The 72,089-nt window shown below is 37.4% G+C and overlaps 3 protein-coding genes across 4 annotated transcripts; all 3 read left to right on the top strand.

Moving 5' to 3' along the window:
- Nucleotides 1–3,807: 3,807 nt before the first annotated feature.
- mmp2 (matrix metallopeptidase 2) lies at nt 3,808–23,003 on the top strand. Its single transcript, XM_014474082.2, has 13 exons — nt 3,808–4,179; nt 4,360–4,586; nt 5,396–5,544; nt 6,007–6,135; nt 8,174–8,347; nt 8,985–9,158; nt 9,777–9,950; nt 10,194–10,349; nt 10,449–10,575; nt 17,897–18,033; nt 18,549–18,708; nt 19,040–19,149; nt 21,879–23,003. The coding sequence occupies exons 1-13, from the start codon at nt 4,027–4,029 to the stop codon at nt 21,980–21,982; spliced, it is 1,974 nt and encodes a 657-aa protein (XP_014329568.2). The 5' UTR covers nt 3,808–4,026; the 3' UTR covers nt 21,983–23,003.
- Nucleotides 23,004–25,534: 2,531 nt separating this feature from the next.
- Nucleotides 25,535–37,113, top strand: lpcat2 (lysophosphatidylcholine acyltransferase 2). The gene is made up of 14 exons (XM_005812989.3): nt 25,535–25,800; nt 26,120–26,262; nt 29,983–30,200; nt 30,603–30,715; nt 31,126–31,186; nt 32,324–32,382; nt 32,735–32,769; nt 32,958–33,012; nt 33,095–33,177; nt 33,480–33,605; nt 33,713–33,866; nt 34,568–34,666; nt 35,197–35,338; nt 36,018–37,113. Exons 1-14 carry the CDS (start codon nt 25,690–25,692, stop codon nt 36,194–36,196), a joined length of 1,578 nt encoding a protein of 525 aa, XP_005813046.1. The 5' UTR covers nt 25,535–25,689; the 3' UTR covers nt 36,197–37,113.
- Nucleotides 37,114–45,232: 8,119 nt separating this feature from the next.
- Nucleotides 45,233–69,255, top strand: slc6a2 (solute carrier family 6 member 2). 2 transcript variants are annotated; one of them, XM_014474081.2, is made up of 15 exons: nt 45,233–45,297; nt 45,667–46,125; nt 47,397–47,528; nt 48,636–48,870; nt 54,356–54,494; nt 55,028–55,162; nt 55,308–55,411; nt 57,443–57,567; nt 57,663–57,775; nt 59,747–59,875; nt 60,798–60,897; nt 61,198–61,298; nt 65,494–65,661; nt 66,326–66,397; nt 67,468–69,255. In XM_014474081.2, the coding sequence occupies exons 2-15, from the start codon at nt 45,828–45,830 to the stop codon at nt 67,489–67,491; spliced, it is 1,875 nt and encodes a 624-aa protein (XP_014329567.1). In that variant the 5' UTR covers nt 45,233–45,297; nt 45,667–45,827; the 3' UTR covers nt 67,492–69,255. The 2 variants fall into 2 exon arrangements, with proteins under 2 accessions (XP_014329567.1, XP_023188758.1); XM_023332990.1 differs by lacking the exon at nt 45,233–45,297 and adding an exon at nt 45,313–45,533.
- The last annotated feature ends 2,834 nt before the right edge of the window (nt 69,256–72,089 follow it).

Here is a 72,089-nt window from a genome sequence, read left to right as displayed (position 1 = left end):
TCACTCTCGTATAACGAGACTTTCTGCGCCCCATTCTTCCTCTGGCTGCGAAAAACTTGGGTTTTAACGTTGATTTCTCTGTTTTTTTCCCTCAAATAACCTTACAGAGCTGATGTACAACTCATTGGGGAATTTTCTTGCCAGTCGTCTTTACCTCAATGTTGGCTGATAAGGCAAAAATGACTCAAAAGATTTCTCGGACAGCGTGTTGAGTTCTTCTTCTTGTTTTTATGGCTGTTGGCAAGCAACGTTTGGATGTGCATTACCGCCATCTACTGGAATGGAGAGTGGACGCTAAATATATTTTACACACATTTTAAAACTAAAAAAGGGCACTGAGTTCCATTAACATTATTTGTTTGTCGGATGTTTGCGCTACTTCCGCATTGGGGTAGAGCCGGTGTCATGTCAACTGTATTTAAATCCTCCATTTCAGCCATTAATAAATACAAATGAGGGAGATGCGGCAACAATCCCCAGCAAGACACCCACTTTAAAAACAGCAGCATTGAAAAAACAGAAAACAATTTAAATGCATATCAAATGTTATCATCTCAATCTCTTTATACCACTTCTTCCTGCAAAATTGCATTTATATGCACAAAGGCATTCAATTACTGTAGCTGTGGCTCAACTTTTCACATCTCGCAGCATTTTCTATTTGGAGAGGCAGTCCCCATGTACATATAATAGGCAGGCATTCTGTTCCCCCAGCTCTGCAAGAGATCACTGTGAGTGTGTCACTTGGAGGAGAAGGCAGCATGTATCATTGCATAAAATCAAGCTTCTGCTCCAAAGTGACAGGCCCTGGATATTGTTGGCAAATGGATGTTAAATCCATCCAGGAACCACCAACAGCAGTCCCAGCTATGAAAAATTAACTGTACTCTGGCTAAGGGGAAGGGAAATTGCTCTGCTGGATATTCTACAATTGTGAGCAATCCATCTGACAGATCTTGTTTTGTGGAGAAAAGAACAAAGAAGAGAGGAAGAAAGAATTTTATTTGGCTGTTTCTGTTAAGGATGGTTCTTATTGTTTAGTTCTTGTTGTTTAGTCTAATCCAATATGAGAACATACACAAAAAGATGTCAAGAAGAGTTACAGAAAAGACCCTTGCTTTGCTGTAGTCTGCAGCTCAAGAACAGGCCATTGAAAACAAGATGGTGCTATGCCAGTAACAAACACTAGAGTGCACTAGATCTTTTGATTCAAAACCTTCATTACCAGGCCAGCTAAATTTGTTTGTATCTTTATAGCAAATGAACTAATATGTAATTTCTCATCAAAAGTTTATCAGTTCAAAGCAATTTTTAACTATATAAAATTCAACCCTATATAAAATCCAACCACATGGACGGTGGGAATAATAGAAAAAGAAGAGGGAACAAATCCAAGACCAGTGAATCTGAATCTCAAGGTCAAGTTAATTCACTTTTCTTAACACTCTATTGATCCATCCATTGGTTTTTCAACCATAGCAGGCTTTATAGAAGAAGGCCCAGGAGGATTCTACTATTGACAAGAAAAAAAAACTCTTGCCAGTAGGAATGTTGACAAGCCCCAAAGTTTCTATGAGAATTTATTAGAACACTGGAGCTGTTTGGGCAACTTTATACTTAGAGAAGAAAAATCTAAACCTTAAAAAATAAATAAATAGACAGAAAGAACATATTTCTTATTAATGCCATTTGATATATATATATCACCTAAACCATTTTTAAAAAGGAAAGTCTGATTTGTGTTAAAAATGAAATAAACCATGAACTTGAAAGCTTACATATTTGTAAGTTTCAAGTTATTTCAGAGAGTCCTGGTTAGGCTGCCACTTTTCTTCCTTTTTTTAAATTTTGATTTTGTCCACAGGTAGGTATTTTTTAATGAGACAGATAAGGTGTGTTTATTGATGATGGGTATTTCAGTTTTAATGTTTATACCACACTGTATGTTGAGTGAGTATTCTTGACTTTAAAACAAGTTTTAACATTGTGCCAGCAGATGTCAACATATCGCTATTTCTAAGAGTGGACTGACTGCAGCCAAATGTTGCTGCAGGAATTACAAATCAATTCTGTCCAGAGGCTGGAAATCAAATTATAGCCTCTCATCTTTCTTACTACACAATTATTCTGGGAAAACCTGCAACCTGACATTTACACAGGTTTTGCATTTGAACCTTTGCACAAATGAAAGCATTACAATATCCACTTTCCAAATGATCAGCAGGAAATATTTATAGGATTGGCTCAGTTTGTAAGGAGCTCACTCTTTCTCTTTCAAACTTTCCAGATAGGCCTCCTAGAATCTAATGCTATAGTCTGAAGAAATCACGTATACTACAATAAGCTATAAGTATAGTCCACAAACTACCGCCATTGCTTCTTCTCAGTCGGCCATGTTTGTTTACTCTGTACTCAAGTTTGGTCTAGAATGGTTAAGCAAAATTTCTCAACTCACCAACAATGTTGGTGAGCGAAATTGGTTTGTGTGTGTTGCAGTATTGAGAATTCTTCTTTCTTGTCTTGTAGCATTTATCCCGGTAACAAAAGTTATCTGGGTCAAGTTCAAGTTCATGGCCTGGACCCATAAACTGGGTTGTTACTGCTGTGGGTGGAATATAAAGGAGTCATGTTTCTTTCAAACTTTTATCTTATTGGTTGAAACCAATAACAACATTGTGTGAATAGCAAATAAACCCCTCTGTGTTAATCAGCTGTGAGTTTCTCCTGCACCTGAAACAACTCAGATTTACTATGTAAATAAGCTAAATTCAAACACAACGTTTACAATTTAAGCCTCAAGCTGCTATTTAAGCTATATTGTTTTTTTCATGACATCAACTAGTATATTTAGCAAAAAACAAAAATCACCATTTTCACTATCTTTGTGTTCTTTTCTGTGGCATGTCATATGTTGCTGGCAAAAAGCTGTGTAAGCTTTGGACTTACAAAACACAGTAAACCAACACCAGCCGATGACTCATAGAAACCAAATTATTACCAAATCAGTTCTTCTCTTGTCTTTATCTAGACTATTTCAGCACCTTCTTCTAACAAACTTTATCCTTCCATATAACCTTTGTTTAATATGAATTAATACAACTCTATTTCAGCAGATGGTTTCTTTAGTAACTTATGTTTGTGACTTTCCCTCTCTGTGAAGAAATAAGAAATACATGCTTAGGATATTTTAGTTTGTGTGTAATGAACCAATTACCATTGTCTACCAAAATAAATTACATATTTTAATTATTCCAATTTATTGAGATGAGCCTGAATATTGAATCATTGTTTTAGGACAAGGTACTTTACTGCATGGATACATTGCCTCCCTGTAGGTGAAAAACAGTTTCCCAGGTGGTGCGAAAATATTGAAAAACCGTTAAGAGGGAGGGAGATGCTGAAATAAACAGATGTGCAGGATATTGGCACCAACCAACTCCAGCAATTTAAAACACAAACTGTTTGTGACTGTAACTGTAGAGGAGACACACAAGTGTATAATGTTTGATTTATGGGGTCAGACTGAAAACATATTATGCTGGAATAGTTGTACAGCCGCGTTCGTTATCGCCACGGAGTAGGACTAAAACTCTGCATTGGAAAAATAAATCGTTTCCATCCGAGCTGTATTTAATAAAGGGTCAAACATTTTCACAGCTGTTTGGTCAACGGCGCACATTTTTGCGTGCAGATTGCATTAACCACTTTTCCTTTGTCTGAAATTAAACTGTTCCCTCCACATATTGCTTTTTTTTCTTCTTCATAGAATAACACTGAGTGATACACTCTACCAAAAACGTATGACTCCCCCGCTCTAACTCAGCCTGGAGGCTGCGCAGAAAGCGACGGAGAGAAAAAGTGCACGAACAAGCACAACTTTGAAAGTTTATGCAGCCGCTGTGCAAGACGTCCTAAAGGGGGGGAAAAAATCTGCAGAAGAGCAAAGGCACCACAAGCTGACGGACTGAAAGCAGCAACCACTCCGAAGCAGCTTTTAAACCAAACTTAAAGTATCGCCCTGTGAAAATGGGCTTTCCGACGATATCTAGGTGTCATCGGGTTATTTTAAAAGTGTTTTTGCTTCAGTTTATCGCTTTTCAAGCAACAAATGCCCGCCCATCTCCTATAATCAGGTTTCCCGGAGACGATACCCCGAGAACAGACAAAGAAGTTGCTCTGGTGAGTTTATTGTTAAATCTATCTTACAGAATGTGCATCTAAAAGCTGCTGTAAAAGCTTTGCGTTTGTACGCAAAAACCGTTGTGTGATACTCAGAATAAAAAGCTATTGTTTTTATATAAATAAAAATGAGAGGAATTCATTTCCATCTTTTTTTTTTATCTTGCACATCTCCTGTAGCACTATCTGAATAAGTTTTATGGCTGCCCACAAGACAGATGCAACCTTATGGTGCTCAAAGACACTTTGAAGAAAATGCAGAAGTTCTTCTCCTTGCAAGAAACCGGAGAAATAGATGCCAAGACGGTGGAGATCATGAAAAAACCTCGCTGTGGTGTCCCGGATGTGGCCAATTACAACTTCTTCCATAGGAGACCCAAGTGGCAGAAGAAGGACGTTACTTACAGGTCAGACCCGTAGGGACTTTTGTGTAATGTTCCAGTAACTTGGTCTTGGCAACACCTATAATTCCTACTTCCTACTTTTTAACTTGGAACTTGTCAAATATTTGAACATCAAAGTGCTGGTCAACTCTAAAAGGACCTATTAAAAATACACATGTTGGGTGTACTTGGCTAATTTAATGTCATACATTGATACAATGTATTATTTACTTGTCTTAATCTCATTAAAAAGCTTTCAATAAATCAAAGCATTCCAGATGTAACATGGTACTTGCTTCCAACTGACACTTAAAAAAACTCCCCTAAGCCTCCGTTCTTCCCCTCCCTCCCCTTTCCAAATAGTTTTAAGTGCTTGAATTTTTTTTTTTTACTTCTTTAACCAGCATAGCTATGAAGTATGCATCAAGAATTTTGTTATGATGCTGTTTTAGAATCACAACTTAGTGGATTTATGTGTCCTAGTCATTACAGCCTGCCTGTTAGTATGTTTTCCACAAAACTGTTAGACAAAAACAATAACAACATGGTCATGCATGGTTTTAAAGAAAAACACAAAGTAAACTGGGTCAACAGATTTAGGATTTATTGCTTAATTTCAAGAGTTTCGGGAAACGCTTTCATAGATGACTCCTGTCATCTATGTGAGTCATCTATAAACTCACTGTCCAGTTTTTTTTCCATTATCTTGAAAAGAGAGGAGAGCTATGTGACACTTTGATCTTTCCAAGGAGTATAAGATGTTTGATCTTTTCAAGGAGTATGTGTGCATTTGTAGTTTCATTTTAAATTAACACATTGGTATTTCTTTGTAGAATCCTGGGCTACTCTCCTGACCTGGACGAGGAAGTCATAAATGATGCTTTCTACAGAGCCTTTAAAGTGTGGAGTGATGTCACGCCACTTTCTTTTACTCGCATCATGGATGGAGAGGCTGACATCATGGTTAATTTTGGCCGCAATGGTATGCTACGTTTGTAACGTGAATTATGTTTAATATTCCTAATATACAGCATTGATTTTTGTTTCCCTCCCTTAAGCACCTCCCTATCCAGAAAACAGTTGAGCAAAAGTTCAGATGTCTACAGGCTGTTTGCAAAGGACCAATAACACAAATGTTTTTATGGTGACTCTGCACATGACCATCCTATATTTAAGGAGCGTATAATAAAACAGTGGGAACTGTGGTCTTTGCAAAGGCCATTCCAGTCATTCCAACTAAAATAAGCACTTGATATTTACTTAGAGTGTTATAATATCACTCTGTCTGGCCACAGCCAACCACTTCGAGAAAGAATCTGGTAATTACAGTGAAGGACAAACAAAGCTTCTCCAGAGGACATAAAATTATTGTTATGGGCACTATAATAGTAATATTGTTGTAAGAAAAAAACGGTATAATCTTTGTTTGGATGTGTGTCAACAGAACATGGAGATGGTTATCCGTTTGATGGCAAAGATGGTCTCTTGGCTCATGCCTTTGCCCCAGGACCAGGCATTGGGGGTGATTCCCATTTTGATGATGATGAGCAGTGGACCTTAGGAGAGGGCCAAGGTAATTGAGCATTGACTCCATACTTTACACTATGAAAAGCACATGAGAAAAAAATAGCTTTTTGTACTGTTAAAAGTTCTAAATGATTCAAGCATATATCTACCTTTTAATTTTTTTTTAAATGTATTTCAAAGGTTCCTCAGTTTGTTTAAATGCCATTAATGTTATCCCCCAAAATTCCATGTTTTTGGATCTGTTATTATACCCTGACTGAATGTTGTGTATTTCCAGTGTAGGATCCAAAACGGGGCTGTTTCCCTATATTATGAGAGGATCCTCCTACCACAGTAGTGATTGAGGGATGCAGATCATCTGTGCACTTTTGAGCTTGAACTGGACATATAACATATTTTGATGGCTTACTACATGTTTTACTTTAAAACTGAAGTAGATCATTTTTATAAAAAAAATATTATTTACATATTTGTTAAAACTATTGCTATGTCATGACAGTAGGAAATGAGACAAGTAATCTGCAAAAAATGTTTAACTCCACCAGCAGTTGCAATACTCCCAGTAAGAACCAACCAATGAGATCCAAGAGGAATATTTTAGCAGTGTTAATCATGCTCTTGCACGCACTGCTCACACCCTGCTCACAGCTGTGCTAATGTCAGAGAAACAACCTAATGTTACAGGAAAACTAATAATTTATCGAGTTTTTGGCAGACTCCACTATGTGGGAAGGATTGAGGGTGAGTTATAGCATAGAAGAGAGAAAGGGGAGGAACCTGTGAGGTGTGCTTGTTCAAAATGTCAGACTAAATCCACCGTTTACTCAAAACTGCAGTTTTTTAGCAAATGACAACAGTTTATAAGATAAACAGTTTTTTTTTTTTTTTTAAATGTTTCAATGCATAAATTATCCAGATCTAAAATGACAATCAAAAACTAGAATCAAAGATTTATAACATTTGCAATCACTTTATGGAAATGTGTTTCTGTAGCAAACTGTAAATTAGATTTTCTATGGCAAACTTCTGTAACAGTTTGTGTTTGGAGCAAGATGACAGAAACCTAAAGAATGTGGTGTTCCAGTGTCGTAACTTCAGTTTATTTCACAGTGGTTAAACTTTGAAACCGACACAATCATTGCTGCCAGGGAAGTTAAACACAGTCACACACTTCTCTGGGCTTGTGATTGCTTTAGTTTGTATTTCAGAACTTTGACACTGTAAAACTTTATGAAATGATCTGAAAATCTGATTAAAAAAAGGCTACTCATTTTCTTGCCAGAAATGACTAAAATCATATGTTTGTTCCTTATTTTCTCCAAGCCCATTTCATTTATGTATTTCAAGTGTAAAACAGTTTAACATTAAGTATTACTGATGTTGTGTTAACAACAGTACTAAATACTTTTGTTATTAAGTTTAAAGCTGATGGAAAATATGAGCTGCATGCAGTGTAACCTAAACTGGGAGACAACTGAAATAACATGCTCAGAGTATTCAGCTAATCTGACTTAACCGTTCTGTAGCGTATACAAATTTTGGTGTATAGTTACTCAGTCTGCATACAGAAAAAAGCATTGCACATTTAATTGCTGTAGCATATTAGGTGATATTTTTAAATTGGTAAGGCAGCTTTACCCTACTTTGTTTAGATTTTTTTAATCTTTGTCTGAAGATACTGGCACTCAGTGTAGAAGTTGAAGCCATCTGGAGGCTGATTAGAAAAAATAAACTTTTGGAATTACACTACGTGACCCAGATAGATTTGATCCAAGTTTTATTCATTAATAAATTAATTTTGTGTTGATCTCTTGATTTACAAAAAGTCTACATTTTAAATGCGCTTTTCTTTCTTGGCATTTCATTGAAATCACATGCTGCTAAGCTGTTTAAATATTTTTTGTGTCAACTACCTTTCGTATTACTATTAAATCATTTTATTGTTGCTTTCTGCATTTACATGTAAACAAATTTAAGATTTTTAAGACACTGACATTCATTTATCACTTTGCAGATAATTGATGTTATGTAAATAAGCATCTAGAGTTAATGCATCATCAACAAGACAATTTTTGTTTTGACAGTGGTGAAAGTGAAGTTTGGCAATGCTGATGGAGAGTTCTGCAAATTCCCCTTCCTGTTCATGGGGACCGAGTACAACAGCTGTACATCTCAGGGTCGAGATGACGGATTCCTGTGGTGCTCCACCACCTACAACTTTGATGAAGAGGGCAAATATGGCTTCTGCCCTCATGAGTGTAAGCTTGTCACACACTTCTCAAATTTGGAAGTCAGAAAGACTTGGCAGAGTCTCCTGGCATAAACAGCTAAAATTCTCTGAACAATCAATTACTTTCTGGCCTCTTTATCTCAGGAACACTGATGCTGTATTCCAGCTTCATTTCAGACTTTATAACAATATTATACAATTATTTCTACACTCAAAAACCCTTCTGTTGTTTTGGACAGGAAGAAAGTAGGTTGAACTGTATGCCAGGAAAGCATGTTATTTCAAGCAAATAACTTGCTCTGGAGTGAATTATGGAACATTTCTTATCCATGTTCCGGTTTTACTAACCACTTTGTTTATCTCTGGTGTTCATGGTATAAGCATTGATGCATACCTGGTCCAAGCATCTACCAAAGTACATGTGTACTAAGATGTTTCAGATAATGTGAACATGTTTGAGAATTGTTTTTACCAGAGCTGCTTATTCTGTTAAGCTCTGGCTAATATTGATGTGGAAAATGTTTGCTTTTTGTCTCTTCTCTGGCTCTTTGTCTTACATCATCACTCATGGCATTTTATGATGACGTTTCTATCTTGTCGTTACTAAAAGTTACAGCGTGTCATGTCTTTATAGCATTACATACCTTTTTTTTCTGTTTTTACAGTACTTTTCACCCTTGGTGGTAACGGAGAGGGCGCGCCTTGTAAATTCCCCTTCAGCTTTCAGGGAGAAAGCTATGACAGCTGCACCACGCAGGGCAGGGATGATGGATACCGCTGGTGTGCCACCACTGAGGACTATGACCGTGACAAGTCCTATGGGTTCTGCCCTGAAACTGGTAGGTGTTTTCCTCTGCTCCCTGATATGCCCAGTATACGTCACCCCAATATTGAATAATCTAAAATTGTATAAGACTTTATAGGAAGTGATAACAATCACATAAATTTGTATACTGTTTTGAAGTCCCCACTTTGAGTTTGTTAAAGTAGATGTAGTTCAAGTTTCTTGTGTGTTTATCCCTATTGTGCAATGCTTTTCCATTGTTGCTGGCATGAATTCTTCAAGTGGGGCTTTTCAGCCTTGCTGTGGTTAGCTTAATTACAGTTAAACTATTTTAATGTGCACTGCTTTACTTTCCATTCAGTCAGTAAGATGTGTTTTCGGTTTAGATAGAGAAGTAGGTGAGGAGTTGGAAACAAATAATAATGACAAAAACTGTGATGTCACAAAGAAAATATTACCTCGAAAACACATCAATTTTGGTTGTGCTTTTTGACTCTGTTCCTGCTGTGGGTCAGCTAATATTTGTGTTGTGCTGGTTAATTTGCACTTCATCCACACTTGTTTCAAAGTACAACCTGTAAAACCTAACTTTGCTTGAAAAACATTTTGGCATTTGAATCAGTCTAAACTCTACTGCACACAAACCTCTAAAATAATCTACTGTGGTTTTCAGCAATGTCAACAGTGGGAGGAAATGCAGAGGGAAGCCCCTGTGTCTTTCCTTTCACCTTCCTTGGAGACAGCTATGACTCCTGCACTTCTTCTGGACGCAGTGATGGGAAAATGTGGTGTGCTACCACTAAGAACTATGACGATGACCGGAAATGGGGTTTCTGTCCTGACCAAGGTGCAAAAGCTTTGAGACTTACAGTTGGTGTATTTTTGAGAAATCACCCAAGTATAAAGACCACATAGAAAAATCAAATTATTTATATTTTATTTTGCTTTAAGTTACAGAAAACCAACACTCGGCATAAATGTAGAATACTATGAAGGAAATTGTGGAAATTCCAGTCATAAACTTGCCGCATTTAACTTGTAACCAAATTAAAAAATGACTCACAATACCATTTGATTGGATTGTTTTCAGGCTATAGCTTGTTCCTGGTGGCGGCCCATGAGTTTGGTCACGCCCTTGGTTTGGAGCATTCTCAGGACCCAGGAGCTCTGATGGCTCCTGTCTATACTTTTATGAAAGACTTCAGACTTTCTCACGATGACATCCAAGGCATCCAAGAGCTCTATGGTGAGAAGAAATTTCATACCATTTTCTAAAAAGCATGATTATCTTAACTGGGAAGCAGAGAAGAATGAGAGTAAAATTTCCTGGTATATCTGACAACAGGTGTGCCAACCGACAAGCCTTTGCCTCCAACCCAGGGTCCTGTCACTCCAATGGACCTTTGTAAAGATCCAGTTATCTTTGATGCTGTTGCACAAATCAGAGGAGAGACATTTTTCTTCAAAGACAGGTAATAGCTTAAAATGTAACATGTTGTATTAAGAGGGCTTTAGCATGTGTGCATGCAAATGAGGAAGCAGCCTTGCATATTCACTAGACATTTTCAGTTATAAATGTTGTTGTTTAGATTAATGTTGGGGATATTTATGCAAATTTGATAGTTAATTTAATCAATAATATCATAGATAAATGAGGCACATATTTCGTTTCATAAAATATATAAAATATATTTTTAAAGCTCTGTTCTAAATGATGATCTATTTATGTATTTGTAAGTTGATTCTGGGTATATCAAAACTAGAATACAATGTAAAAATTTAAGTAACTACACCTTATTAAGAACTATTTTTTTATATTAGTAATTGCACTAAAGTAAATTTCATGATTTGTGGTGGTTTTTCAGTTGTCCCCTCCCCACAAAAATCAACAAAGTAAAACATAAATGCTGACAGTGCTTCTACCCCATGAAAACTAAACTTTACAGTCAGGATGTTGGCTCAAATTGAATAGATCACTGTAAGTTTGTGGTTCCCACAGTTTAATTTTTTATGCTCAACTAACAGAACATCAACTGTTCGGACCAGTTTGCTACCTCCCAGTTACAGAGATTCCTATTACTGGGAGGCAGTGGTTGGAAGAGGACATTGGATGTTTAGATGGTTCCCCACTCTTACTACTTCTTAAATAAATTAAATATGTAGATCAAACAGTCTTAATGAAAGCCAGTGGTGCTGAAGATGTCAAAGGCACGGAGAAAAACAAAACAAATTTTGCAGGAAGTTTACACGACAAAGAATACAGTGCTGCAAAAAATATTGCAACTAAGATGTTGTAGGTTGATCAGGATTGGTTTCCACTTTGGCTAGGCGAAAACATATTGGTTTTTGGGTTTTCTGTGTTTCTTTTCTGCCAGCACTCAATCTCTTGGCAGCTTCTGGTATTACATGCCAAATAAAAACATCACATGCGCATTTGGCATTTTAGACGGTGAACAAATCACATTTCCACAGCAAATAGAAAAATGTCATTTTAGTATTTTTTGACCTCATTGCTATTAACTCAGGAAGAGACATAAATTTCCATTTTGATAATATACCATCTCTAGCTATACTTTAATGTATTTTTCCACAATTTATAGTTAACAAATTATAAAACTTAAACATATTTTAAATATCTAACATTAACGGTAAAAGTATGAAAGAAATACTCACGCACTGTGATACTCATTCAGACATGTTTTCAACATGAACATTGCTGCATTTTTTTAGAGTCGGCTTTATAGCCATCAGTGTGGGGTGAAGGGATTTTGTGGCTAACTGTAAGAGTCTAGCAAGGGTGTTTTTTTAAGGTAGTTAGAGGAGAGAGTTCAAAGTCTGTAAAGATTAGATTTGGGTGTTCATGGTCTTTATCAGTAGCTGTTCTTGCAAAAATGGCACCCTTAGTGTACCCGAAACCCCATCACAGGACATCCATCCATCCATCCATCCATCTTCTTCCGCTTATCCGAGGTCGGGTCGCGGGGGTAGCAGCTTCAGAAGGGAGGCCCAGACTTCCCTCTCCCCAGCCACTTCTTCTAGCTCCTCCGGGGGAATCCCGAGGCGTTCCCAGGCCAGCCGAGAGACATAGTCCCTCCAGCGTGTCCTGGGTCTTCCCCGGGGCCTCCTCCCGGTGGGACGTGCCCGGAACACCTCACCAGGGAGGCGTCCAGGAGGCATCCTGACCAGATGCCCGAGCCACCTCAACTGGCTCCTCTCGATGTGAAGGAGCAGCGGCTCTACTCTGAGTCCCTCCCGGATGACTGAGCTTCTCACCCTATCTCTAAGGGAGAGCCCAGCCACCCTACGGAGAAAACCCATTTCGGCCGCTTGTATCCGCGATCTCGTTCTTTCGGTCATGACCCAAAGCTCATGACCATAGATGAGGGTGGGAACGTAGATCGACCGGTAAATCGAGAGCTTCGCTTTTTGGCTCAGCTCTCTCTTCACCACGACGGACCGGTACAGCGCCCGCTTGACAGCAGACGCTGCGCCAATCCGCCTGTCGATCTCCCGCTCCCCTCTTCCCCCATTCGTGAACAAGATCCCGAGATACTTAAACTCCTCCACTTGGGGCAGGACACCCCCCCTGACCCGGAGAAGGCACTCTACCCTTTTCCGGCTCAAGACCATGGCCTCGGATTTGGAGGCACTGATCCCCATCCCGGCCGCTTCACACTCGGCTGCGAACCGCTCCAGCGAGAGCTGCAGATCACGATCTGATGAAGCCAAAAGGACCACATCGTCTGCGAAAAGCAGAGATGAGATCCTAAGGCCACCAAATCGGACCCCCTCAACACCTTGGCTGCGCCTAGAAATTCTGTCCATGAAAGTGATGAACAGAATCGGTGACAAAGGGCAGCCCTGGCGGAGTCCAACTCTCACCGGAAACGAGCCCGACTTACTGCCGGCAATGCGGACCAGACTCTGACACCGGTCATACAGGGACCTGACAGCCCGTATCAAAGGGCCCGGTACCCCATACTCCCGGAGAACCCCCCACAGGGCTCCCCGAGGGACACGGTCGAACGCCTTCTCCAAGTCCACAAAACACATGTAGACTGGTTGGGCGAACTCCCATGCACCCTCCAGGACCCTGCCGAGGGTGTAGAGCTGGTCCAGTGTTCCACGACCAGGACGAAAACCACACTGCTCTTCCTGGATCCGAGGTTCGACTATCCGACGGACCCTCCTCTCCAGGACCCCTGAATAGACCTTGCCAGGGAGGCTTAAGAGTGTGACCCCTCTATAATTGGAGCACACCCTCCGGTCCCCCTTTTTGAACAGGGGGACCACCACCCCAGTCTGCCAATCCAGGGGAACTGCCCCCGATGTCCATGCGACATTGCAGAGTCGCGTCAACCAACACAACCCCACAACATCCAGAGCCTTAAGGAACTCCGGGCGGATCTCATCCACCCCCGGGGCCCTGCCACCGAGGAGCTTTTTAACCACCTCGGTGACCTCGTCCCCAGAGATTGGAGAGCCCAACCCAGAGTCCCCAGGCTCCGCTTCCTCAGTGGAAGGCATGTTGGTGGGATTGAGGAGGTCTTCGAAGTACTCCGCCCACCGGCCCACAACGTCCCGAGTAGAGGTCAGCAGCACACCATCCCCACTATAGACAGTGTTGGTGCTGCACCGCTTCCCCCCCCTGAGACGCCGGATGGTGGACCAGAATCGCCTCGAAGCCGTATGGAAGTCTTTCTCCATGGCCTCTCCAAACTCCTCCCACGCCCGAGTTTTTGCCTCAGCAACCGCCCGAGCCGCATGCCGCTTCGCCCGCCGGTACCCATCAGCTGCTTCCGGAGTCCCACAGGCCAAAAAGGCCCGATAGGACTCCTTCTTCAGCCTGACGGCATCCCTCACCGAAGGTGTCCACCAGCGGGTTCGAGGGTTGCCACCGCGACAGGCACCGACAACCTTGCGGCCACAGCTCCGATCGGCCACCTCGACGATGGAGGCACGGAACACGGTCCACTCGGACTCCATGTCCCCCACCTCCCCCGGGACGTGTTCGAAGTTTTGCCGGAGATGGGAGTTAAAGCTCCGTCTCACAGGGGATTCCGCCAGACGTTCCCAGCAGACCCTCACAACACGTTTGGGCCTGCCAGGTCTGACCGGCTTTCGCCCCCACCACCGGAGCCAACTCACCACCAGGTAGTGGTCAGTGGACAGCTCCGCACCTCTCTTCACCCGAGTGTCCAAGACATACGGCCGCAGATCCGATGAAACGATGACAAAGTCGATCATCGAACTGCGGCCTAGGGTGTCCTGGTGCCAAGTGCACATATGGACACCCTTATGCTTGAACATGGTGTTCGTTATGGACAATCCATGGCGAGCACAGAAGTCCAGCAACAGAACACCGCTCGAGTTCAGGTCGGGCGGGCCGTTCCTCCCAACCACGCCCCTCCAGGTCTCACTGTCATTGCCCACGTGAGCGTTGAAGTCACAGGACATTTTGTGAAAAAAAATAACTTCCTCAAATATCCCTGTCTGGGTACCTAAAGGTTGCAGCCTGATAGTCCAGCTACAAGATAAAAAATCAAGGGGTGACCAGTGTCTCACACCACATGTGTTGTGTGTGGTTGGCAGGAAACAGAGCCTGATCTCCCAGTACTTAACTACAAGCAGTAGACTCCTACTCAATATATGGGCATGCCAACTCTGCACTGATTAGAAAAACAGCACTGAAATGATCAAAACTCACTAGATATTTGAGCTTTTGTTTCAGAGAAACAATCATCAACAATAAGATTGAAATGATATATCGATATCCTGCGGTGAGCATGAAAGTAAAACTTAGCAGAAAGGGGAAAAACAAGCTGATTCCCTTTCCCGTACAGAGGCAAACATAAAATTCATTAGTCATCAGAACCGTCTGCAATCCTGTCCTCCACCGGCGCCGATGCATCTCAATGCTTTGCAAAGTTCACCAAGCAGAGCTTTTGTATATGAGCAGTTGTTTGCTTTTGCCTGATTTGAATCGGAATTTGTAGGAAATATGAAGACAGGTTTATGTTGCATAGCTGTCAACATTTGGTTAATGGGTAGAAAGATAGACTTTGTCAGCAGAGGATCTCTTGTTTCTTTCAGTTTCTAACCCATGAGTTAGAAACCACATATCTCACAGATCTTACTTTATTGCAAAAAACCCCCCAAAACATTTCATTTCACTGTGGGTCTTATCCTCACATTCAAATTGAGCACCAGAGCAGCACATAAGCTCACAGAGTGCTCTTCGGACCATGAAACTTTGGCTAGGCTGTTTGAAACCAAGCTGAGTTGAAACCTAAATCCATTCAAAGCTTTAGAGGACTGAAGATTTAAGCAGTGGAAGAAAGGGAAGAGTTTTGAGTTCAGTATGTGAGAGTTACTTGCTTTCTTGCTGAATATTTGGGCAGGCAAGGACATTTTGTTTTGTTGAATCACACAGCAGGCGTAATGTTTTAGCCCCATTCTGTTATGTGAATGTTGTTTTTGTGTTAGAATTTTAGCATGCACCAAAAGACCTAAATTTGAGGTGAATGTGAGGGAGAGAAAACAATAAGCTGTCTCAAACCAGTCTCACCTAATAAGATGCCTTGAAGTTATTTGTGTTTTATAGTCGTTAGCCCTATTTGCATGGAATTAGTTTTACCTGGGGACCACATGCTATTTGTAATAATTGCAGAGGTTGTCTGTGTTCTTAAGCTTGTGCAAATCGGCCATGTCAGTAATTTGTAAAGTAAAAATCCCCTCGCAAATTACCTGCTATATTTTGCTGAACTCCAAGGTCCTGTGATAATCCAGTGCGAATAGGCATCGCTGTAATTTGGACAGAAATGGGCGGGATCCAACACGCAAATGGGCATTTTTTATTTCCTGGGCAAATTTTTATTTGCTTTAGGGCAAAAAATGGAGGCTGTGTTGGACTGTATTGAAAACCTTTTGGGTCCTGGACCAGAAAAACCCTATAGATCAGCAAAGTGCAACATCAAACAGGAACGGCTGAAGAGAAGTAGCAGAATCAGATGCAAATGGTGGTTTGCATCATGAGCCACCATAAGAATCCTTTTCTTCTGTTTGTAGCCTTCTGGTTTACAACTTGCTAGCTCTTGCAGTAACACAGCACTGAGCTGTGGCCGTAGCCTGAAAAGTTGTTCTAACATCAACTCGCATCATTCCTCAGGTTGACGCGAAACGGCGCGTTATCATCATATCCGGGAGATGTCCATACATCTCAGCAAAATCTCAGGATCCTCTACCTAGGATGCTCGCCACATAAAAAGCAGACATTGAGGAGTAATTCATTTATTACATGGGGTTCCTAGATAAGGCTTATGCCTTGTAAATAAGCCTTTAGAACAAGCAAAATTCTGTAGCTTTAAAAAACGACTGACGCTGACATGTCTGTAGTACTATAGCTTTGTTGACTCTTGGATTGTAAAACTGGAGTCTGTCGTTATGCTGAATCAGCACCTGTGTGATGTCCCACAAATCTTAACACAGTGCAGTGAGTAATGCTCCCAGCACTCCCTGAGGTCAGCATAAAACTGTCTGTCTGGAGACTTAAGGAAAACACTATTATAAACTCTGTTGCATAGAAACAGTTTGAGAAACCTACTGATTAGACTCCCTACCAGTAACATCTGCTCATGCACTTGGGATACAAGCACACGTGACTGGTTTAAGGATGAAAAAGCTGAAATTTCTGTTCTGCTTTATTAATAACACTAATAGTTGCGCTGTGACTGACAGACTTAGAAAACATTTCACAAGGATTAGAGCAATGTGGACAAATATCAGCTGAAGAACTTCTTGCTGTTTGAAATAAAATCCCGCAATACTGATCTACACAAGTTCATGTTGTGCATTGTTAGATGATTTTCTTAGCCATGAATACAACTGGCCTGTTTTGCAAAGACATTACTACGTAAAGGCTGTGCTCGAGGCTTACTACACCAATAATTATTGGGCTCTGAGATATTTGAGAACTCTAAATTATAAAGCTACCATAGCATTTTCTGTCTGTAATATGCACTGGTATTACTGTGAAATGTAGCGATGCATCCGTAAGACCATGGCCATTGTCTATTAAATTTGCCTATTGAATTTAAAAAATGTTTTCACCAAAGAATTTGTTTTTGTCATAGTCCTTATGCCCAAATCATACTATTGTATAGCTGTCCTGCATTTTAGAGGCACAAGAACATGCACTGCTTTAGGTTAACCCTCCAGCAGAGCCTGTTGTGAGAATGTAAGTGATGCAAAAAAAATAACACTTAATACTGTACCAAACTAAAAGTATAGTAAGAATAATAGAAATGAAGCTAAAGGGCTGTTGTAGAGAACTCTCTCTGTTAGCTTGTCAACTTCGCCTTTTATTGAAAAGGAAGGCAAAGTAAACTTTGACAGATCCATAAAACGTCTGCTATGTCCATCTTCACTTCAAAATGATCAGGCTAATTTTTGCTATTGGCAACTTTTTTTTCCATTTAGAAAATAGGTCAGTGGAAAAGAGTTCGGGGAGCTGCTGCTGTTATTTTGCAGCTGCGTATTGGAAATCCAGGCAAGATGGGTCTTGTTCTGCTGGCGTCTGCAGCCTCAGTTCTAATGAGTACCAGATGCTCATGAATCAGGCCATTGTAGCTGGCTGGCCCAGTGAAGCACTTGCACTAAACTGCAGAACTCAAAGTACACATGCTCTTCCCCCACCTTCAGATCAACCCCTCTCCGTGTCGGTTTGCCTATCAGGCTAATTTCTTTCCCTGGCTCGTCTGTTGCACGATCACTCACTCGTTCTCTTTCTGCCAGGTTCCTGTTCAGGTCAGTGAACTTCAGGAGCAAACCCAGTGGCCCTATGCTAGTGGCCACCTACTGGCCTGACCTCCCTGCGAAGATAGACGCTGCCTATGAAAATCCAGTGGAGGAGAAAACAGTCTTCTTCTCAGGTTTGCTGGAAAACAAAAGATATTTAAGAAATAATCAATCTGGATCATACAGAGCCTTAATCTCTGATCCTTATGAGCAGATTTTCTGTGACGAGATTCTTTTTTGCATGTTTTCTTTAATACTTTACCACCATTTTACCACTTGATCACCAAATTCTGAAGCCAAGTAGTTGCAGGAATGTTGGCTGAGTACATATTTGTGGTGTGCTCTTAAGATATTCCACCATAGTCGTTAGTGGTTTTTAGAAACATTCTCAGCATTACATTAATATGAATATATCCCAGAAAATTGGGAAGCGTTGCACAATATATTATCTAGCCTTGAAGACTTTGACTTTATTTAAGAATAGTTGTCCAATAATTTCATTAAATGTGTGTTTAGATGAAAAAAAGAAGTGCTTGATTGAAATGTTTTGCTTATGAGGTCAACATAAAGTTATATCTTTTATTACTAAAACTCAGTGACAAGCTGTGTTTTGCAAATTCTTCCATTTGGCTGTTTCCTTTGATCCCAGGTGATGAGATGTGGGTTTACAAAGCCGATGAGCTGGAAAGAGGTTACCCGAAGAGGCTCTCCAGCTTTGGCCTCCCTACAGATGTGCAGCAAATCGATGCTGCCTTCAACTTCAGGAAGAACAGGAAGACTTACTTATTTTCTGCAGACAAATTCTGGAGGTGAGGACAGGGACACGTTATCCAAGTATTTGCAAAGCTGCAAAACACATCAGACCTCTTAAGTGAAAACTATGATACCTCTGATATCATAACCTTTTAAAGCGGTACTAGTGCTGCATCTGGATTAGGTTTGTGTTTCGGTAAGACCTAAACTACACTGTAAACCATTCCACATCTGTTAGTGCTTACATCATGGAAATTTGGAGTGTTGACTCACTGTTTTATCAGCAGTCTCAAAGGAAAATGTGACCTCATGCTTATTATGCCCTTCCAAAAGGATGCATTTTAATTTCTGACTGCTATGGGGTTTTTTTTTTTTTTTTTTTTATAGATACGATGAAAGTAGTAAGGCAATGGACCCTGGCTTCCCCAAGCTTATTGCTGAATCCTGGAACGGCATTCCTGATGACATTGACTCTGCTTTCAGTCTGAACGGCATTGGTAAAATTACATTTTTAAGTCATATTAAATACATGCAAATCTCTGTGTGGCAGTTTTGTTTTGTGGTTTGGTATTTCTGACAAGATATAGACACACCTGTCACTAAAGAAAAACTACTTTTGAAATCACATGCTTTTACAAACAGTACACGGCTCAGAGCCTCGCTTAGCTGTAGGCTACTGCTAAGTTAGAGACTTTGCAAAGTGAAGCAGTGCCTTCTGAATTAGCATGTTAGTCTGTTTATTATTGCTGTTCTGCTGATATTGCCCTGCTAGTATGCTATCTTTAAGCCAATAAGTTCTTAACATAAAGCCATGGTGTGGTATGCAAGGTTCATCTGACCAGCTACACCTAAGTTAATTGTAATCTTTGTAAGTAGGCAGAAAATAATGCCTATCGTGTGGTGTCTGGATAACAATTGTCTTGTAGTTATCTAAAACTATGGCTCCTAATACAGCTCAGCTCAATATATGTTAGAAGTAGTACATGATAACCAGAATTTTTTTTTTTAACATTTGCTACTCCTCTGGTGTAAGACTCAAGTATTTGTCTCTGTTGGTCACTCTGTTCCTCTAGTCATATAAATAAAGAACAAGCTCTGTCCAAATAAGACATTTTCTGCAGTCAAAACAAAATTGTTGCACTGCTATATGTGGCTGGCCATTCTAGAAATTTTTCCCTTTTGAATAATCAACATCTGTGACGTATTGCTTGTACCAAAGTGACACTTCTAGTTGTGGTAACATTTGTTTCAAACTAATCAGAGATTTACAATTATGTCACTTTACATCATCAAAGGAACAAGGATGTTCTTTAGGATTTGGACATCAACCAAAAACTAATTTATCAGTTTAACCAAAAGCTTCAGCATCTGCCTACTTGGTTATGCTATTTGCGAATCTTTTTCAGGGTCATTTAATTTGATTATAAACTATGTAAACCACAGCAATGCTAATAAAATAGCAGTTTTTTGAAAATGTTTGTAATCTCATAATAATGTGGAAAAGACCTGTTTTCCACATTGCACTCCTCTGATAACACAGATAACACTTACCTGATCATATATAGAACATTTCTTGCCAGGTAGACTACAGATCCCTGGACACTCAAATGGTTGTCAACTTGTGAGCAGCTTTTTAATCTAAATGTAAACTTTTTGAAACCTTAAACATCAGTGTAACAACTTTAGTAAAGTTTTTTTTCTTTTCTTGTATGACATATGGTGCTATTTTGGTTTAAATTTGTTGATTTTCCTTTTTTTATGTTGTTCTTGACCAGAGTTTTGTTTCATTTATAGCTCCATTCAGAAGTTGGCATCCGTGTTTTAAAGGAACAGATTCAGAAATCTTCAAGGATGCATAAAAGCAGCAGACCTGAAGTCAGGCTGTGATCTATTTATTATTATGGAAGACAGAGGAGATGCTTAGTTGTTCAGTCTGTGATTTGCAATGAGTGAACACACAATGGTTTTTGATCACATTGTCTTCAGGGTATGCTATTAAAACCAGATGAAAACAGACATTTAGATAGATTGCTTAAAAAGACATAACCATTTATCTCACTTTGGTATTAAGTCAGACTGAGCTTTTTCTCTTTTAAATCAGATAGGCAGATAGGAATACTAAACATATTTCTGTTTGCCAAATGCCTAAGTGATGAGAGTATTGTAGGGAGTTTTTGAAAAAAAATTCTTTACATTCTAAAGATAACTTGCATGTCCTTTGTTGTATGCCTTTCCAAACAGTTTTAGTATCTTTCCACGAGCGTCTCATTATAGTTTGAGGAATTTTGACCAATTCTTCCTCACAGAACTGCTGTATCTGAGTCAGGTTTATAGGCTACCTGGTTTTCAAGCACATGTTCAGCTCTGGTAATGAAACTTTAATTGTTCTGAGCTTGAGATGGCCACTTCAAACATTGTCTTTGTTTTCCTAAAACCAATGTACAACTACATTTGCTGCTATTCTTAAGCTACTGTCCATTTGAGAGACAGTAAACAGTCTGTTTTTGCCCACGTGTCAACTTCCTTGGGCAACTGACCTGATTTTATGAGATGTTGCTTTAATATTTCCACAGAGTGTTCATTATGACATGCATTTTGTTAAGTCCCATCAGTTATTTTCACAGCAAGACACAGAGCACAATGCTGCCACCTCTGTACATGACATGGTATTGACACTGTGTATAATTGTTTGAGCAGAAAATATGACATCTTTAGGATCATGATGGGGTTAACTAGAAAAATAAGACATCTGTTTAGACAGCAGATATCTATTATCAACTCTGCATAAAGGGGAATTTTCAAAAATGTGAGCAAACGTTTACCTTACAGTCAGCTATGTGTCCACGGGGTTTTGGAGGCTATGCAAATTATTTCCCTGGAGTTTTCCATTACTGCTCTGCTACCATGTACACAAGCCTCACATACACACATTTATATAAGGCAAGTCTGTAACCGTCGACAAAGGTGCTTCTGTGCACCACTTAACATATTTCACAAGGAATATTTCTCAAATTTTAACTTCAACTGAGATTGATTGGGTATTTCTTTTTCATAATTCATTCACAATTGAAAAAGATTACACAATTTTAATAATTGTAAAGGCCCATAAATGTGTTGCAATATTCATCCAGATTTTCTCTTGTTTAACACAAGCAGTTTAATATAAAGCTTCATAATGTTTAAACCCTGAAACATGAATGTGAGTGTTATGCTTGTCTCTTTGCAGATTACAGCTACTTCTTTAAAGGAAGTCACTATTTCAAACTTGAAGACAGCAGTTTGAAGATCGTCAAGTTGGGAGAAATCACAAAGGACTGGCTTGGTTGCTGAACATCTACCAAAATGTTTCACAGCAGGTGATGATGGTCTCATGAGATCATCAGTGTTAATCACACACAACTTGAGGTTGTTTCAGTGCACACTGTTACACGTTTTTATCCTTGGCCACTCTGCAAGCTTCTTTGGGACACATGTACCTCCAGCCTCCAGTATAACCGATCTCAGCTGGTAGAATGGCATTTCAAGGCCTTTTTTCACAGGCTAAATGTATGCACCTGGCAAATTGCTTTATTTCAGTGTGATTTTTCTAATTGTATGACTGATGTATGACTTTTTAAAAAAAATATGAACCCCTTTTTTCTTTTTTTTTTTTTTTTTGAGGAAGACCGACATCAGGTATGTCTACATTGCATTGCAGCGTTATGCAGTGCCAAGAGATATTGGCTATTTTTGAAAATTTTGATTCTACAAATTCTGTTTTATACCATATGAATAGATACTGGCCAGGGATTACTTCTGTATCCAGTGTAAAAAGCAGAGCTTTACATAAATGTATCAGTTGTATTAATTTTCTCCATGTGCAAAACATGTACACGCACAATGTGACCGAGAATGGTGCTTTCAGAATTTGCTTCTTACATTTAGTCCTGCATATGTAGTGAATATTTTACACATTGTTATTTTGTGTGATGGGAGTACTCAGTACAATCTGGATGTTAGAAAGTAGCATTCAAAGGCTTGTTATTCTTTGTATGGTTAGCACTTTGTATATTACATACAGGGGAACTGCACAAAAGAGAGACCAGATCTTGTTGGGATCTCTCTGTTGCAGTTCTCTTATGGTGCAGACAGATTTATTTGGTAGAAAAGGCACAGGTTGCCTCTAGATGCTATATAGGTTTGCGCCATGATGGAACAAGAACAAGAACATTGCAGTAGTTTTGTCTACTTGTATTTTTATATTAAGATTTTTTGTTAGGTTTTAACAACATAGTCATTATATCTTGTATTTTTGTTCTAAAGCTTGTGCACTTTGTCTCTGTCATCAATAAATGTGGTTATTTTAACTCTATATGTTTTACAAAAATATGTAGACACACTTGGGATTCATCACCTTCAAGCTTAGAAATACAGCAACGAAGAAGCGGTAGAAGTACAGTCAGAGATATTTGCACACTGCTAGGGATCTTGTTCCTAATCTTTATCCCATTGATGTTTCTCACCAAACAATAAGCACATTTTAAATGTGCACCAAAAGGAAAATCTGAGATAAAATCTTGCTTATCTTAAAGAGCCTTTGCCAAAACAGAAGACTGACTGCTTTATATAAAATAATGTGAAAGGTGTCTGACCATTACTTACGTCTTTTTATTTTTACTGTTTCCAATTCACCTAATAAACCAAACCAAAAACCAGATGGTTTTGCTAATTTGTATATTTGTAAGTATTTATTTATAGTACTCACGTGGTCAGGGCCGTGCAGAGACCTTTGGGGGGGGCAGTGGCTCAAAGTTAAAAAAGGGCACATTGAACAAGATCTTAAAACATTGTACAACAACACAGCAACAACCCATATTAATCAAGAATTTAATTGGATCCTACTATATCATTGCCATCATGTGGGGACAATGCAAAGCAAATGTAATCTATATTTTCCCCAATAGGTATAAAGTTGCTTTTTCTGCTGCTGACAGTCCTGGAGGTCTGAGTTGATCTGAGACTGTAGGTGTTATACAGACCGTTGGAGAGAAGGTCGCTGGTTATGAAGTTATGAAATAAGCAAATTTGCTGCCATTTTACTAATTAAGTCCTAATATCTATTTTACCTCTAGAACAACTTGGCTGCAGACTGATTTATAGATCCAAAAAGCTCAAAGGGTTTAACTCTATATAACTTTTTGATGTTGGCACCTCTGAGATCTAGAATTGTAATACTGGGATATCAAGGCAAAGAAAACTCAGAAGCTGCTGGTAGGGGCCCCCTAAAGATTCAGAGGCCCCTAGAAATGGTTTAATTGTAACACAGACAGTGGATCTAAACCTGTAGCATTAATTTATAGAGAATGACAATGTTATTCAATTTTATTTAATGCATTCAGCTGAGAAAAAAACCCATCTAGGATTTAATTAGGAAGTTTACTTTGTAAAAGTTTAAAGAATCATCTTGATAGTTTGATTGTTGTGTTACCATGGCTACAATATGGTGTAATCTTTGTGTTTGAGTTGGGTTTGTTCTCAAATACATCACAGCAAATAACCAATAATCAGTGATTAATTTTAAACTCGGCCAATAAACCTGGTCTCTCTCTCACAGAGTTCACCTTATCGATATTTAAACATGTTAGTGATGCTGAGGTCCTTAGTAGGAAGGGTTTCAGACCTGGAATCTACCTGGAATCTACCTGGAATCCCAGGTAGTCCCCCAATGCTTTGGGGACATTTTGATTAATTTAATTGTGGCATGTTTGCCTTTATGCTGCGGTTCTAATTATTGCAACAGTATTTTCTCTGATGTTTATTTTGTGAACTCTAAATGCTCTGGGTCGAATCTTCCTTTAACACTTGAGGTTCTGGAGTAACTTCTATTTACAGCCACTCACCTCCAGCCCAGATCCCGTCAGCAGTGGCGCAGTGACAGTCGCAGTACCGCGTCTTATATCAGGATATCTGACATAAAGACAGACATTCTTTATATCTGTCGATGGGACCCACTCAGACTGCCTGTAGCAAACCGGGCATTTAGCAGCCTGATTAAGTTAAAGTCAGAAGTTTTCTCTGCAGCCGAAGCATTTCTGTGTTTAGGGGCGAGGCGGGTTTGTTCCTGCTATTGCGAGGACAATTATGAAAATATAAATAGAAACAGTTTTTCTAACGTCAACATCAGATCTACGTTTTTATTTACAAACCAGTGTATGAAAAAATATTCTTGCCCATAATTTCATAGTTAGAGGGCACAGATCAGCCCCCTCCTCCTCACCATGGACCTGGTGTCTGAACAACTTGGAGGCAGAGAAACTGAGTCATTATTAGACTGAGGGCAGCCAGACTAGTTTATTTTGCTAAATTATTATATTTAGCTACATATTATTGCTGAGGGGCAAAAGCAGGCCTTCTGACACACAGATTAAAAATAATAATAAAAAATACATTTTTTTGAAGAAAAAAAAATCTCAAAAAGGTCACTAGGGGCATCAAGGATAAAAAGGGGCAGGGGCTCAGCCCCCCCCTCCCTCCTCCTCTGCAGGTGGTTGAAACTCATCCAACTTTAAATAGTATGGCAAGTGGAATTTTGAATACAAACACAAATGGCTTGCCATAAGGGTCAAAAGAAGACTTTCATTCGTGGAGTTTAGTGTGAAATTGCGCCAACTTGTGGAAATCTGTAGGGACATATTCACCTACATGTATTAATCTCGCATACACCATAGATTAGTGCTGTGGCCTTTAGCCTGTGTTTGTGACATAAATTTAATTAGAATTGAAATTGAGCGGGAGAGCAGATAATGTTTTCAAGTAAAGCATAATAATAATAATTAAAAAAAAAAAAACATGAGTGCAAAAAATATTCAGTGGCAGCGGTTTCAATCACTTTGGAGGTGGAGCTTCGCGGTTGTCAGACCCTGTAGGTCTGTGGAAATGTAAGCTGCACCGGTCGCATGATGCGGGAAGAAAAGAGAACAAACCCCAGTTAAAGGAAGTGCGATGATAACACAACATAACGGCGCAGTGACTGCCTGCTTTACCGAAGACTGTACACGATGCCGCAACAGCGAGTGTTCGCCCTGCCGAGACAACAATCTCTGCTCCTTCCTGCGGTCATCAACCCGTTCGTTCAAGACACCAAAATATCCAAGACTGCAGTAATAAAAGTGAGTATACGGTAGTTGTTTTAGTGCTCGTATTAAAGCAAGCTCTGAAGTTGTAGCTGCTTTTGCAACGCAACGCTCATGTTATGTTTCGGATGTGTGAAAGCACGCACAGAAAGACACACACGGGCTACTGTGTAACCAGGGCCTTTAATCGCCTTTGATAATCTGCTTGCAGCACCAACAATGACGGTGATTGTGAGCTTTCACGAGCACTCGGTTTACTCGGATTTCTACAGTAGAACGTGTGATTGTCAGGTGTTCATTCTGTAGCTGTGTTGGTTCTTATGTGTTTATGATTCCCACTCTCCTCTCCGTGCAGTGTGTCCTGCTGGGAATTTTCCTGGTGCCTCTTCGGGTCATCCTCATGTCTCTGGTTCTGACGTTGACCTGGCCGGTGGCTTTTATAATCACCTTCAAACAACCTTTAAAAGGAGCAGTGGAGCCAATGACAGGCTGGAGACGGTAACTATGGATGCAACATGTCCTGCTTCAATTTAGCCCTCAATTGAGCTGGCCCTGCTTCGAGTGACCCCAACCATGACACTTTCCATATTTGTCTAACTTAGAGAAATAGGACGAAAAAAGAGTCATGACTAAACGGATGTTGGATGATATACATAAACTGTTACCCGGCTAGCACTGAACATTCAGACAACGTCCTCTTAACGTTGTTATGAACGTTTGACGAACGTTAACTGCAAGTGTTGATTAGACGTTTGTAGCTAACGTTCGCCAAGCGTCAAGATGGCCTCTATTAATGGTGCTGAAAGACATCAGTAAATATTTCATTAGAAAAAAAAAACAAGTGGTATGGCTTTAATTGGACATTCAAAATAAAAATTAAATATAAATACATAAAAAAATCAAGTAAAACGTCAGCATTTAAAACATCCAATGCTTAGAAAAATACCTTGGAATCAGAGGTATGGAGTACCCAAAATTGTACTTAAAAGTTTAAGTACTTCAGTATATTTCCACCTATACATCCTCAATTGTCATTGACAGTATAATGTTTTATAATATGACATACTGATTATTACAGTTTTGTTAAATTTAACATTTATTTATCATTACAGTAATTTAACATCTGTACATAAACAGATGTATAGATGATTGAATAAACACCCATTAAATTAGTATTAGTTTTGCAGTTCTTTTTTCACAGAATGTTAAACCTTTTTTTATCATTCTGTTCTTTAATTCAATTATGTGTATTTTATTTATATAGCACAATATATTCCCAACAAATGTCATTCCATGATCTCTTTATTAGACAAATATACCAATTGAATATTCAAAACATATAATAAAATCTCTTTGTCACATTACAATCATATAGACAGAGTTTTGTTTAAAATATATATATTCAAAGTTGTAATGATATACAGTAGATTCAGAATTGAATGCTTGTTGGTAAAAAGTTATCAAATGAAGCCCACCTTATTGCATTGAGTCATTGACTTTACAGCAATTTCTGCTATTGCATAACATGTGTTGACAGTGGAAAGGAACAACTCTTTTGTAACCTGAAGAAACTCTAACAGAATCTCTCTCAGTAAGAGACCGCTACGATTGACTGGGCTTTGAGAGGATGCAGCAGACACTAAGAAAAAGATAGAAGCTGTGATGCTGGAGTACTTTCCTTGTTGAAGAAAAAGTGCACATAGCCAGTGCAGAAGTATTTCTGTTGCTTCATCTTTGGAGACAACCACAATTAAGGAGAGCTGCTAATATCTGGTTTATTAGTGGGATCATCAGCTTGGGTAAGAAGCATAACAGACTGCTTGTTGCTTAACAGATGATTGGTGGTGATCCCCTGGTTTTCACACCCTTTTTGTTTTTCACAACCCAAAATGTTTCCAGATATCAGAATTTTGTTGTGTCACAAAAAAGTAGACCAGGCTTCTTTGAGCGGTCTGACTAGAGGTGTAGCACTGCACTACTTTCTGCTCTATTTAGTCAGAAAAAAACCCCATTTGGTTTTGCTTGCACTTTGTCATGCATTAATTTGATAAAAGTGTATGAACAGTGTGACGGAAATGCTTAGCAGTTTTGAAACCATAGCTTTTTAATACCTTGGTGCACTTTTATTTCTGAAACCAACCACACTTATGACTGACTAATTACATATTACTATTTTGACTCTAAAACCGATTCAAAAATAGAAACCAAATACAGAACCTGGAAAAAACATATGTAAAAAGAACACACACTAACCTTGATATAATCTTGTTTATTTGATTTGTATCAGGTTTGTGTGGATTAACATTTGTATATGCAAATTCATCCACCTGCAGCCCTACAGATAAACAGTTGTATGAACAAACTATTTTTAATAATGTTACCATTTTTTTCTGTTTATCATAACTGGGGTGTTCCCCTAGAAAAATACCCTTTTTGTATTTCACAACCCAAAATGTTTCCAGACGTTTTGCACTGGCAAAAAACCTTTTGTATAAAATTGTACTAAAAACATGGCAAGATATAATTACATACAATTTTTGAATTGACATATACCAAGTCTTTTGCATAAGATTTCCCGTCATACTTAGGAATATATAGACCGTCAGCTTACCAAAACGTACCACTGAAGAAATAACTTAAAACTACAGAGCATGTTTGGTTTCATCAAGAGAGAATTTACCTAAAACAAGGAGAAGTAGCTTTTACAGATTCATAAAATGGACTCAGCAAAACTCTGCACTTTCTCAAAATAATAGCAGCTGACATGGTTCAAGGATTGGTGCATGCTCTTCTGCTGAATCATTTCTTGCAAGATCATATCTGACCCACAAGCATTACCTCAGCTCCCCACAGCTCTCAGGAAGGAAATAGTGAGTAGTGTTATCAGGATGCTTAACACTAAAAAAAAAGCAATTCTTGCTTTTACATACTGTAAGTGTCCCTTTTCAAGTGCCTAAAAATGAGTTTGACAGCATGTTTTCTGTATGTTCTTCTGCATATGTTTTGCAATCAAAACATTGTGATTCATTGAGGTATGGACTGGCACCTAAATGTTAGCAGTAGATCTTTAAGTTGTGTAAACTGCAAGTTGGGGTCTGTGTGTATTTGATTTATTCATCCAGCACATTCCACAAATGCTGGATTAGTTAGAGATCTGGGGAATGTAGGACCGAGTCAACACCTCTAACTAACTGCTGTGCTCCTCAAACAATTTATAAACAGTTTTTTGGCATTGTGACAGTGAGCATTTTCCTGCTGAAAGATACTTCAGTTCAGTTTATTTATACTCCAATTCATAGCAATTGTCGTCTCAAGGCAATTTACAAAACAAGTTAAATTAAATCATACATACCGATTCCCAAGTCGGTTACATACATTGCAAATTAATTATAATGATCAAACAATGCAGTCAAGTTATGTTTGATATTCGAATTGGTTAAAATGTTTTTATCAAAGAAAGCCCAGCAAATCTTATCAAGTCACTAACTTAATGTAAAAAGGTGAAGTAAACCTTTGTATTATGACATCTCTTTGTCAGAAAAAAGTATTACATTTTCAGCTACAGAAGCTTATTTTATTAGATCACAGAACAGTCTTCCTATCGTGTCATGCTTCCCCCATGACACGATAGCTTATTTACGGTTCTAACATCATAATTTGGACAGTGTCAAACTCACTCAAATTCTTAATATAACTTTTCTGACTAGAGTCAGAAACATCACATTAATTTTGAGGTCTAAATATTTGTTACTACTGAATTTGTTCTATCATCACCTAATCTACAACAACATTATGCCTGTTAGATGCAGAAGCCATTTGTTTTTCCAGTACAGTAAAGTAATTTATGCCCTGTACATAACACAGTAGCCTGTATTAATGTTAAGCCAAAATAAGCATCACATTGTTTTCAGCTTCCTCCCACATGGAGTCCAATTATTAGAGCTTCAAAGTTTCATTGCTTGTAAAAGTGCCACTCTCCCTTAATGTTTAGCCTAAGTAACTCACTCTGCAGTTTCACTTCCTACCTTTTCCCTTGTTGACAGAAGAGACATTTGTTACAAATATAGATGCTCAGTTTGGCAACCTAGCCTGTTTCATAAGGATTTTCATCATTCTGTTCTTTTATTTAAAGAATAACTAAAATAATTGCCAAAGGGAAACCCTGAAAATTGCTAATAAAATGCTTGTTCTGTATACTTTCTTCTGCACCATTTATAGGCTCATGTGCAAAAGAGTGATGGCTGCCTTGGGGAGGGCCTACTACTTTGCCATGGGATTCAGAGTTGTGGTGAAGGGTAAACAGGCCAGCAGCCTCGAAGCCCCCATTCTGGCGGTGGCCCCCCACTCCTCCTTTTTCGATGCGATTGCATGCCTTATATCCGGCCTGCCCTCCACTGTCTCTCGGGTTGAGAACCTGGCTACGCCCATCTTTGGCAGTAAGACATTTCTCAATCATGCTGTGTCTTGAAGAAAACAACGTTGAGGCGTGTGTGCTTTAGGGAATGAAGTGTGTGACACAAGTGTGAAACTATTTTAAGATGTTTTTTTTTCTGTCTTCATCTGACAGGAAAATTTCACACTCTCTTTTACAGTGTTTTAATTGTAGGAGGCATGTATGATATGTGCTGACATTTCTGGTATCAATCTTCCGCACAATATCAATAAAAACACCACTGATACATTGTTTTTAGTGAAGACACTTGTAAAGATCGAACTGTAAACAGTTACAAGTAGCTTGCTTCCTTAAAATACAATGGAAACGTAAAGAGAGAGTGGGAAATGTGTTAAATTTGTATTCCTGTATGTTTTAAATCAAGGATGTTTGACTGTCTTTGCAGGAATTATCCGTTGTTTCCAACCAGTGCTGGTCTCTAGAACTGATCCAGACTCCAGGAAGAACACAATATTGGCGATCGAAAGTCGGGCTAAATCTGAAGGCCATTGGCCGCAGGTTCGTAAACAACAGAAGGACAGAAACTGAAAGAAAGCCACAACTCATTCTGAGGCTTATTTGTCAGAATAAAAAAAATCTTCTAAGCATACTTTTTATTTAGCCCATGATTCGCTAATGAATATGTATATTTTTTGTTGGTCTGATCTAATTTTATAATTCCAAATGTTGAATTTTAATTAGTGTCATCATAATTAGTAGAAATATTGGCATAAAAATATCTGTTTGTAATTTACTTAGCAAATTGCATAACTGAAACAAATAAACTTTTCAAAATAACTTGTATATAACTTTATATATATATATAACTTTACATAATGTACTCATAATAGGTTTATATTACTTCTAAATGACCAGAATAATTTGGAAAAAGTATAGCTTTAAAATAAAAACAATGTTTTGTCCTTTAGGTGCTGATATTTCCAGAGGGAACATGCACAAACCGCTCATGTCTTATCACTTTTAAACAAGGTAAATTTCAATGACTTCTGACTTTCTTAAATTAATTTTACAGTTGTTTTTTTTAAGCTGCAAGTTAAATTACCTTCTTTATATCAGTACTTTATAGTTGCTTCTAATGTTGATGAAATGTATTATACAAATAATCTTGAAATATGACTGACACTTTCATTTTTCTGTGAAAACCTGAACTGTGAAAGTTTCATAACACACCAATTAGGTTTGTGCTTTACTTTGGTAGGTTTGATGCTTTGACAAGTAACCATAAAAGAAAGAATCTAACTTACCAAAGCGAAGGGTTTGGTCCATTGTCCAAGATGCACCAAACCATCTTGGACAATGGTCAAAATGGTCCATTGTCCATTTTGACTGTGGTAAAATGGACAATGGACAAAGTAAAAACACAGTGCAGGTTTCGGAGTGGCATAATCAAAGTCTGGACTTAAATCCAGACAAAACATTATAGTGTGACTTAACAGGAGCATGCTCAAAAACCATCTAATTTCATACAATTCTGCAAAGAAGAGTGGGCTAAAATTCTTCACTGCGCTTTGATCGACTGAGAACCAGTTACTTCAAATAACTGTTTACAATTTGATTTGACTGACGTTTTCCACTTAATAAGTGACATAATAATTTAAAAGGTGCATTATGTATTCACTCAGGTTATCTTTGTTGGATATAAAAATGTTAAAAGATATAGATTTATAAACGTGACTAATAGTACAGTAGAAGTGTAAGAGGTCAATTATTGCTATATATTTACACAACTATATAGTAGGTCTTAGTTGCAAATGCTAACAGTTTTAATTTGTTGGCTGTTTTAGTTCTGGTTTCCACTATTCAGTCTTTATGATTTTTTTTCCCTTTATAAAATTAGATACCAGAGCAAAACTGCTAAGTAAAGACTTCACTTCCTGTTACGTGGTTTCTTCTTCTGCTTCTGTGTTCAGCTAAAATCTCACCCAGAAAACCTCGTCATGTTGTGGCCTCCAATCAATATTTAATGTAGATTCTGCTCGAGTGTGTTTCCAATTTGTTCTGAGTTAGGTCAGAAAATAGGAATGTCATTCAAATAATAAAAAAAAACAACAACAAAGGCTACATATTTGTCATTCTTCCATCATGATAGCCTCATCCCTTTTGTAGGTGCCTTTATCCCAGGGGTTCCAGTGCAGCCTGTTCTTCTTAGATATCCCAACAAAATGGTGAGTGTTATGATTGCTGTACAATAACTCATGTCTCACTTTAAGAATTTTGTTATAATCATGCAGAGATTTTGATTATGATAAAGATGCATACTGCCCAATTTAATGATGATGTGCTTGCATCCTTCCATGCTGTAGTCAAAACTAGAAGGCATTAAGGAACTTTCTCAAAATTTATAACATTAACATTTTTGACTCATGATCCTCTAGTGATATAAATGAGCAATCATTAGTTAACTACATGGCATCTCAGTTTTAGATAATTGTCGTCTGATTTGCCTTTTCCACATTCCATATTACAATGTGTTTTTAAACATTTCAGACCGTTTTGTATTTAATGTTTGCTCTTTAGGATACAGTGACCTGGACGTGGCAAGGTCATACCGCGTGAGTATGATTTAATAGATTACATTTAATCTGTGGGTTTAATAGTGTTTGAGTTTCATTTCTGATTCATTGGCGCACCATGCCTGCATGAAATCTGTGTTTATGTTTTATACATCTGGGAGTATTTTAAAGACTAACAGCATTTTTTTGTAACTTTAACTGAACTTTCCTCCTTGATTCACACACAGGAATATGGTGCTGCTGCTGACATTGTGCCAGCTCTACACCACCGTGGAGGTTGAGGTAACAAAGTGTCTGGCTTAGAAGTTTGCGTTCTGCTTGACTTTCTTTGCAACCCTTTTCTCCTTTTTGTTCTGTTTTCCAGTTCCTGCCACCATACGTCCCCAAAGAGGATGAGAAGAAAAGCCCCGCTCTTTTTGCCAGCAGAGTGAGAGACATCATGGCCAAGTGAGTGCTCATTGTCCATGTGTCTGCTAAGTCTCATAGAAATCATTTGTCTGTTGTTGAAAGCTGGTATACAAAACAATTCCCTTGCTTTGAATCACCCATTTTACTGCTTTTCCCCTTGAGTACACAGAGGAACAAGACTTAATAGAAAATTGGAAGTATATATTTATACATTCTCCAGTGTTTCTCACACTGGAGCATGCTGAGTTTGGTTATTGCACCAATGATATTTGAATGCCTAAATTTTGTTTGCATCCACATCTAAAAGCATTTAGGCTGACTGCTGAGATTCTTACCTTCAGGGCTTTGGGCGTTCCAATGACAGACCACACTTATGAAGACTGCCGCCTCATGATCTCAGCTGGAGAGCTAACGCTTCCCATGGAGACTGGCCTGGTGGAGTTCACTAAAATCAGTCGAAAACTTAAGTAAGAACATCACGTGCACCTCTTCAGACTTTATCTTTTTTTTTTCCAATGCCAATTTAGTAGAAGTGGGGGGGAAAGGGTAATCACTTTTGTCTTTGTTCATGTAGTCTGAAGTGGGACTGTTTGAAGAAGGAACTTGAGAGTTTTGCAGCCATGGCCTCTTCCTGCAAGGGAGGGAACATAACCATTGAGGAGTTTGCGAGGATCCTAAAGCTTCCTGTAAACCCCGCTCTTGCTGAGTTATTTACCTTGTTTGACAGGGTGAGGATGTTTGTTTCCAAAACCTTTTATGTCCCATTGCAGCTTTGACTGCTGAATAATACTCTTGCTAAAAACATGCACTATCTTGTATTTAGGCACTGGGTGGGTTTCAATATCAAAGTGGACCAAATTGTTTTGGAAATTTGTTTTCTTCCATATTGTTTCTATGGTTTAGAATAATTTAATAAGATGTCAGTGTGAGTAACATGTCCACTGTACTGTGTAAAGTTGCACTACTTCCTGATTTCGAGTCCCGTCCTCGTTGCAATTGCCTCATGTCTTTACCCTCTTCTCTCAGCCCCCTTCTTGTCAGATTACTGTTGAATAAAGGCTACTAGTGCCAGTGCACAGATGCTCTCATCAACTTAAAGTTTACTACAAATTATGAAAATTCACTTCTTTTGTGTGAGATCAGAAATTTGTTTATTTTATCTATTGCACATCTTTCTTATTGGAGCCAATGAGTGTGTGGTTTTGAGTTGATGAACAGAACTAAATGCAAAAGCAACTTCCAGTATCACATTTGATGTATAAACTGTACTGTTTTTAAAAATAAGAATAACTTTTGTTTCTCATCAGCTGTTCTTGTGTCACTGTCAGAACTGTTGATACAATCTGGTATATATTTAATGAATTCCAGATGAAGGATAAACAACGTGAATTCCTGACATAGTCAGCTTTGCTTGTCTTGCACTCTGCAGGACGGGGATGGCACAATTGACTTCAGGGAGTATGTTATCGGTGTCAACATCTTGTGCCGACCAGCAAACACCGAAGATGTTCTAAAAATGGCTTTTCAGGTAGGATGGGGGAAATATTCACATTGATGGTAACCTATGTATGTGAGTAGGAAGAGTCCTTCAAAACTGGTGCTTTATTTGCCATTCTTTATTCGTCAACTTATTCTATTTGCGCAGCGTTTCCTGCTGCTGTTATTTTTTCATTCGATTTTTTAAGTAAATAATGAGGAACATAAGCTGGAAGTACAAAGATTCTGCTCCCAGATCTGCCTTTACTGTCTGTGCACAGCAGTCAGAAGCAGCTAGAAACCAGAGACAGAAAGGCATGGACAACATCAAGTTAACAAAGAGTGTCTGCTGGAGTCATTTTGCCGGACATGAAACGAAATATAATTTTGAACAAACAGTTTTTGCATTCATTTACCGTAACTGAAAGCTTTTCCTCTGCCAATTAATACAACAAAATTTAAGTCGCTGTATTTTGTCTCCCAACACCCTTTCTGTTATTTAATAATAATTTCCTTCCCTGCCTGCCAACCTTTAGTGGAAACATACATTTAACTCTTAACTTTTTGCTTTCTCTGCTGCAGCTGTTTGACATGGATGAAGATGGGGAAGTCTCCCTCGATGAGTTTAACGCTCTGCTGCGTTCTGCTCTGGGAGTGCCAGACCTGGACATGACAAAGCTCTTCAACGAGATTAATGCAGATGGTTCTGGTTTTATCACTTTCAGTAAGTTAATTGTGCTAGCTCTTTCGTGTCAAGCTACATTTTGGCATTTAGATGCTCCAAGGTTGTTTGTATAAGTGTTTTGGCATAGACACTGGAATGTGTGCAATGAGTAATTGAATACTTTTATCATTACTTTAACTTCCAGGTATATGGAGGACCAAAACTGACATAATAAGAAATAAAAGCATAAATATATATTTAGTTTTTCCTTGTTCTTACACGAGTTTCCTTCAAGAAATGTATATATTTTCTTTTTCATTTCCCCTAAATGTGCGTTTTTGTCAAGAAAAGTAGATATTTTGTTTTGTCTTTTCCTTATACAGCCCTCCTTCTTTTGCCTCCTCTCCTTTTTTCTATTTGTCCTTTTAGACAAATAGAAAAAGGACAAATAGAAAAAGGACAAACAGAAAAAGGAGAGGAGGCAAAAGAAGGAGGGCTTGTATAAGGAAAAGACAAAACAAAATATCTACTTTTCTTGACAAAAACACATGTTTAGGGGAAATGAAAAAGAAAATATATACATTTCTTGACCAAAACTCATGTGTAAGGACAAGGAAAAACTAAATATATATTTATGCTTTTATTTCTTATTATGTCAGTTTTGGTCCTCCATACAGGTATACATGTATTTTCACTGGATATTAATGGTTATTTTATGTTTTTTTCCCTCGATTTTCAGATGAGTTTCAGATGTTTGCCTCAAGCCACCCCGAGTATGCCAAACTCTTCACAACCTACCTGGAGCTTCAGAGATACCAAGCAAGCCAAGAGGCAATGCCGGGTGATCTGGAATTAGCCGGGCAAATCCGTAAAGGAGAAGCAACTGAGGACAGCATCTCTGACAAAAAGGATGACTGAGACTACCAATACCTGTAAACTTTGCTTGATTGCAGAAAAACAAATAACAAAATAAAAACAAATTCAAGGTCAACTTGTTGCCATCTAAGTCAAACAATTAAAGCATTTGATTTTAGAGTGCTTTTTTATTTAAAAAAGTAGTGCCTTATAGATTTTAAATTAATAATCGCATAACGAGTACTTGTCATAGGATGAAAAAAAAGTAAAATAAGATTAATCTTCTGTTAAAAATCATCTTGGCATAGCAGGACATGGTCATTCTCCATAGTTAGACTTGAATCCTATTTTTATTTCTTTTTGTAGAATCACTCTGTTGCACTGAGATGAACACAACCCTGTGCACCTTATTCTTTGTCTTTGTGGTTTGTATTTACATAAGAAACAAAAATGCCAAACCACCGTATCTTTAATCATAAGCAAAGGATCCCTGTGCTTCTGTGTTGCTGTATAATTAGTGTTCAGTAAGCTGCAGTAAGAGCTTTCCAGTCTGGTGAGCCAGAGTTATATTCTGTATGAAAGCTATGTTTACAATGAACATAGATGCTGCGCCTTACACTTTTTTGCAGCGCTCAGGGACATAAACCTTGTAAGACGTCTGTGTAATTAGACAGAAGTTTGCTTTGCATGTGTACCTATTTGCATTTCTACTGATGATGGTTGTTGCTGAGACAGCAGAGTGCCTGTGCTGCTTTAAGTTGACTAAAGCAAATCAAGCATTGAAAATAGGGCAATTTGTGAGCAAAAAGCCAACAGTGCTTCTTCACAGCAGCATATTCCATAGGGGTAATAAGCCACATTGTTATTTATTTAGCAGAGCGTATTGCAATTATGTGAGCCGTGTTATTGTTTGTTTGGGTTTTTTTGTTTTTTGGGGGAAAATTGCAAAGTTTGCTTTTTAGAATAAAACAATAACAGAATACTTGCTCTTTGTTTCCCTTATTTCTTTTTTTCAGTTTAAGTTTTTTTTTATTTCATTCACCATAAAATCTAATTACTTTTTCAGCAGCTGTAATGATGTTTCTCTAAAACAGCCACAAGGTGCCAGTAGTTAGCTGTTCTAGTGTGTGCCCATCCAGCTCTCTGAGTTTTAATAAAATGGGACATTTGGACCCTAGTTAACAAAATTAGATTTAGGTTGACACATACATTTGTTAAATGAGAATTAGTGTCTGAATGTCTGGTGTTTTCCTAATACGTAGAAATTAGGGATGTTCCTCATGAAGGCAGATGCATTTGGGTAAAAAAATAAATGCATCTCTGGTGAATTCTAACTGAGCAATCGGTGAGAAAATATTACACGTTTAGCAAAATAATTCAATCGTATGCAAGTACAGAAAGCAAAGCAAAATCAAGGCAATTATTTCTAAGCTCAACATTTTATTGGCATGAGAATATAAATCTAAAATATCCCTTCATCCACTGTCTGCTTAATTCTGTTTAGGGTGACATGGCAGCTGGATGTCCAGGTCCAAAAGTGGAGCTGGATACCAGCCCAGTGGGTTTCACTTCAAAACACTCTCACCTACTTGAAATTTTATAGTGACCAATTATTCTGCCATACATATTTTTTAACTGTGGAAGGAAGTTGGGATACCTAAAGAAAACTCATGGATTCACGGGGAAAACTTGCAAACTAAAAAGAAAAGCCCCAGCTGAGATTAATATGAGAAACTGTGTTTTTTTTGTTCTGCTTGTAACCTTGAAGGAGGCTTCTCCTGGGATTTTAGGGGTGCCCTCTGTTTCCCGCTCAGGTTTTGCCAATGATTTTACATCACAGAGCCTCTGGCTTCACTTCTGTGCACATTTTACTTGCAAACTCATACAGACACGTATCAAAGAGCCCGATTTTATTCCTACAGAGCTTTTCATGCAGAAAAAACGTAACACAAAGAGCTTTGCAGATGTGAGAACAACAAATGAAAACAACCATCAACAAGTTAAGTAAATAATTTTTACAAATTTTACAGCTGAAAAGAATAAATAAATAAAATATAATAAATTAATAAAATTGTAAGTGAGAAACATCAGACATGTACTTGACCATAAAAACTGATTGTTAACACAAACATTTAAAAACCTAAAAAAAATATAGATACAGCATTTTATTTTATTTATGTTCAACTCTAATGTAATAAAAATTTTGTAAAAATGCATTAAAATTCTGCTTAAAAGAAAACAGAACAAGCCAATGACACATTTGATAAAAACAAATAAAATTAGTTAAGACAAATAGATATTTAAGAAATAATTTTTTTTATTTTTTATCTTCTGCATGTACCAGGAGCCTACAGAATCTCCGATGTTGGAGTATATTAAATATTTGCTGCTTGTATGCCTGTGAGTGCAGTTGAGTCATTAATCTCTGTGTGTCGCTTTAGTTGTATTATTTTTATTCTTGAAACATTACAAAAATGTAAATTGTGCTTTAAGACCCGGCAGTGTTATTCATCCCTTCAGAATGATAACTCATGTTAACGCATGTTTCTATGTGGTTCCTTTTCCTCAGTTATCGTCTGTATGACCCATCATTTATGCTCATTGTGTAAAAAGAAGAATTTGTCAACATATTTATTTGCTTTCCCAACTTGGGAACACAATTACACATTTTAAACATATTTTTATTTATTATTTTCAAATAACATGTTTTATGGTAGTTTTTTTTTTGTTTTTATAAAGCAAAGCGCTCAAATGTTTTTCAGTCATGAAGCCACTTGAACCAACTCTGATTTCTGTATGTGGTTGTGAGCATCATGTTAATATGCATGCCAATATTAATAGAAACACAAAAATGTATGTAGGGCATAAAGGAGGCTGCAAGGAAGTGTGGAGAGACGACCTCCTCATTAAATGCTCCCTGTTAGACTAACTGTGTTTACCAGCTGTGATTTCCTCGTTCAATTTGTTTTAACCTTTTCAGACGTACAGAGGCTCATTTCATTTTGATCAAAATTGATGAGATGCCATGGAATCAATTAAACTGCCTTTTGTCGCCATGTTTACAACAGTTTGGATTCTTCCCCACCCACAGTGCTTGCTCTCCTCTCTGTTCCCCACGCCACTCCATCCTGCCGCTTTTCCTTTGGTTGTATATTGCTGTATCCATTTCAGCCCTGCCTAGAGGGTGATCCTGTCGCACTAGATTGTGGGAGATATGTGTTCGTAATTTGATTTGGTCTCCTCAGGACCCGAATGAATGAGCAGCTTGTGTTTGTGAACACAAACACACAACCATATGGGGACACAGGCCCCCTATATGGTTGGGAGGATCACTGTGTCAGGCTGGAAGAAAAGGTCAGAACCAACAGGCCTCATTATTAAATTGATGCGGCACAACTTGGTGCATCAGTTTCACCAAAAGCTTGTTGTCTAGTTCAAGTAAAATAAGGTCAAGAACTAACTATTTTCTATTTTATGTAGAACTGACAAGTCAGTGCAATGGGAAATGTCTGCATGTACAGTTCTTCTTTTGTCATTGTAATTTTAATGCTTTACATAATTTTACAGATATAGTTTGCTGAAAAAGTGTACAAACCTCTTGAAGTTTTTCACATTTTCATATCTGACAAACAAATTTGCTTTAATCTAAACCAGGGGTTCTCAAATCCAGGCCTGGAGAGCCAGTGTCCTGCAGCTTTTAGATGTGTTGCTGGTCCAACACACCTAAAAGTTGAAGACATCAGTCCTGGAGGCCTGGATTTGAGAATCCCTGACTTAAACTTTTCCATTTCATGTTTACAGGTTTTGACCCTCTCAAACGTGAACCTCGGCCTCAAGTCTTTTGTCACCTCTAACAAGTTTTCTATGATTGTTCTGTATGTAATTCCGTTGATTTGTTTTCTACCAACACTAGTTACCCTGTCTCTGGTGAAAAAAAGCATCTCGACAGCATGACGCAACCATCACTGTACTTTATGATGTGGTTGATGTGCAGTGTTAGCTTTCTGCCACAAGTAACATTTTCCATGTTGGCCAAAGAGTTTGATTTTAATTTAATTTAACTTGAATTTCTTCTCATTTGATGTGGTTGCTGAAATGGCTTGTAGCAAACTGTAAGTCAAACTTCTGACTTTCTTTTAAAACTGGCTTCATTCTTGGTACTGCTTTATAAAGGTCGGGGTTTGGGAGTCAACGTCTTCTTCCTTTTGTGTCCACAGATTCTCTTGCCTGAATTATGGATCCCTGCGTCTTCTCCAGAGTTTCATTCGACTTTTTGGTTGCTTCGGTTATTATTGCAAAATGTGACAAAATAATACCTTAACAAGACACCATATTTCCAGTGTGTGCATAATTACCCAGTAGTACAAAACGGTCATGAACAGACTTATTTTAGTGGCTAAGGCATCATAAGTGTTTATGTTATAAGAATGTTGCGTAAGAGCACAAATTCAAAATAAGTTGTGCCTTGCGCTCCTATATAATGGACTTTCCCGCCTTTAACAACAGGATACCTGGGTGTGTATTCGCACTCCTTTGACCTTGCCTTTATCCTGCTTCATGAACATGGATGCAGGGATTCAAAAGGTCAGCACACTGTGGCGACACTGTGCACAAATAGTCTACAGGTTAGAGAAGTCCAAAAATGTTCCTGGCTGCAACTTCAGAGCAAGGTATGTTATTGTAAATACTGGAAATGACATGCTGAATAATTAAAACAGTAAAACTGTGCTCCCTCACATACGTCAACTACATTTTAAAACCTACAGTATATAATGGATCAGGTTGCAAGTTTTGACTTTCACCTAAATTGTTCCTGTAACTCAGCACTGCCAGGGATATACTATAATGTATGATTCTGTACAGCAATGTGTGAAAAACAAAAGCACTTGACAAAGAATTTAAGCATTTTCAAGTAAAAAACTGCTGGATCTCAAATGGCATCTTTTAATGTCTTAAAATTGATTGTCCAGCTGCTCTGTTAGAGGAACATGTGCACTTTTGATTGATGTCTGTTGAGTAGACATTTGTGGTGACTTAATACGCATTCATCTCCACACCTCACACATTTGACTCCTGCAGGCCTGAGCCTGGCAGCCGGTCGGCTTCAGCTCGTCAGGGAGTTCCTCCAAACCTCATTGTTAGGTTTCCTTGCCGCACCAGATGACACCTTGTTGATTTTCTCTCTCCCATTATTGTCTCAGGAAAGTGATTGTTCCTAATTTCCCATGCGATGGTTTATAGAAACAGTGAAGGTCCTGAAGAGGGCAAGGCTGGGGATACTGTACAAAAAATGGGATGTCCGACAGCAATATCAGCACCAGAATCCGCAGTGGGGATTTGTTTTCTTGCTCAGTGTTTTGGGTGTTTCACATCTCAGCATTTGATTCTTTTCCAGATGGTCTCTTTGGGCCATGGGCAAAGACTTTTCCTGTGTAATTTTCAAGGATGGGTCAGCCTGAGGTTGGTTAAAAAAAACAACAAAAAAAAACAATTTGTCTTGTACTTGCCAAATCAAGTGTAGAAGGGTTTATAGTTTTTAAACAAGTTTTAAACAAACTCAAGTTCAACTCTTTGCACTTTGCTGGGCAAGGAAAAAACATGTTCAGTGAATGTGCCCTCTGTTTGTCCCAGTACTTCTGAGAATAAAGCAAAGAATCCTGTTTTCTACTGAGTTAAGCTACAAATAATTTTTGGAATGCTTAAAAAAAGAACTTTATGAACTGAAGGTTTGAAAACTAATTTCTTGAAGTTTAAACAATTTTTTTCTTGCAAACTGACAGGCTTTCTGTTTGGGTTCTTTGATTATTCTTTGCTCTTGTGCTTAACTTGAATTTTGTGTGCACTACGTTAGTTTATATATTAATGTAACAAGAAAATATAAATGTAAAAATCCCTTGATATAAATCCAAGCAACAGTGACTTTATTGGACAGTCACTGAATGTGTCCCGTTTTTATTCCCTCTTCAGTGCTAGACCTGAGGTGAAGCTCACATTACTTTACTATTAAATATTGCCGTTTTATCCAGATTCCCCAGATGTGCTGTCTAGTGCCCAGATAAATATATCCATCACCAGACAAATGACTTTTCTCTCTAAATGTATAAAGCATGCAGGGAAAAAGACCTGACATTTCTGGAATACTGAAAAATTTCATGCTAAAAACTCATGGGAAAGTGTTTCTTTAGTAAGACCTGTGATGCACAGGTAGCTCAAAGTCGTTTAATTCTAATACTTCAACCCAAATATCTTATAGAAATCTCCTTGTGCCTAGTGGCAAAAATACATCATATTTATAACACTTTTGTAGGGCATTGTCAAACTCTAATCTTTTAATATAACTGTGTCCATCTCACATCCGAAGCTGTTCATTGAGCATATTAAAATTTATCACCACTAGTGTCCTGTCCTGGTTCAGTGCATGTCTTACAAAAAATAGTTTTCATTGTAATAAGTTCACCTTCTCCCTGGCACCTCCCATGATGTTCTTTAAGGTTGTGTGCTTGGTCCTCACTTTTTCTTCTTTTAGTTTATCTTTTTTTTTGGCCATTTACCACAACAGACATCACTTCCACTGATATTCCTACAACTTAAAGTTGTGCAGTTAAGATTAAAATGATCTGGAACTCTGTCAGATGTAGATCTTAAATTATTTTCATTCACTCATGAAGTTTGTTTCTGATAAGCAGTTAAAGGAACATTTTACACATTCACAAAATAGTATGTCAAAAACTGGATGCAAAAACAATGTATACCCTTTCAATAAATTGTGAGAAAATCTCTAGCATTACAGAAATATACTTGTAATTTCTGACTTTTGCGCAAGTTCTCACTTCTACTTTGACAAAGCATATGAAAAGCAAACAATGATAAGTCTTTAGAGAAGAAGTTGGAAAAAGTATTTGCCTCTCTTAAGATTCCTTCAAAGATTATCTATCAGATTTAAGACAGTACTCTGAGATACTCCAAAATATTGATGTTACTTTTCATTGGAAGAAAAATGCTGGCAATATTAGAAGATTTTGTTAAATCTAAATCTACCAGGGTTGTTAACCAATTTGAGCTTACTATACATCTCCACCATGTTCACATCTTCCACAACACCCTCTATTTTCACAAAATTCCTCAGAGAAATAAAACCATGGATGCATCTATATTTTTCTTTTCTCAACAACTAATATTTGGCCCTAAAGTTCTCATTGTATCTCATGCCTCCCACTGAACCAGTTCTTTTAGAAGACATCTTCAGCAGGCCCACAATGTTCATGAAACACATCAGCAAATATCTCTAAACTTATCTTCAACCATCTGAAAATATTGCTAGCCTCTGCTCTTCTTTTCCTTTTGCTGCCGCTGCTGGAACATTAATTTACATTTTCCTATTCTCTACTTCAACTGCAATTTCTTATAGCGTATCTTTTGTTGCTTATTAAACTTTAGAACATCTAACTCTGGTACACTTCTTCTCAACCTCTCTTACAATAAAGATTGCATGATCCTTTCTGTTAGAAACCTTCACTGACATTCCATCACTCCACACATTCGATTTAAACCCTGGATAACCTGACTCCTCCTATCTTACAAAACTTCTTCACTACTATATTTTATCACACTGCCTGTGGTCAACACTAGTCTCCTACAATTGCCACAGAAGACAAATCTCAGACCCTGGGGAAGTGAGTCCTTGTGTAGCTTTTTCCCTTCCTCTAGAAACCTTTCCACAAACAATCAGACACTGCTCGTATTTAATCCTATTTTCTTTGAATCTGAGTGTTTTGGACCATAATACATCTGTGTATATTTAAAATAGGAATTCTGCAAAACACTACAACACTAAAATGTGTTAATAATGAGGCACAACAACAAAGATAAAGGGAGTCTTTGAATGTGACCCCAAGCAAATGCTCAGGTTAAATCCTTATAGGGTCGTCATGTGGCTTTGTCATCTTTCATTAAAATCTCATTTGGAGGTCAACATGTCGAAGCTCAGACCTTCACAGAGAAACAAAAAAACATATTCCCAAGAACTTTTTATAAGCAAATCAAGGGGTGAAGCATCATCAAGGTAAAAGGTGAATAATGCCATTTTCTTTTGTGCAGAGCTCCCCTTTGATATAGCAAGAAAAAGGTAAAGAGTCATAGGTCCAGCTCCTATCTGCAGGGTCAGTTCTCTGTGTGTCATTTGTAATAAAAATGTGCACATCTTGTGCAGTGTTTGTCAAGATGTTACTGTTTAAATGTGAATAATCAACTTGTTGAGTAAAAAACATGAACACAGGTTTTTGTTAGTATGAGGAAGTTGTAATGTTTAATGTGAGGTAAATAGAAAGAAACGCAAATTCAAGAGAAAGCATCAGTAATACCGTTTTCATGCCTTGTTGCCTGGTCCTGTGCTTTGCCCGCGCTGTGGTTGTTCAGTCTCCACAAATAAAAAGCCAAAAAACCACAACCCTATTAGGGCTTTATAAAACAAGCACTGGAAAGCAAACAGGACATTCATTGACTTTAATGGGATGAACTGATCAACCATATCTAATAGAAATCATTGCCCCTGGCTAAAGCTGCTGTGGGATTAAATTACACGTGGGACACAAAGCTTTTACGGCTTCTTAGAAAACTGTAATTCAATATGTCTACAGAAGAGAAGAAACAGATAAGTCCAAATTAAAACATTAAAAAAGTTTTCTTGTATGTTAAATTCAAGTGCTTATTGGAACCGTAGGGTAAGGTGAAGTTATATTGCACAACAGAAATGTCAAAACTCTAAAATTACACATACACAGAAATGCATTATCTTACACTTTTGCTCTAATGTAAAACTTCAAAGTCTTTGAAGTTTTTATTCATATTTTTTTCGACTTGAAAACAAAGTAAAGTTAGTCTCAAATGCTTCTTTTAAACCGCCAGGATCATGCGCAGTCATAAGCTGAAAGTTTATTACTAGGTGATCATGCAACACTAACATTCAACACAAGAAACGAAAATGTTCAATTATAAAATATCACGTGGAAGAGAGAGAGGAAACAGATTTCAAAGCTCGCATTTTTTTTATCGTCTCAGCTTGAGAAGGCGAGTCTCAAAGTTCCTTCAGAATGGGCAGTCTTCCCTCAGACGCATCCGGAGCGCAGCAGCATCGGGTCATGGAGAGGTGTCCTTAGTTTTATCAAGTACGGGATAGCAGCTGAAGAGCTGTCTTTGCACTGCTTTAGTAACTTGACTCATATTATAATATCCTTCTATCTTGGACTTAATTTCGATGAGATATGTCTCAATCTTGCGTAATGTCCTCAGCACGTTTGGTGACGTACTGGAGTAGAATACCCTTGACACTTTGTATTGCTGAGAAATAGAGATCATAATTCATCTTAAAGCTGTACTTGTAGCAGAAGCACGTGGACATCAGGTCTGTCTGCTGTAGACATGGTTATGCCACTTATCCCCTGTTGAGGCTCTAAACCGTGATTTCCTAGATGCGTAACTTTACGCACGAATCCCTAACCTTTCCAAACTCTTTTCCCCTTTCTTCTTCTCTCTAGCCGATGAACACGGAGGTGTCACCTGTAGTTACGGTGGGGAACAGTCCCTTGTTACTGTTTTTGCCAAGCTCATCAACTCAGAAAGCCAGCTCTACCAGGACCCACAGGGAGCTGTGAGACCATCGCACCGGCGAGGGCTTCGTACATTCATCGCGGAGAAGATGAACATCCAGATCCTGCCAGAGCACAAACTGTCATCGGTCGCACCGCTGAAACAGTGCGATGTGGAGAAAAAAGAGGTAGAACTGATATTGGTCAAGGACCAGAATGGTGTCCAGTACACCAGCTCCTCCATTATTTCCACCCCTGGGAACCGCGTGGGTTTACCCGGAGCGTCTCCTGAGGGCGACCGAGAAACTTGGGGCAAGAAAATAGACTTTCTCTTGTCCGTTATTGGCTTCGCTGTGGACTTGGCCAATGTTTGGAGATTTCCATACTTGTGCTACAAAAACGGAGGAGGTGAGTGAGCAATGTGTTTCGTCACTAATGTGCGTAAAATAGCACAAAAAAGCAACAGAAAGCAGTAAACTCTTAGTTTGCAGTTTGCATATGAGGACATTGAAATAAGATTTGTGCTAATGCTGCGAAAATATTATAGAGAAGATTTTTGTATTCCTGTACTGATGTTGTCTGTTTTAATACACATATTATTATTATTATTATTATTATTATTATTATTAGTATTATTATTATTTACAATATTTACAATTCCTGGATTCATTAGAAGGCTAAAACATGTTTGTGATTTTGATGTTCAAAGTGAATTATTTTGTTTCAATTCTAATTTTAGCCCTTTAATCTCCGATAATAGTCCCAGGAGTATAAACGGGGAGGCGGGTTTTTGCTTTCATGATCGAGGAAATGCCCCATTTTAAATTTCCTCATGAGCATAGTGAAGTGTATAATTTGACTCTGTCTGATAACAATTTTAAACAACTACCAAGATCATCAAGCAAAATGCCAGGTGTCCTGTTACAGGTTGTTGGACATGTATTATTATGATTTCTTTTTAGTTTATTTGGATGAATCTGAAATTATTCTGCAGACAGCAGTCAATTTATTTATTTATTTTTTATTTGCGCTTTGAAATGCCCCAATTAGTGATGATTAAGGTCATCCTCTGATATTTGAACCTTTAATGTAAGTGGTGTTTGACCTCATGACAACTGATTCAAACACAATTGAATGCTGAATCTGCAGTGTGGTGAGAGGGAAAAGAATAAGTTTGTGTAGCTAAAAAAACAAAGGATTGCTTAAAATAGTGCTGCTTTTTTTAACCTTCCATGTCAATGACAACAGAGGGCTCACTGGAAGCTGTGCCCTGTCCTCTGTTTGTTTTTATATTCTATTCAAATGTAAAAATAAAATCAACATGTTCTTACTCTGCACCCTCAGTGGTCCAACCCCAGCACAGAACTGTCAATCAGACTGGCCTTTGGCGAATATTTATTCATTACTGGAGATAATGTGTCACCTGTGATGGACAGTGTCAAGAGCAATTCAATTATCAAAGCTTGTTTCCTACGTTGGGGTGGATGTGCCTCTGAAGCACAGCATGAAAATAGCTTTGATCCTTCCCACTATTTTTCTGAGAATGTCAAGCCCCTGGCCATCCTGTTTCCCTTCTTAATCCATCACACTGCCACTTGTCAACATTTCTTATCACAAAAAGTCAAACTCAAAAAAAAATGAAGAAAAGCACTTCAATTTGATGATTTGTGTCTTTTCAGGTGCCTTTTTAATCCCATATACTCTTTTCCTGGTCATTGCTGGGATGCCACTGTTCTACATGGAACTTGCCTTGGGCCAGTACAACAGGGAGGGAGCAGCTACAGTTTGGAAAATATGCCCAATATTTAAAGGTATTTTTGTTTAACATACACAGACTAATAGGACTCACATTCAGATTCAAACACACACAACATATTGACTTCAGTCTCGTTGTAACCTTTTAAACTTACAGATCAGCATGTTCTTTTCTTATCGGCCTCTCATGTGTCCTTGCCCTTTAATTTTATCAGTTTGTTCTTCTCCTTTACCCCTCTCAAAGGTAGAAAAGAGTCCCTTGTAACTAAAACCTGTCACAGCAGGTCATTCATTTGCTCTCATTGTACTCGCAACATTCTGGCTCCTTGCTACACTTTGTTTCACTGGAAATTGTCTTGCATACCAGCACTAGAATCACATATCACAGTGCTGATATGTGTCATAGACAATGACAATGACTCATATAGAAAATGAGTCATTGTCTATGAATTTTACTCAGACACATTAACTGTCTATAAATTACATATGAAATCTAATTGAGCATTAACATTTTGGCACACTTTTGAGAAATTTGCCTACAAAATAGATTTTCAAAAAGGAGATTTAATGCATTAAGAAGGAGATTTAAAAAGTAGATTTTCAGGCACTCTCAGATGAGTATGTTTTAAAATGGCACCAGTTGGTGTTTTTGTTGGCTTCAGCAAAAAAGGTGGGAGGGTTTGTTATTTTCCTGAGCAGAATGAGCAGGTGAAGGGTTTATGAGGCTCCTCTGTTTCGTGTGAAGACATCACATTCCAGTGGAGATAGAATAACACACAACACGGGCTTCATGGTCTCCCTTAAAAGAGGCCAAAATGATGTACAATTACAATCAATGCATTGTAGATAGCACTAATTTAGGTTCTGAGTTTTCAATAGATAAGGGTGGTTTTACATCCACCTGCTGCTAAATCTCTAATTGATACTTCATGAAAATAAGGGCAGAAAAACACTTCAAATTTAAACCAGACAATAAATGATTGTCACTAAAGAATGTGTATGTTGAGAATAATTTGCATATGGACACAATAATCTGCAAAGGAAGTCTTTTACATATCTGTACTTTCCACCTTATCTGTTAAACAATTATGCTTATGATTTGATTGGTGTAAATATGCAACATTATATGTTTCTTAATTTATAATTATTCCTGTTTCTGTCAGGTGTGGGCTACACCGTGATTGTCATAGCCTTGTATGTTGGTTTTTACTACAACGTCATCATTGCCTGGTCACTTTACTACCTGTTCTCCTCCATGACACGTGAGCTCCCATGGCTCAAATGTGGCAACGACTGGAACAGCGTAAACTGCACTGACCCTGACCACATCAATGGGTCTGTCCTTGGCAATGGTACCTATGCCAAGTACAAGATCACCCCAGCAGCTGAGTACTACGAGTAAGTGAAATCTTTCCACTGTAACTATATTATCACAAAATATAACTTATTGTGGAGCCCACATTTATTAGCATGCCTGGTCAAGATGTGTAAAGGAATCCTAATGTAATGTAATCTTTTATTGCAGCAACAGGAAGTCACACTGTACATGTTTTTAATAAGGGGAGTGAAGATCCTCCTTAATATTTTTGTAGTAATGGTTCATCCAGTGCCATCAGGATGAACTGGTGCTTACCTCCAGCAGTTACTGGGAATCACCCAGATGGGGCAAACAGCTCTGCACATACACACTCACACCTAAGGGCAATTTAAAGTGGTTAATTAAGCGAAGATGCATATTTTTAGATTGTAAGATAAAATCCACCCACAGTGATCCCAAGCATGTACAAGGACAAAAAATAAACTGGTTTTCTATCTTCAAGGCAACAGTGGTAATAACTACACCACCCTATAAGCCCATACATAGATAAGTAACGTATCACAACCTGCTATGGAATATATTTTATTATCTGTGTCTGCATTATACCATCATCCAAAGCCATATAAAACAGCTCCTGTCAGTATGAAGTGGGCAACCGGTCAGTGCAATGTGAGTTTACAACCTAAAACTGTCTAGCTGTAAGTGTTTGCACTACAAAAAGTGTATACATAAAAAGTTCAAATGCTCTCTTTGAAGTGCTTGAAAAGAGTCCCATCTGTTTATACTTCAAAGACAGCCAGTTCTTCCTCAGCTTCTGTGAAGACGGTGTAGCCCAAAGGAAGTCTGTGAGATGACTTGGACTTGGACAATACAATGGACAAATGCAAGGTTTGAAGTGCAGAAAACATAGAACACGATGAGGGCCAATAAGTGACGGGTTAATAAAGACCTGATCCCATTCCGTTGAGCAACACGTCCCGGCATTCAGTGTTTGTTTAAACTGTATCCCTGGGTAATATTCCATTTTCCACGAAACTCCAAACCTGCTATATTGGAGGTATGTAAACACTTTTATTAACCACGTGGATTCAGCGCTCGCATGGACTGTTGTAAATTACAACAGACCTTCAAAAAAATGATGGGACTACAGACAGACACAAGACATGGTCCATTAAACCCAAACTGAAAATATATCTTTTTGTTTTGTTTTCACGCTTTATTTACATTAAAGGACAGGAACATGTGCAGACTGAAAACAATAAGGCACTTTGAGACAGATCTTCCATGGGGCTAGAGACTGTAGGGGATAATAAATCCTCCTTCTTACAGCTTTGAGAACAGGAGCAAAGCCAAAGCACAGCGTGAGGGAGGACAACTGAGTCAACAATTCAATTGCTTCACATCTCACACACCAACATTCATGAGCTTAGTTTGTAGGTTAGCCATCATTTGCAGCAAACCTGATTAGTAAAACAAACTTTCGAATGAAACATTCCTTCATACTGACATCACACCTAATCTTACGCTTTTATTTTGAGGGGAGTTTAGGCTTTCCAGCTGGGTTGCTTAATACATATAAAACACACCTACAAAGTTTATGGTTTATCTGACCCATTGCCTTAGTCAAAATGCACTACAGAAGGCTGTTAATGTCAAGAAAAAAAAAAATACTACTTGAAACCTTGTTTGAAACTTGAAAGCGAAAAGGTTTTGAGTTTCAACCAATGCTCCTAAAAACTGCTGTAAACAGTAATGGAAAGGCATTATTGTGACAGTGTTGAAGGTGTTGGAAAGAGCAGGATCTTCTTAAAGAGACACAAACCAATTTCTAGGCATCAGATACCGCTGATATGCGAAGTCAAATGTCTCAAGTTATTTTTTAAATGCACACAATGTTTATAACTACAATTGCAGGGACTAACATTATAATGCAATGTAAAGCTCCAATTTTTCATAATATCCTTCACCCAAACATATGATTCTCTTGAAGTAATGCAATACAAACTAATTAATTTAAAGCATAGCCGTTCTCTTTAGATGTAGTCAGCAGCAACCACATCTGGTTTAAGTTGTGGAAACAACACTCTATAAATCAATGTTATTGTAATTTTGAAAGTGTAATAACAGAGATTGATCGGTTTTGAAAATCTGTTTTTTAAAACACCACGGACAAAATCTTTTGTAATGAGTGAAATGTAGCTGATTGAAACAAGACCGCCCAGCTGCCTCATGGTGTTTCGTTTTTGTTATTTAAGACCTGACAGCACGCAACTCAAATACACCAAGATCAACACATGGTAGCAGCGGGTGTTAGGATGGCAGGGCTACCAGCTTCCTGAGTGATGATAAGACTAAATATGTTTAGAGTAACAGGGCCAAAGGGAACTGTGCTGATGTTACAGTCTGCATTTACTAGGAGTACATTATCAATTCAATCAGGTGGGCGAGAGGCCTTTGGGGCATTGCAACACAACTCTAACATGAGGCCCTCAGATAAGAGCACAGTATACATTTTTTTAACACATCAACTGATATTTTCATGCTGCTTTGTGCCTTCCAGGACCACAAATCTTTAAATGTATCATTTCCCTTACAAAAAAAAGCCTCTGAAGTTTTTCACAGATCTTTTCTTTCAGACTTAATATTTCTAGGTGGAATAAAAATTATAAGAATAACAGTAATGGATAACTTTGTATAGTAATGTAACACATTTGATTTTTGACATGTTTGAAAGATTCTCCCAAAATTTAAAAATTGTGTGGAAGTCCCCTATATTTATTAGTAATTAATTCCATTTCGGCCACAATTCAAGATATGATTATGTATTTCTTTATACGTTAATTTAATTTCATTATTCTTTTGTGTGTCCTTATCAGTTATTTCAAAGGCTCATTTCACTTGCCACAAGAACAATCATTCGATCAGACAATCAAGTTTATTAATATAACACATTTCAGCAACAAGGCCGTTCAAAGTGCTTTACATAATAGCACAAAAAGTGATAACAACATACAGTTACCAATTGAAAATACAGTAACAGGCATGGCACTTTGTTAAGTGCCATCATCAAAATCAATACACATCAAATATGCTAGTCAATATTCTATTTAAGGAGGACCAGTGTTTACCACTCCACTATGCACAGTTAGAATTAAAGATTATTGTAGCAAAAGTTACATTTTTAAGTCTCCCAATCATCCATAACAACTATTGAACCAGGAGACTCAAATTCCAATCCTTAAAGGGCATTTGTCTCGAAACTTTTAGAACTTTTCCTGGTCCAACATGCCCAAATTAAATGCTCCTCCAATAGAGTCCTACTAAAGACCTAATTATTAACTTCAGGTGTGTTGAGATAGAAACATATCTAAAAGTTGCAGGAAAAAGTTCCTTTAGGAGTGGAGTTTGAGTCTTATTATTTGTGAGTGACTGAAGAAAAGCCTTCTCTGTTCTTTTCTCACAAATGTGTAACTTGAGAAACACCATTGGGACTTTTCCATGGGATTAACATTGAGTTCTTTGGCATCAAACTCTTCATCTGGGTATGGTGTAAAAGATTTGAACAAGTACTTCATGTGCCCTCTTTAATATGGTGGAAAATATTTGGTGCTGTGAGCCTGCTTCTCTTCCAAAGGGACAGTTGGAGTGCATGGTATCCTGGACTCTTTATTATAAGCTAATTTCATGTAAATCTCTGATCGAACCTTTTACTAAACTGAAGATTGGTGATATTTGGCTGTTTTGATTGGTATGTAGTGAGATTCCATATGACACCTAGAGTCTGTGTTCTAAACTGTTCTTCAAAATGTCCTCATGAAATATAGTTACTATCAGCTGCAAGATTGTAGGACCTAAATGAAAAAGCTTGAATTAAAAAAGTGCAGCTGAAATAAAGGATCCCCTCTTTCTATAAAGCAAAAATCAACAGCAGTTTTATATTCACCTTATTAAAAACTATAAATGACATCCAAAAAATGACAGCCTAAAACTAATGTATCTATAAACACTAATGTTTTTTCACCTGCCTGAAAAATTCTCAGCTGCATATCCACCCAATTTAGGCAACAGATAAACATAAGAAATGTTACATACCTTCTAGGTTGAGTAGTACTAGGTGTCAGGCATGTGTATTGCAATTGGTGGAGCAAGAATATGTATGATGTAAAAACAAAGAAGTCTTGATAAGAAAGGATATATAAAGATTTTATCTTGTGGCATTCTTAAAAACTATAGAATAGCAGTTTATGAAGATAAGATTAGTGCTTATAATGCTTTCTGGAGTGTTCTTTGCTTATCTAAATTCATACAGTAACTAAATATAAGATATCAGTAAATTTACTCTTTTTCCAGTGTAGTTACTTTGCAGCAAAGCTTGCAGAAGGAAACAATATTTGGGTAGGGAAAAAAAGAGCCATCATTTGTCTTTTGTGTCATGAAATTGTTGAGTGTTTGGAAGGCCATCTTGAGCCGACAGCTTGACAGCAGAAAATATTTAATTTTAGCAATTTAATCTTGACAGTTTTGATCTACTTGTGCGAATCTGCAAGGTGTTGAAACAAAAGTAGCTAATTTTCTGTGAAAATCAATGAACACATTTTTTTTTGCCTTTGTACACAGTGTCAACAAGCTTGATATAAATTTTATTTCAATACTGAATATCAATGAAGTGGAGTTATTAAAATGTATCTCATCCAGTATATTGTCCATGGTAAATTAAGACGAAGTGAAATCAACAGGTTGATATGTTAGCTGAGGGTGGAGTGCTATCATCCCTGCTCTTTTCCTCCCATCCTAACCTCTGATAGCTATTTAAAACTTGTTTTAAAACTCCCTTGGCGGTCCAATAAACTTGGTGGTTCAGTTTAACAAAAAGACATATCAACATACGTATATCAGAAAGAATCATATATCAACAACAGCTAAATTTTAAACGACTGAGTTTTAGTCTGCGGACACAGAAAATCAGTTCAACTGAAAATACTTTCAACTTATTTTGAACATTGCATTTAAGCATTTGAATATACCTGCTTCAAACAGTGTGCTTGGCTTTTTTGGGGGCTTATTACTTTTTGTTGTGCAACATATCACATAAGGACTTTTAGTAACAAACTAGACATTGTAAATAACTGTGACGTAGATTGCAACCATGACAACAGTTTTAGATGTGCGTACATCAGTATGACAGTCAGCCAGCTCTTTGATTTATTGATTTGTAGAATCAATAAATCGGATTCTACAAACTGAGATCTAAGACTACAGTTAAGATACTTACCCTAATCTATATTAGCAAAAGTTAAGCTATCCCTGTAAGTAAGTTCCATTCCACGTCTATAGACCACTTAGATTCAGTATCTTGTTGTGAAAAAAACAGTTGCTTATTTCTTTTTCACGCTCAGAAAATATTTTTGTGGCAATAATCCATAAAAAAATTAAGTGTACCCTTTGAGTCATGTCCAGATTACTGAATGAAAAACTAACATCATCTATAAACAAGGGTATGTAAAAACTAACTATGGCTTCTGGGTATCATGACAGTGTATATTTGGATTTGTCTCTCCTATGCAGACGGGGTGTGTTGCATCTCCATGAAAGTAAAGGTATTCAGGACCTGGGCTTGCCTCGGTGGGAGTTAACGCTGTGCTTGGTTGTGGTTGTATTTATCCTCTACTTCAGCTTGTGGAAAGGTGTCAAGTCTTCAGGGAAGGTATGGGCAACCTGTACTTATTTTTTGACATATTATTCATAGGCTAGTTGTTAACAGTTAGAAGGATCTGGTATGGTAGTGTCTAATACTTTCATTACTCCACTGAGTTATAAATCTGATATTCACAGCAACATCAGAGGGTTTATGTCTTGCAGTAGACGCAGTGCTTGATCATCTGGACAAAAGCTGTCAGGTGCTGACCCACCGCTATCTCCAACTGGAACTTTGCTAATAAAATTTACTCATGTCATAGAAAAAAGCTGAAAAAATTTGCTTTCTTTGAACAAGACAGTCCACTGTTAGTGTGGGTTAAACCAATATTTATTTTTTAACTAACATTAAATTTAATAGTATAAAAGTGACATTACAATTATTTCTGTTGTGTTAAGGTTCTAACATACTTACAATTTTTTTGAATTTGAGAAAAAAGAAGAGTCTTTCTGTATTTATTTGAAAAAAACATTGGATTATTTTGGGGAGTGCAATGGTGAATTCGGTAACCTATGTGCTATTTGTTCTGTGCATATCTTCAGGTCGTGTACATCACAGCGACTATGCCGTATATTGTCCTGTTTGTGTTGCTCATCAGAGGCATAACTCTACCAGGGTCTATGGAGGGGATCAAAGCTTACCTCAACATTGATTTCAACCGACTAAACAACCTGGAGGTCAGAGAGAGTGGTTACAAACTTATGAGCCCTGCCACACTTGTAGAAAGTGGCACACAAAAAAGATCAAATCCAAGTTTCATTTTTGAGCAGACTTTTTTAATGTTAACTTTAACCTTTTTTGTCTGCCTTATTTAACCTATAGGTGTGGATCGATGCTGCTACACAAATATTCTACTCACTGGGAGCAGGCTTTGGTGTCCTCATTGCATTTTCCAGCTACAACAAGTTTAACAACAACTGCTACAGGTAAGGAGGCTCACAGTGAATTGCTGATAATCCCAAACAAGCCCACAGCAACATCTTGCTGTTTCTAAGCAGCCTTCCTTTCCATATTGCAGCTAGACAACAAGACATATGTGATGCTAATCTGTCCAGCTTACTTCAGTGTCCTAGTGTTTGAGGACAGATAAAGTACACACCAGAAAGGGTTGCCAGATAATAGCCAGAGGCTGCATGTTTAGTTGTTTTTTTCTCAGAGAGCTACTGTTCTTCAGATCACAGCAGACAAAAGGTTTTGAGCTTATCTTTTCCTACATTAGCAGCCATAAGTGAACAGCAGTTCAGGAGAGATACTGTTGTCCAAGTAAGTCTTGCTAGAAGTTTTCTAGCAAGTAAGTCTTGCTAGAAAACAAATGAACAAGACTGAACTAGTTAAAAAGAAAAAGACTGGAATAATAATAAAAAGCAAATACAGAAAACAAGTTAACTACTAGTAAACTACTGTACATAAATTGTTTCTGACTACTACTACAACTATTACAATTTATAACAGTATTTTTTTTGTATTGCTTTGTGTTAATTTCTGTTTATACGTTTGGCAAACCCTTACATTCAAATCAACTTGTAAATGAGGATATAGCAATGCAGTCAACATCAAAGCTAACATTAAACTCCTTAGGAGGGAGACCACTTGTCAGATTCTGTTAAGGGCGACAGGGTAGAAACAAAGTGCAGGCGCAGACAGAAGTGTGGAAAAAACGCTTTGCTAGACGGAGAATATCCAAATGTGTATATCTGTATTATCTGTATTACATTGTATCGGTCTCTCCAAACAAAACTGAAACGGTCTTGTTTTTGTGAGCTGAGACAATACTAAGATTTGCACTGTTTGAAGTTTAGAAGGTGGCATAAGGCTGCAAGGCTTGAAGGAAGCTGTTTCAATTAATCTACTGTATTGACACTGTAGATGTTTGTTGAAATGCCTTATTATTTGGTTGTCCAGCTGAGTATAAACAAGCTTTGACTTCAAATCAGGTAGTTCAAGACATCTGAGAAATTGGTACTGAGTGAGACAGACAAATCAGACCCTTGAAGAGAGAGCATAGATCAGGCTAAAAATTAAGGGACTACTCTTCTCTTTTTTTTCTTTTATCCATTAAACAATTTTTTAGCAAATCCTTGCTTTAATACCTAGGATGTCAAAAACGTGTCTACAATTTCAATTTGGTGGTTAAAATACTTTTTCTATTCGCAGAGTAACAAATATAATATTTTCATTTCAAAATGACAAAACTAAGCCTGTGTAAAAACATAGGACTGCTTCGGTTCATCAATGTCATAATGAAATTCCTCACATTCTAATATTTTTATGTTGTTAACCTCAATGGTAAATCTTTTTTAAACATGTTTTTAAATGTAGTTTTTCATGTATTTACCCCATTTTTCTCAAATAAAGTAAAACCTTAAGCTGACATATTTTGAAGGCCAGTGTCATGTGCCTTTTTTTTTCTTATCTACTAAAGATTTGCCTGATTCTTTTCATGTACTTGTCTAATGACCTGAATAAGCAGACAGGACAGCGGTGTTCAGTGAAAACATCTTTAAATTGTTCACAGCCCATAAAAATAAGAACAAAAGGAAAGTGAAAGGGAAGTCAAATGGAAGGAAATTGCTCATTCAGAGGCTTCGGCTCCTTAATCCCAGGAGGTGGCTAAGGTCACTGCGACCTTATTCATTCTGTCAGTGGTCACAGAACCGCTCTCTAATTATCCATTAATTAAATCTCTTGAAATTTCCCATTAATCTTCAGTATTTGCCAGAAGATAAAACCATGAAAATTAAAGTAAATTTACTTAATTTAAAAACTGTATTGTATTTAAATTCAACTCCATAATTATACTCAAAATTAGTTTAAGTACACATATAAGTTAACATACACAAAAGTCTCCTAATGATCCCTTTACCAGACTGTAGAACTTCAGATATGTGAAAAGTTTTAACTATTTATGTTGAGAAAATATATTTCCAGCTTCTCATCGTTGCGTGTTTTTAACCTAGGGATGCTCTCTTGACCAGCACAGTGAATTGCGTCACTAGTTTCTTCTCAGGGTTTGCAATATTCTCTGTTCTTGGATATATGGCCCAAAAGCATAATGTGAGAGTGCAAGATGTAGCAACAGAAGGTAAGTAAAACACATGCAATACACATCATTTACATTACGTCCACATAACAATTTGAATGTAAATAAAAGTGTTTCATATTATTGGTTGCTTACAGGGGCAGGTTTGGTGTTTATCATCTATCCAGAGGCAATTGCAACACTACCTGGCTCAACATTTTGGGCTATTGTGTTTTTCATCATGTTGCTGACTTTGGGCATTGATAGCTCGGTAAGTAGCCTTAACCACTGTATGCTGGAGGCTAAAACTGTCAAAAAGATGCAGGATGTGAATTATAGTGACTATTGGAGGGGTTCAGAACTTTAATCCACAGTGTCAAGGCAGATCTATATAAGCTGCTGTGTGCTTCATTAAACTGAATATTTATTTCCAATAATTTTACATATTTTGCTGTAAAGTTTGCCATTCACCAAGCAGGCAAAGAGGCATAAACTATCCAATAATCATTCTAGTCGGAGATCACCTACAAACTGCTATACATAAATAAAGGCTGCCAACATGGAAAAAAAAGAGGTCAAACCTTTCACCACATTCAAGTAAAATGCTGCCTCATAAACAATAGAGAGAGGAGATTTCTGTAATGCTTTTGTAATGTTTTTACTAACTGCAACTTCACAGCACAAGACGACGTTCAGTTTGAAGATAAATACTGTAGAGTTTAATCTCAACAGATCGTATGCTACTTGTCCGTCCAGCTTTATGTTTTCTTTTAGAGGGGAAATCTAAGATTTTATTACAACAATAACTTAAGTCATCCTCCATTTCTTTGCTATGCTGTAAAACACACTATAGGTCCCTAGAAAAATACCTCTTTATGGGAAAACGCAAGTCTCAGATATTTATTCTAAGACACTATTTCAGAGAAATATGGTGATGATAGATTTCCTGAGGTAAGCCTTATGGGGGGGCAGATTTTTAGCTTTCAGTATGGTAATGGCTGAACCTTTGCAGCAAAGCAGCTTTGTATGAGAAATGGAGAAAAATTCCATTGGCTACATGAGCTAAAACTACAAAGACGTGTCAAATGAGACTTGCAGCTGTAATTGCCAAAAATATTGATTTTAAGGGTGAATAGAATTAAGTTGTCTCTTTTCTTTTCTTCTTGTTTAACATCTGCAAAAACATTTCATTCGTGCTATTTGTTGAAGGAATTTATCCCAGCGCTGTTTTAGTTCCAGGCCAATAGTCAAGAAAAACCAATGGTATTTTATGTTTTCCTAAGACTTTGGATTTCATCTATTCAACTCAATATGGTGAAATCATTGCATATTTAGATTCCGACACTTTCAGAATTTTATATTATGACAGTGGCCATTGGGGGGGTTTCAGTTTTTACATTTACACTATAGCAACAATCAAAACCATCAGCTATGAAGAAATGTTATCCAAATAGTAAAATAAGAATTGTTATTACTATTCTGTATTAATGCAAATAATATCAATACACTTAAATAAAGTCATAAAAACCACAGATCCTGCATATAGAAGATTAAAACTGAAAATAATTACAGCAGACTCTTTATCACAGATAGAGTTTACTTGTACACAATTAACATTATACATATTAAATGAACACAGATGTTCATCTAATATGAATTTTTTCTCAAGGAACAATTAAACTTTGGATGATTATCAAAATAAATTACATCAACAAAACCTTGAATGTATTTATTTGTTTTTATCGTGTATTAGGAAAGATTTTGATTTGAAAAAACAACAACATTCTAATCTTTTACAGCTCAGATTGAAATAATATTGAATCTGCCAAAGCTAATCTAATTTGCAACAGCAACAAACTTTATAGTAATTAGAGTCCTAGGTCAAATAAACATAATATTTTAGGAGAAGCACAAACACCTCTGTAAAATTATTTTCACTGTTTTATTCACACAATCAAATCACAAGTTTAATCCTGACATCTTAATAGATATTAATGTACCAGCACTTATTTACTTACTATAATCAGTTCACTCAAGTGTCAGTAACTGATGCCAAACTGTATCTTTGCACACATAAGAGTTTAGAGATATCTGTCGGATGGATAGAAACTTGTGTCATTAAAGTGATAATATTATTATGTTTGCGCTTACAAACCAAATAAAAACTGAACATTGCAATGTATTTAAGAGCTCGGCTGGCTTGGAGACATTTCTGGTTTTCATGTCTGTCTGTTTCCTTCAGATGGGCGGCATGGAGGCGGTCATTACGGGCCTGACAGACGACTTCAAGATTCTTAAAAGAAACAGAAAGCTCTTTACATTTGCCACAGCTTTTGGAACCTTCCTCGTTGCCCTGTTTTGCATTACTAATGTCAGTATCAACATTTATGATGCTTCTTAAAGTTAATTTATAAACTCCTCAAAAATGTTGCAAAAATGTTATAAAAATTCTTTATAACATCTGGTATTTGTGTTGATTTCTGTTTATACATTTGGTATAAACAAACATATATATATATATATATATATATATATATATATATATATATATATATATATATGTTTATACATTTGGTATACCTTCCTCTGGTATGCCAGTCAAGCTTTGCTGACTCATTATGAGAGAGTGTTTCTGAACTGCACTCAACTCAATTCTCATGATTTAGCATCTTCATAAGAAAGCAGTCAGTTTTCGTGAACTATTGCATCACAATCTGATGACATTGGATTCAATTAAACTGCGTCCAGGAAGTCAACAATTAAATTTCCCTTGCATTCCAATTCATTCATTAGCAGCCAGAGAAATAGTACAATTTTGTGGCATGTGAAACTCAAATACAGAAAGATTTGGAAAAGACTTTATAAAGGATTTATGCGGTTTGTTTATTATATCAATTTAAATGTTAGTAAAAGGAAAAACTTTTTTGCTTTCTTTGTTAAAAGATTATAGGGTTGAGATGATATCAATAAAACATGAAAAAGCTTGACTTTTAGAATATGTCCACATGCTTATTTTCTGACATTGACTAAAATGTACTCCCAGGTTTTTAGAGGATTTATGTAAAATTATAATTTTCAAAGACACTGCAAACAATTGATGCAGACCATTAAACATCATAATTAGTAGAAAGAAACTGCTTGAAATATATTACCCTGTGTGCAATGAATCTATATATGAGTTTCACTTTTTATGTTGAACAGAAGAAATAAATTAAGTGTGATGATAATCTAACTTATTAAGATGCACTTTGACACTGAGACTCACAAATTTTCTTTTGTATCTTTCTCTGCAGGGTGGGATCTATGTTCTGACATTGTTAGATAAGTATGCAGCAGGGACTGCCATACTTTTTGGCGTGCTGATCGAGGCCATTGGAGTGTCATGGTTTTATGGTAAGTTAGAGTTCAGTATAACAGAAAGTCTTAAATTAACTTTCTATCTCTTAAGACCTTGTAAGCTTAAGAGATAGAAATAAAAACAACGTTGTAGGAATCAGTCTGAGAAACATATGGGCAATATTATTGTGCTCTTGAAGACATAATTGAGTAAACAATTTAGATGTTCGTGAATTTCTGTTTCCAGTTAGAAAATAAATGGATTCACTTGGAACAAAAACACACGTTGAATCTTTATTGTGACAACCTATTGCTTCACCTCTGCTGAAACCATTTAACCTTTCACGCTCTGTGCAGGTGTGGACCGCTTTAGTGAAGATATTGAGCGAATGATGGGCTTCAAGCCAGGGCTTTACTGGAGGCTGTGCTGGAAATTTGTCAGCCCAGCTTTTCTTCTGGTAAGAAAAATGCAGAAAGATTCAATCTTTTTCCACCAGATTATAATCAACTACGTAACTCACTCTGAGAAAATGCAACCTACATCGATGGCGTTTACTGCCTCATTTCCAGCATTTATAGGATAATTTGACTTATATATGCATCAGAGTCACCATCTAAAGTAGATTTAAATAATGTAGTAAGATTGAGACACAAGTCAAAAGCTCTCACTTAGAATCAAATACCATATTCCTTTATTTATTTAATCAGGTAAACCCCGTTGAGATCTAGTTCTCATTTTCAAGAGGGACCTGAGCAAAAAATTTGCAATACATAGCAACCTGGTTACAAGATAAAAACAATTAATACATATGCACAAGTATACCAACAGATATGTTGGAAAAAGGGGGATGTGGTTTGAGCCTTAGCTTACAGTCAGTTTTAGCTTTTTGTTATCTGCATGAGCTGTCGAGAAAGCACATTTCTCTGTCTGCAACAATTCAGCTACAGGCGTAGACAGCCATGGGCTTCCTTTAATAAAACTGATTTCTACACCCGCCGCTGAGTATGTCAACACAAAAACTTTTTGGTAAAGAAAAAATATAAAAATAATGTGCTGACAAATACACCACATATTGGAATTAATAGGTGTTGTCATTTTGTGCTCTTATATTGTGAGAAAAAGGACAAACTCATCATTTCTCAAAAAACTTATTTATACCATTTAGTATGTGGCCTATGGTAAATGGGCAGAAAACATTTATATTTAGCACTTTTCTATTCACACCAACCACTGAGTGCTTTTGCACAAAATGTCTCATTTACCAATAGCCCATTATACAGAAAAGTAGGTTAACTTGTGACTGACTTGACATGCAAAGTGTGAAGTGGCAGCAGGGGAAAAAAAAAGCTTTTTGACTTTACTTTTTCTATTTTTCCTACAGAGCCACAGCTGCTCACACACGACATATGTGTATATACAGAGTGAAAAACACAGCAAGAGCATGTTTGCAATTTTTTAGTCAGGATGTCTTACTCGGCCCTATAACTTTCTCCAGACTCAGAATGTGACTATAAAGTCCTAGACAGCTGCTTTGCGTGAATTTGTGAGACCCCAAAACCCATAAACCCAGAAACATTTGGCAACATCTATTCTGCTTTCCAGAGTTTTATGTATTTGTCAGTAGGGGGTTGAAGCACAAAACCCCCACCCCAAATGGTAGGTCGGGGGGTTGTGGCAATAACATCAAATTCACTTCATGCTCCTTTTCATTGTGACGAATAATTAATTTGGTTTGCAATGACATTTTGTGAAACGGAAACAAAATCTGGACTTTGCTGCTGCTTTTACCGCAGATAATTAACACCATGCACTCCTGCTCTTACACTGTACATACACTTACACTGCTCATATGAAGCCTTGAACAATAGAACAGCATGCCTTGTTCAAAAGCGTTTGTGTCCAGACACCAAGTTATACATGTAAAATATGTTTAGAAAACAATTTAAGCTTTCTAAAACTTTTTAAAATGTAAAAAAACATCACTCACATGAAAAAAAACATCACTCACATGAACATCACGTAAAAAGTATTTACAGTGAACAATAGAGATATGCTTCCTAATTACATCCAGTGGTCAGAAAAAAGGGAATCTGTCACACTGTTGTACATCATACTTTTATTTCAATAACTTTTAAAGAAACAATGCCATAGCGAAATAAGTCTCTCATACCACCATTCAGCCACACCAGTAGCTCATATACATCATGTATACTTCACATTTGCAATAATGCTACAGAATCTACATTGGTGTGATTAATATATCACAGCAGTGACCCAATATTAATGTTTCATAACTTACGAAGATGGTGTTTTGACTTCAGGATGTGGGATGTTTGAAATTGAACTCCTTGCCATCACTTACTGTATGATTAATTAAACTCTTGATTGCCTGACCACTTGAGGGCACTTTAGAGCACCAAGGTTTTGTTTCCAGATCTTCACTTGATCTTAATAATAAATAAATAAAATGAGATAATGTCACAGAAAAGTAATATACCCAATGTTGATGAAGCAGAACGCTGTAAATATAAAATTGGAGTGCATCAAAACTGTCACACATACTTCGAAGACATGACAGGACTTGATGACCCATAAAGTCTTCCATATTTCCTTAAACTCAGATCCATGTAGCATAATTTTTTTCTGTCAAAATGCCAGCAAACATAGCAAGATAGGAAATAGTTTCATTGCAGCCTTAGCTTGAATTACAGATAAAAAAAGAAACATGTCACAACACTTCAAAAAAGTTAAAGCAAACACTATCCAGGAATTTAAACAACAAAGCCACACCAGGCATCATGGTTAAATTGATATTATGCAGATATTGCATTGGCACAATTACAATCCCTGAAGCCGGGTCTTTTGTTATTGCTCATTCAACTACAGTAAACAACAATAACAAAAAAATAAAATAAACACTTTTCTAGAGTAACTATTTGCTGTTTTTTTTTTTTTGTCAAAGCACCGGCTTAAGTTGTGGCATGTAAATAAGAACCAATGTTATAAAAACGACTTTAGCGTTCCACTAGTTTGCAACTAATGTTCCCTATTTCTTTCAGATTTTTATGCCTAATGTTTGCAGAATGTAAAAAGTATATAATGTTGATCAAATATCTCACCTATTTTTAGGAAGTAATGGATTAAAATGCCAATTGAATTTACACAACGCTTGTACATAAGCTGCTTATGTAAAGGTAAAAGGTAAAGGTAATTTTCTTTATATAGCACATTTTCAGCAACAAAGCAATACAAAGTGCTTTACAGGATTTTAAAGGAAATACAAACAAAATAACAAACCAAAGGAAAGAGCAAAAGAAGAAAAATAATCTAATGTTGATCTAAAGTAAATAAACTAGATACTACTATTCTGGGTTGGTAGATAAGTATAAGTAAGTATCCTCTGGTCTAATTCCTTTTCTGGGTTGCAATAATAGGCGTCTCTCTGCATCTAAATAGTGATTACTCTACAGTTTCTACAATATAAGCTAAAGAGTGACTAATAAGCTAGAGTCTCTGGATTCCAAGTTTGTTCCAATTCATTTTCTGGGTTAAAAGTGAGTACTCCACAGTTTCTAACAAAATAAAATAAAAAAGAGGAAAAGACACATTAGGGCAAATGGCAATATTCAGACAAAACACAGGATAAAACAAAGACATGAGTGAAGGCGGTGACATCACAGGGCCATGAAACCACATTGCTCAGCCTCCCGGCAGACGTCCGACAAGATGTTGTTATCAAGGAATGTCCTTGGGAGTGCTCAGCTCCACAGCTGCCTGGATAACGGGAGAGGGTAAGGTGGGAAGGAGCGTTATGTTTACATATCTTCAAGTAGATTGAAAACATGCAGCCCTTCCAAGGCAACCCAGGAAAAGCCAATTCAGATACAGAATGTCTTAGGTCAGGTAGATTATAAATTTCAATCTTCCTGAAGTCTCTCCGATACATCTCAATTCCCAATAATCCAAATTAGTTTGGTCGTTCCACTGAGCCGAAACTAACAACTTCTCCAAGCTCGATTTCAATACCTTAGTGAGTTTTTGAGTCCTCAGCTGGGCTCCGAGTCTCTGCAAGACTCACATCCAACTTGCGTCTCTGTCCACACTAACAGTCCGAGTGTTCACTAGTTCGGCCAAGTCTGTCACAAATATGTCGATAAGCCAGGTATCCGCAAGCTCCAAACAGCAGAAATCCTGTTATCATGAATAAATCCAGGGTGAATCCCACCAGGTGTGTCCCCGCAGGACAAGAGGGCTCTCCTGTGCCCAGTCTTCTCGTCGAGAAAATTTGATCAATTGCATTGAGAGACCAGTTGACCAGATCCATAATTTGTAGATTTGGAGGATGTGCAAAGAAAGGCAACAAAAATATAGGAAAAGACTGGACAAAAACAGATCAAGCAGGGCAGGGAGGGAGCGGAGGAAAAAAAGCATTCGCTTTCACCGAGAGCAAGAGAGGAAAAGCATGTATTAAAGAAATTGTGCAGAAGAAGGATGACAACATGCATTAAAAAGTGCTAAGATTCTTTTTAGGTTTCGGATAATTAGAAAGGTCATACTTTCAATATGAGCAGCCAAGTTCACAAGAATATTTATTAGAGGCTTTGTAATACATAATACATTTTTTAAAAACCTTTTTACATTTACTTTTACAGTTTGTTGTTATAGCCAGTACGTTGACGTCAGGAGGCCTGAAATATGATGACTACACCTTCCCTTATTGGGCCAACATTTTGGGCTGGGGAGTAGCCATGTCATCCATGCTGTTTGTTCCCTTTTACGCTATCTACAAATTCTTCAGTGTACCTGGAACTTTGAAAGAGGTATGTATGTAAACATATTTATGTAGTGATGAGTGAGAATTTACACTAACTGAAGATATTGAGAAAACATACGTAGCTGAATACTCAAAACTTAACTATGTCTATTGATATATGATCAGGAAAAGAACCTGGCTTAATCACATGGAAATAGCTTGTGGAAATATATAGTGTGTATCCTCAAAGCGCTGAGAGTTTGTGGTCACAATCATCCAGCCAGAGAAGAGCTATTTTTAATCTGTGGCAATCTACCAGTATCATCCTCAATCTGTTGATGCAGTTACCAAATTCCATTGGTATTTCCAGTTGAGTTTTGGATTGGACTTTCTCATGTTTTCAGACATGTGTGTTTCAGACGTGTGTGTGTGTGTGTGTTTACTTTTAGAGTATTATTTTGAATATTTTTTCGAAATTTGTCTCATAAAGTTGTATTCCCTCTTGGTGCTTTGTCATCCAAACATTTTATTTATTTCTCAAATTCACTATATATATATATATATATATATATATATATATATATATATATATATATACATATATATATATATATATATATATATATATATATATATATATATAGGTCCAGTATATTTCAATTATTTTTTTTGTCTTTTAGAGACCATGCTTTAGGATTCCATATGATGTTTTCTTATCACCTGTTTTGCAGAAAATAGCCTACTGTATCACTCCAGAACATGAACATCACCTGGTGGCCAGTGGAAATGTGCGGCAATTCAGAGTAAGGGCAACTTCCTTAACTTTCTCCATTATTTTTAGATGTAAAGTAGTCGAAAGGAGCCCTGGAGAGGCCTCCTGTGCTGCATTAAGAGACCGTTGGAGCAACTATTAGATGTGTAGTGAAGTTACTGTTTTGAGGTTGCACAAAATGTCCTTTGTGGGAACATAGTTGTTAATCATAATTTTGACAGCATATCCAGGCCCTGGGTGCAATTTGGAAGAAATGAATAGGATCAGTGTTGCCTCACTATGAAGGGTGACAAACACCCGCTTGTGTGGTTTGGTCATCAGAAAATTTGAGGTGGGACTGGCCACCTTTAAAGCAAAATCAGCAAACTCGTCACACCCATACTTGACTGGCATTCCCCAAATTAGCCCAGTTTATTGAGCTATGGGGCCCTGCATCAACACGTGTCAACGAAAAATCAACGACTCCCAAGAAATTTTTAAAACCGAAAAATCATTCTATACTCAGACTCCTTGTAAATTAATTTCAGCAAGGATTGCATTACTGGTTCATTGGGGCCCCAGCAGGGAAGAAGTGCACACCCCTCAGAATTATGTGTAGATTTCTTGTTGGGACACGCAAGAGAAGCAAGTTCTCAATGCTGCAATTCAAATCCAAAATATATTCAGAAATAAAGTTGCAAAATTTAAAGGGAAATGTATCATATGTAGTAACATATGTGATATCACTGTGCTTAGATCCATAAGAAATCACCAAAAAGAAAAATTCATGGGCAGAGTACAAAGAACACTACAGTCATGTTTTCCTTCTTTCTAAAATTACAAATTGGAGGTGACCTAGTTATGTTCGAACTGTTTTAGAAATCACAGAGATCATAGAGGAGTCTTAATCTAGTGTGGATTTGTCTTAGGATTCTTATAATATATTTTGGCAGGAGTCCTTTAAAGAGCAACTCTCAACAACACAGAAACAGACAGGGTTACATTCAGACTTACAAATGACTTTTTACCCACAGGTTGCATGTAAACAAGAAAAAAAGAGAAAACATAAAACAGTATGACATTATGTCATAAATTCAATAAAATCTTTGTTCTGTTTTCTAGCTCAGACACTGGCTGGCCATTTGATCACAAATACCCAGAACTCCATCATCTATCATTTGGATTTCCTGTGTGCCACCAGTGGTTGGACTAAAACGGGGAGCAGTTGGCTCCAGTATCTATCAGCAGCTTCTTTCTTCTCCCCATGCATTTGCCACACAATGCCTTCAAGGGTTTCAAGCACTTTGATTTCAGGGTTAAGCCTGTTAGCATTCTGAAAGATCTCTACCACTACAGTTTTTGAAGTAGGGGTAGCCACTGGGATAATTAACCGTTATCAATGTTAATTAATCATAGCTTTCTCTGCTGTTATGCACAGACTTAAATCTAGCTATTACTTTTTGGAAAGGGCACAAATGACAGTTTGTCATCAAACAATCTAATCATCCCTTTGTATAACTACAAAGGGAACCATAATTTTCTGTTTGATGTGTCTGGTTACTTACTACTAATTCACTATAGTAAGAAACAGTTTCTTCTTTCCATTCTTTTAGAACAGAGGCTGACCTCTGTCAGTGCCTTATTAAGTGAGACACTCCATGTATTCTACAGTCTGTCCACAAACAAAAAGAGTCAACTGTGTTAACTCAGGAACACACAGAAATCATAACAGTTTGTTAATAGTAACTTCTTGGTTTTGACTTAGCTGTTTGACATTGACATCAAGGAGCTGCATCAAGTTTAACCTAATTAGGAAAGGAAACAAAAACAGGACAGAAAAAAAATTTATGCGTTAGAGTGAAAAAGGGAATAATAGATGCACCAGACCAAAGACTGTGTGGAACCATTGCAGGCTTTAGGGATTATTGGGAACTGAAAACAATCTTAGTACCAAGTCTTTGTTTCGAAGATTAAGCTGGGACTTTGTCAGTGCCTAGCTAATAACTTGGGGTGCAGGAGGAAAATTCACCAAAACAAATGGAATTCCTTTTACTGATAGTTTTGTATTATGAAACTTGGGCTTTTTATTATTCTTTGTCTTTTATGTGCAAATGTAAGGACAATGTGTGACTTATTCTCCAATTGAACAATGAGAGAAAGTAGAAATACAGAGTGTTGAAAAGAAAATACAGAGACTGCATGTGTATTATGACTGTTGATATTTTTTACTCTTTAATGGTTTGTTTTGGTGAAACGTACATAAAACAGAGGACTGAAAACTTAAAAATGCCTCTCTCTACTATGTATTAGATTTTATGACATTTGCGTAGCAGCAACTTTCATGTTTTTATTTGAAACACATATAAACTTTTGTATTTTTCATCACTATTAAAGTGCCAACAACTTATTTTTGAAGTCATATTCTTGTATTGATTTGATTCTTCTGCTTCTTTTATAACTATGGGAATGATGTTAAATTTTACGTTGATGGGAAAATATTATAACTTATAAGGAATTAAGCCACACAAAAAAGCAAATATATGTGGAGTATGTGGGAATACATAGATAAATAAATATATTCTTTTGTTATATCTAATCTTGTATTTATCAACTTGTTTATAGCAAATTGTGAAAGTAAAGTATTTTAAATGTAACTGTCTATAGTCCTAACATGTTGTTTGATGTATAACTGAGAGGAACTATTTAGAAAAAAAGAAAGATATTCTTCAACGTACACTGGGCTACTTTGTCTAATGAATGTGATCAAATACACCCTGGATCTCCTGGACCATGTTTACAGAACTGTTGTGTACAATACCTATGTCCGGTTGAACGTGAGTGACAACTGTCTATGAAGAAGTCTAAAGTATTCACAATATAAAAATAAAAAAAATATTCTACACACTTGAATATTGGGCTTTGTGTTTTTATTTAACATTCTGAGAAAAACTTGAACAGCATTTAGAAGTATCTATCTACCTCTCGACAGACAGTGGTTACCACCGATTCTGGCCTGACCCTAACACTGAATATGCTTTAATCTGAACCAGATAACTTTTGCTATCCCAATGTAACAAGTTAATTATTCCATGAAACGAAGAAAAGTAATAAAAAAGCAACTACTGATCTTGGCTTCTGCAGCAGGAAATTGATTTTTCTCACTGGATTTAAGCAGTGAAAATACACTGCTAAATGGTTGTAGCTAGAAATTGTCTGTTTTTTTAACACATAAGTCCAGAAAAGCAAGTTACGAAATATACAAATAAAAATAGAATTGCTGGAAGCTATTAATCATAGTAACACTCAGTTTTCCACAAACAATCTGTAAAACAGCTCTCTCAGCTATCACTTATCTTCTTTATCACAGAATTTCCTAGATGAAATGAAGCTACCCAACTCCCTGCTCACAAATATTTGTGAGCAGGGAGTTGGCCGGGAGTTGCTCACAAATATGCAACTGTGATGCAACCTTGATGTTTAGGTTGCATCAAGTGCAACCTAAACACTTGATGCAAAAACAATTTGAGTAAAACAAGTGTTCCACTTCACAGCAAACCTCCTCCTTTTTTCTCTTCCCCCTATTTTCTCTAAGTATTCGATGTGTTTCCCAATCTTGGTTCCAAGTATTCACTGCCTGAATGCATTACACCTGCATGATCCACGCCTGATTTCAATCTATGACTCATTGAAAGGTTTCTGTTGAGTTTTGATGGTACAGCTAATTCATCTGAGATTCATTCATTCATTCATCAGGTGTGTTGAGCTTGCAGAGACAGAAGTTCTGAGGAACAGCGTTGGAACAGCCTTTTAATCCGAAAACATAAATAAATAAATATTACAATCTTTTTTTTTTTACTCCTACAGGGGGTCTTTTGTGGACTCTAGTGTCCCTTATATGAAAGTAGGCTGACAGGAAAGGGGGAATGCGACAAATATTGTCAGGTCCGGGAGTTGAACCCGCAACGGCCACGTCGAGGACTCAAGGCTTCCAAACATGGGTGGTGCTATCCCTTACGTCACCACAGCATGCCCATATTACAATCTTTTTGCATGTGCATACAATTTTATGCCTGCTAAGCATAGAGAAAGTTCTTTCCTATATTTCAAATGACAGACATGACCAAATCTAAACTTGTTACCTGCTTATAAAACAACACCTGGAGCAACTTATCAAATTGAACATACCACTCTGCCACAAAACACATGGTGGTGGCATCTTCAAGGTTTTGAGGAGGTTTTTCTTAAACAAGCCAGGGAAGGTAGTCAGTTTCCATCCTTGAGCTCCTCCTTTATCACTATTTACATGCTGCTATTTTGCTAATAGCTCCTCAATCATTGGCCAAATTATTCCCTGGAAATGTTTATATACTTTTATTATCCATGTCAATTTTATTAAAGCAAAATTGGACAGGAGTCAACCCAACTCATGGTGGTTTAGAACACATCAGGCATGACACAAGACTCAATGTAGCATTTAACTTTACATCTTTGAACAATGCTCTGTCCAGATGGGCCAAACTGTCTGAATGGGGTGTAGCATTATGTGATGCACAACATGTGACATTTTTACCTTTTCGTTATCTCCTCAGGACACCAGACTGACATTTCAAATGCCATTTTGGAGGGAATATTTTGTTACAGTGAGGCAAGCAGCTAAGGCCTTGAGTTGATAAAGATCACATCATAAAGAAGAGTTAGTCGCTGCAATACCAAAGGAGAAGACTGTCTGCCTCTCTTTTCCTTTCTAATTGAGAAATCTTAATAGTTGCATCCTTTCTCATGATTATTGTGCAGCTCTGATTATAAATACTAATTATGTCACATTTTTAAATAAATAAGTGGTCCTTGAATGATTATAATTTCATGCTTAGAACATGTTTGACTATTGCTCTGATTATAACTAGAATTTCCATGTTTTTTGTTCTAAAGTGTTTTGATTAGGGTTATCAACCTTACAGGGTTTTCTTGGGGTTTTGTGTGATAAAAAGATCAGGTTTAGCTGAGGGTTGCCTCAGCCTTTCCTCTTCCAGCTTCATCCTGAATGTATCTTGATCCTACACATATTTTTTTTTCTTCTCATTTTTATTTCTTATTGGAACAAAACCTCCGATTTGGCAGCAAGTGATGGAAAGTAAGAAATGCTTTAAAAATGAGAGGAGCCTCCTGTCACTAAACGTGATTGATAAACTTTCTTGATCTACCATGATATTAAGCTATAGGTAAGAAGCATGCTATTCAATTCATTTTATAGAAAGAAGCATAAAACAGAATGTTTTGTTAAAAATGACACAAGCATAAAAGGAAGAAATTACATCATAAGGGCATTGATCTTGTGTATGTATGTGTGTGTTGTTAACTGCTTATCAAAAAAGAAAAACTGATTTTACCCAATTGCTAACATTTTCTCGCGTGTAATGAACAAGCTCGATTGTGAAGGAAGTTATGCTAAGAAGCTTTAAACAACCATCCCAAACTGTGAAAAGAGAACTGCCAAGCCTAATGAGCTGACTGTTAGTGAAAGGGATCTTTGCCGGCATTAAAGTGTCTCAAAGATTTCTCTTGATCTGACTTAAATTGCTCAATATTTGAAAGCATGGCCAACAGAGACTGAATGGCTTCATTCACTTCCTCAGCTGTCATAATCAAAGTACAACCATTGACAGACTCCGAGTAGAAAAATCAGCAGAAAAAAACAGAGTAGAAAATCAATGTCATCATTAAAAGCATCTTCTCTTTGCTGATTT

Source organism: Xiphophorus maculatus, chromosome 4 (genome assembly GCF_002775205.1).
Source record: "Xiphophorus maculatus strain JP 163 A chromosome 4, X_maculatus-5.0-male, whole genome shotgun sequence".
Taxonomy (NCBI): Eukaryota; Metazoa; Chordata; class Actinopteri; order Cyprinodontiformes; family Poeciliidae; genus Xiphophorus; species Xiphophorus maculatus.
The sequence above is the reverse complement of the archived record's forward strand: the minus strand, read 5'-3'. Positions and strand labels throughout refer to the sequence as shown.

Excerpts from the sequence above, each read along its gene's own strand:
- mmp2 (XM_014474082.2), top strand. The coding sequence starts at position 4,027 with ATGGGCTTTCCGACGATATCTAGGTGTCATCGGGTTATTTTAAAAGTG. Across the intron at positions 10,576-17,896 it reads ACATTTTTCTTCAAAGACAG|GTTCCTGTTCAGGTCAGTGA; the intron begins GTAATAGCTTAA and ends TCTTTCTGCCAG. Across the intron at positions 18,709-19,039 it reads TCTGCAGACAAATTCTGGAG|ATACGATGAAAGTAGTAAGG; the intron begins GTGAGGACAGGG and ends TTTTTTTTATAG.
- lpcat2 (XM_005812989.3), top strand. The coding sequence starts at position 25,690 with ATGCCGCAACAGCGAGTGTTCGCCCTGCCGAGACAACAATCTCTGCTC. Across the intron at positions 30,201-30,602 it reads GGCTACGCCCATCTTTGGCA|GAATTATCCGTTGTTTCCAA; the intron begins GTAAGACATTTC and ends CTGTCTTTGCAG. Across the intron at positions 33,013-33,094 it reads ACACCACCGTGGAGGTTGAG|TTCCTGCCACCATACGTCCC; the intron begins GTAACAAAGTGT and ends TCTGTTTTCCAG.
- slc6a2 (XM_014474081.2), top strand. The coding sequence starts at position 45,828 with ATGAACATCCAGATCCTGCCAGAGCACAAACTGTCATCGGTCGCACCG. Across the intron at positions 54,495-55,027 it reads GTGTCAAGTCTTCAGGGAAG|GTCGTGTACATCACAGCGAC; the intron begins GTATGGGCAACC and ends GCATATCTTCAG. Across the intron at positions 59,876-60,797 it reads CCCTGTTTTGCATTACTAAT|GGTGGGATCTATGTTCTGAC; the intron begins GTCAGTATCAAC and ends CTTTCTCTGCAG.